Genomic DNA, 72,089 nt, shown 5'->3' with positions numbered 1-72,089 from the left:
GAAGCTAAACTCCCACCAACTCTCATCTTAATAATAATAATAATGGTCCGTCGCCACTTCTTTCTTCCTTCCTTTTGGAAACACGTCTCCCACCGTTTCTTGTCGTGTGACTCATCCATTGAATTGAGCCCATGGAAACCCGTAATCCACTTCTCCATCAGATGTAATCATGGTGACTCACAATATTCGAAGTACGTTAAGATTAATATATGATTTATTCCCGGATTTGGATTTTCACATCTTTCAAACCTTATGATGGGAGGTCCTTTCTTTTTCACTTTTCTACTTTCATGGGTGATTATTCATGTACATTAAAATCAGTATAAAACTTATTCAAATCTATGTAATACTTTTTTTTATTAATATAAAAATTATATTTCATTTAAAAAATATTTGAAATTATTATTAAAAATTTTGTAAGCGAATTTCTATTAGTTATTTAAATTATAATTTTAAATTATTTAATTTAATATTTTTTAATCAAATAAATTATTCTTTCAAATATTTTTATTACAATGAAAACATAACTATATAATATTCTATAACTTTATTTATTAACAACAACTATCTGTAATTTTTTTGTTGTTTTTATGATAGCTAACAATGTTTTTTCATTTAAAATATTAACCATCTATAATTTTTCATTGTTCTTATTATAGCCAACAATGTGTTTTCATTTAAAGTATTAACCATCTGTAATTTTTCATTGTTTTTATTATAACCAACAATATTTTTTCATTTAAAATATTTTTTAAAATAGAGATTATCTGTAAACTCTCATTATTTTTATTATAATCCATAATATTTTTTCATTCAAAATATTCTTTTAAAAAAAAAAAAAATTACACATTATCTTCATACTTATTACAAAATAAACTTTTCAACTCAATAAACCTCACTACTCAATAATATGTTTTTAAATTTACACAATTAAAAAAATAATAAAACAAGTGATGAGTAACATGTAACGTGGCAGTTTTCTTTGAAAGTCACCGTTCCAGAATTTTGATGACGGCATTCCCTGAAATTCCAGATTTCCATGGGATAGAATGCTGTACCTTTTTCTGGTGACGTGTTTGATTGTGATTTTGGTTGTAGAATTACTATGGAAAATCAAAAAGCCGTAGTCTAACTAACCAGAGGAATTGTCCAGAAAGTTATGGAAATTCTAGTTATATTTAAAGAAAATTTGGGAAAGATTTTTGTGAATCCAAGTTATATTTGTTAAATTTAAAAATTTTAGGTGTTCTAGACCTTTTTGATGGTGCTGAATCCATTTCCACCATAAAAAAAAAACTATTCAAACACCGCCTCTACAAGATTTTTTGAAATTTTTTGACCCAAATTCCAGCCACTTTTAAAATTCAATCAAAAAACAACATTCTCTGACGTGTCATTTTTCCATATTTCTCATTATTTGTGTCATACCTGTCAAAATAACGTGAATCCACGATTGGACCAGTCTCTTTTTTCTCTCCTTCCTTTTTGAAAAATAGGCGTGATAACCTTTAGTTCGAAATTTGATTTGAAATTGCGAGACCAACGTGATGTAATTTTATCAAACTATAAATGTATGTAGGGTGTGTGAATATGCAAAACAAACCATACGTTATAGAAAAATATTGTTAAATTTTTTTTCTTTGCACAGTTAAATTTTTGTTTTAACTCCACCAGTAAAACTCTAGTTTTCACAAAAATGACATCAGCCAATCATCTTCAACTGCATTATTCCTATTCAATGAGATTTGCTCGCAACCATCACCGCCTTATACGTAAATGCACACTATCAATCCGCATTTGTGCACACGGGAATATCTGACAGATTTTGAGGACTGCTATGGCTACACGGCAGGGGAAGGGTGAAACCCCTTCCTTTCGGGATGTCATGGCGGGGCAGTCCAGTACCAGCCGCGGGAAAGAACCGTTTCACGAGGATGACGATGGAGTACCAGTCATGGGGCACCAGTGGCAGGCACGGCTGGTGAATAAATGCCTTCCACGGGCCGAAAAGAAACCCAGGTATGTTATTCCGAGTCACAAGTTGGAGGATTATCGCTGTTATATGCGTGACCATGCGTTGATTTGTAAATTCATTGGGTATTGGCCTTCTGAGCGGGATCTCCTGCGATGGATCCAACAGCGATGGAAACCACGCGGCCACATTGATCTTAAATTAGGTGCAAAAGGGTTCTTTACGGTTATTTTCGCCAATTTGCAGGACAAGGCAACGGTGTTTGAAGAGGGTCCCTATTTTATGAACAATGCCGGCTTGTTTATACGGTATTGGGAGGACAGGTACAATCCGGAGGCTGAGCAAATCAAAGCGGCGCCGCTCTGGGTTCGTCTCTTTGGCCTCCCTGATGAATTCTGGGATCCTGAAATCTTAGAAGGGATTGGCAACTCCATAGGCTCGTTTGTTAAGGTGGCTGAGACTACAAAGAGAGGCAAATATACTTCGTACGCTCGCATTTGCGTGTATATGGACATCTCAGCTCCCTTACCTGATTATATTGAACTGGAGTATCAGGATGAAATTTGGTTGCAACCTATTGACTATGAGCACATTCCGTTTCGCTGTCGGCGCTGTCATGTCTACGGTCACCTTGCTAGGGATTGCCCACAGGGGGTTGACCTACCGAGGAATAATAACCCACCTCCTTCCAAGGACAACACTGCTACTGCTCCATCCAGTGAACGCAAACAGGGGGATGCATCAGGCTTTCAAGAGGTACAGAGGAAACGGCGCCCACCCACTGGGAATGTCAAGGTGCATACCCCGGACAGCAATACCCTCCCAGTTAGCCCCAATCAGTTTTCTATTCTCCAAACCGATGTGGTTGACGGTAATCAGGGTCTGGCCACCACCCTCCCTGGACGGGATTTGGAAAGTAATGTCAGTGCACCGATGGAAATTATCAAGGATGGCAAGAGGAAGAGTAGAAGTCCTAGTCGGGATTCGGAAGGCGCTGATAAAAGTCGTGCTGAAACTTCTATTGCTCCACCTTCAGAGGGCCAGGATGTTGTCAAGTTCGTGGGTAACGAGGAGGAATCTATTCTTAAAAGGTTGCTTACGGAGTGGAAGAAATTGGATGAACGATTCATACCAGAGAATGAGAAACAACTGTACAAGGACACTTTTCAACGCTACAAGGAGAAGACGGTTGGCTGTATCGATGTGCGGCTCCTGCCTGATGCTCAGGAAGGGGATAGTTCAGGTAAGCTCGGTCGGAAGAAAGGGCGTCGCACGTTAAATGAATCCATTCAAGCCGTCGGTGAGAATCTGGTAAACTCTGGAAAGGTGATACCTCTGTCAGAGGTATTCGTCCCAAACCCTCGGAAATCTTAAATGATTGTATTAAGCTGGAATATAAGGGGACTTAACAGTCGTGGGAAACAACGATATTTGAAGGAGCGAATTCTGAGAGACAAACCGTGTATTTTGGTTCTTCAGGAAACGAAGATGCAAAGTCAGCAGATGGACGAGGTTGTTAAGAAATTAAAACTTGGTTATGAGGTTATGGCTCTCGACGCAGTAGACACAGCAGGGGGACTAGCAGTATTATGGAACCCAGACGTGGTAATTTTTGAACATTGGTACTCTCTTCCCCGTATTCTTTCAGGAGTGTTTCGGCTCGTCGGAATGGGGGAGCATATTTTATTCACAGGGGTGTATGGGCCTCATATTCATCAGGAACGGCAGGGGTTCTTGCGGAACCTCCATACTCTGAGGAGCCTTTTGCCGAATATTCCTTGGATGCTTGGGGGTGATTTTAATCTCATTCGAAATTTAGCTGAAAAGCGAGGAGGGGCTAGGCGAGAGGATGCACTCATGGACGATTTTAATGATTTTATCAGAGAGTTACACTTAGTGGATATTCACACTATCAATGGAACACATACTTGGAATAATCGGCGTGGCGGCCAGCATCAAATTGCCTCTCGTCTCGACCGCTTCTTATTATCAGAGTCCATCTTAAATCGGGATGTTTTCATTGAATCTACCATTCTCCCGAGCATTGGCTCCGATCACTGGCCCATCCGTTTAGAGGTAGACATTAAGACTATCAAAGGCAAAAAACCTTTTCGTTTTGAATCTTTTTGGTTACGTGATCCTCAATTTGTTCAACGACTGGAATTGTGGTGGAATCAAAGTACCAGTAGTGGAAATGGAAGTATGCATACCGTTCAACTGAAGCTTAAAGAACTCAAGCAGAACATTAAGGATTGGAATCGCCAAGAATTTGGCAATATACACGAAGCTAAGCAGCGCTTACAAGAAGCTTTGGAGCTCTTACAGCAACGAATCATAGTGAATGGCCGTGATGACGCTATCAGTCGGGAGGAAGGAAGTCTCATAAGTCAGTTAGAGGAGCGTCGTAAACAGGAAGAGATTTTATGGCGTCAAAAATCTAGGGTTCGGTGGTTGCGAGAAGGTGAACGGAATACAAAATTTTTTCAACAATCCATGATTCAGCACAGACATAGAAATCGGATTTTCTCTCTTAAGAATGCAGCAGGGGAACGGGTGGTGGAGCAGGTTGACATTGAGAACACTCTAGTTGATTACTTCCAGGGGGTTCTCAAGGAGACTCAGCGAGATCGTTGGGAGGCTATCACTAACATCTGTCGACACATCCCAAGAACTGTTACAGCTGACCAGAATAGGGCATTAATGCGGGCTGTCACCCTCGAAGAAGTCGAAGAGGTTGTGATGAACATGCCTACAAATAAGGCTCCAGGTCCTGATGGCTATACCATTGAATTTTTTCAGGCCTGTTGGAGGTTCCTAGGGCCAGATATCTTGGCAGTGGTGGAGGAATCCCAACTACGCCAGCAAGTCAGGCCAGCTCTCAACTCTACTTTCTTTACTTTGGTCCCTAAGGCTCAGTCATCGGATGAACCACAGGGATTCAGACCAATCGCCCTATGCAATGTACTTTATAAGATCATCTCTACTGTGATAGCGAAACGGTTGAAGCCTCTTCTCCCCACATTGATTGCGCCTGAGCAGACAGGTTTTGTTGAGGGCAGGCAAATTTTGGATGGCATTGTGGTCTCCCAGGAGGTGATACACTCTTTAAAACAGCGAAAGCGACCAGGCATGCTCCTGAAGCTGGATTTATCAAAAGCATACGATCGCTTGAATTGGGATTATTTGCGAGCAATCCTTGCAGCCTACGGTTTTGACCATCGATGGATACTTTGGATTCTAAACTTGGTTTCCACTCCGACTTTTTCCATATTGCTTAATGGGATACCTACGGTTCTGTTTAAGGCTTCACGGGGTATCCGACAGGGAGACCCTCTTTCACCTTTCTTGTTCATCCTGGCACTGGAAGGGCTAAGCAGGCAAATCAAGACGGAGGTCAGGACAGGCGGACTCAGAGGTATTAGATTATGGGGCCCTGACCTTGTCATCACACATCAGCAATTTGTTGATGATATAATGTTGTTTGGCGAGGCATCACTCCGAGAGGTACGGGGCTTTCAGCGAGTGTTAGAGGCCTTCATGTCAGCTTCAGGTATGGCCATCAATTATGATAAATCTTGTACTTTCTTTTTTAATACGCCAGCTGCTGTTAAGGTTCACTTAACTCGGCAGCTCGGTTTCCGGCTGGCTGAGTTACCTACTAAATATTTAGGTCTACAATTAGATCTTAATTCATTGCGGATTAAGAATTGGCAACCTATTGTTGATCGAATTAGGAAGCGATTGCAAAATTGGTCGTTCAGAATATTGAATTTTGCCAGTCGAGTTGTCCTTTTAAAATCAGTTCTGTTATCCATTCCTATCTATCCATTATCCATTATGCCTGCTCCTAAGGCAGTCTTCGGGAAGTTGAGGGAACTCTTTCGTAAATTTCTCTGGGAAGGGCCCAATCAGCAACGCAAATGGACATTGGTTTCATGGCAACAGCTAATTAAACGTAAAGAGGAGGGTGGTCTCGGTATCAGGGATTTGGAGTTTGTCAATAAGGTTTTAGGTGCAAAGTTGTGGTGGAGATGGGTGCAGGGGGGTGGGGATATCTGGAAACGAATCTGGAATCATAAATATCGGATGCCACCCACGGTTGAAGGCCGTCTCCGTGTTGAAGATACTCCACGGGGATCGAACATTTGGGAGCTTGCTCGCCATAACAGCAATTTGATTCGAGATTTAGCATTCTGGGAAATACGTAGTGGGAATTTTGCTCGTTTTTGGCTGGATGCTTGGCAGCAAAGGGCCAAGCTGGCTAGTCACCCTACTTTGCATGCCTTACAGGACGGTGCACATCAGGCAGGCCTTGTATGTGTTCAGGACTATTGGCGCCCGGCAGGACAAACTGAGGTATGGCGTGCATGGAAGAATCCTTCAGATTGGAATGCGCGCATTCATCAGGACACCCAACAAATATATCTCAGGGAATTAGATATGCGGAAAATTCGGATACGTCCAGGCAATGATCTCCTTCGCTGGGGAAAGCTCCGCAAGGAATGTTTACGGTGAAGGAGGCTTATTATTGGCTAACAAAGGGTGATGCCATGGTTGATCCAACACCGTGGCAAAAACTCTGGCAAGTAAAATGGTGGCCTAAGGTGACAATTTTTGCATGGCTGGTGTGCCGTGGCAGGATCTTAACGTGGGACAATCTCCAGAAACGTGGTATGATCGGCCCTTCTTCGTGCTCTCTCTGTCATAAGGAATATGAGACACAAGAGCATTTGCTGAATCGATGTTTGTATATCCAAAGTTTGTGGGAGGAAATTAGGAACCTTTTTGGTTACTTGCATAGAGACCCCAACAATATCCGTGAAACCATTTTACAATGGGGAATGGGACATTTTAACAGTAAAATTGTTCGCAGGTTATGGAGTTTATCGTTGGGGTTCGTCCTCTGGGAGGTGTGGAAGGAACGGAATCGCCGAATTTTTCAGGGGCGTAGTTGCTGCGAGGTTGCAATTTGGGAGGTGATCTGTAGGACGCTTAAGGAAACGGTCCTTTCCGAATCCTGGGCAGAGGAGGACTGGCAATTAAATCTGGCTGAGCAGCGAATCTTACTCAAATTGGGCATCGATTCTACGTTGCTCTACCCAAACAATGATCGGCTCCGTCGACCACGCTTGCAGAGCCCCAGCTTCTTTCGGCTTCCCGTTGAGCACCAAATTAAGTTATCCTTCGATGGTGCCTCCAAGGGTAATCCAGGGGAGGCGGGTTGGGGCGGAGTTTTCCGTGATAGCTACGGGAGGACGCGTTGGATATATGCGGAGTGGGGAGGGGAGCTGTCAAATAATGAGGCCGAGCTTTGGGGTGTATACCATGGGCTATGCATAGCAGTGAGGAATGGTTATCACAATCTCGTTGTGGAGGGGGATTCCCAACTCGTTATTGACATGCTGAGGAAACTACAGTGCGGAAAGCCGTGGGATCAAGTTGCCAAGAGCTGGCGGGTTGCTGCTATTATACAGGATATTGAGGAGCAACTGCGAAGGATTGATTACATAACACTTGCTCATGTGTTGCGCCGTGGCAATCGGGCGGCAGACTACTTGGCCAACTGGGCTACTGCTGATTCAGGTAGTGTGCTGGATGGTAGTTGGGGCTCCTTCCATCACGACCAACGCTGGAGTGAGCTGGCCGCCATCCTCCGCCAGGATAATGATGAGGCCATGGGGGGCGACAAGACAGCATAACATTCACAATATAATGATCATGGGGGGTACGACTCTGCAAACCACCTGGCAGCTTAATTTATTGATGACATGCGCGGAACTGCCCTCCTCCAGATTGACGGCAGTTTGGGTACAGTGGTGGGTATGTGGTGGCATGGGCAGGACAGACTGCACATCATATCCCAGCTCTCCTCCTGCGACGTGTGCAAACGACAGTACTTACCAAGATGATCGAGGGTGGTGGACAGGTATTACTTTCCATGCAACTGGCTTCTTCCGCCGCGCTTCTATTAGGCTTCTTAGTTTAACGTCTCGCCTATTTTTTCTGTGGACTTTCGAAATTGCGTTCTCTGCAAGTATGGCTGCACTTCCCTCTGAGGGCCGACGAACGCGCAGTCAGGGACTGCCTCTGGGGATGCAGGCCGAGGATGAAGGTCTGCGCTATATCCCTATAGACCTCTCTGAGGACTCTGCAGATTTGGGTGACCCCGCAGGAGAGAGGTCTGGAGTTGCATCTCGCCGAATGCCTACGGGTGGCAAGGTTGGCAAGTGGTTGCGGCGGACTGAGATTGGAGCGGCTGAAGATGTAGATGAAGAAGATAGTAGGCCTGAGGATGTTGATGCCGAAGTAGTCCGTGGTGGGCGCGGGCGCGGCAGAGGTCGGAAGGGACGAGGTAGGGGCCGAGGAAGGGGTCGTGGTCCTGGCCGGGAGGAAGGAGATAGTGCAGGGATTCCGGGACGGGGGCGAGGAAAGAGGGATATCCAGCGAAGACTGGCGGAAGCAGAGCGTGCCTATCTGCATGATACTCATCCAAAAATTCGGCGGATTGTCGACCATCTTGAGGAGGAGGCCCTGCAGGAGCAATCCGATCCGGAGATGGAGGATTGGGAGCTTTATCTCCCTGACCCCGGCCACACCAGGGGGAGAATGTCGCTGTATAAGCAGTCCCTTCATGTTTATTGGGGTCTTAAGCGTCTGCTTGCCAAGTCCATGGAACAGGTAGCAGCAGAGATGGTGGACATTGCCCAAGGCAATCTGCAAAAAGAACTGAAGAACCTTGAGTTTACTCTTATGATGCAGGATAGGAAGCTGGATAAGTTGACTCGGCTCATTCGCGTTGCAGGCATTGTCAAGGTGGATCCGGATCTTCTGCAGGAAGATAAGACGCAGTAGCCTGTTCTTACTTTTTGCAATCTTAGTGTAGTTTTTCTAAGCATCGTTTTGATATGGCTGAACTGTAGTATTTTACTTCTTTCTCAGACACGTAGTTTACATACTTACCTTTGAAGTTTGCCTGGTTTCCCTTCGGGGCGGGTGTGGACATGGCCGAATTTAGGTGTTTTTGCTGGGTTTCCCTTCGGGGCAGGTGTGGACATGGATGTTTTTTGGTGTTTTCCCTGGTTTCCCTTCGGGGCAGGGGTCACTGTTTTTCATTGTACATAGTTTCCGCGATTTATATATTAAAGAATCATACATTAGCCTACAAAAAAAACTGCATTATTCCTCTTACGGAATCACCTTTTGTTCCTTCCACGGATTGGAACCCTGGAAATTCTACTAGTAACAACTATCCAATTATCAACCTTGATAACGAAGTAAATATAGTCTTCACACTGTCAACCGTCGACATTGTGCACGTTCTTTTAGTTTCATTTACATTTGACGTCAAATAATATAGTTGTTCTTTGTGTTCATATACCAACAACACACTGAATCCTCTGGTTTTCTTTCTGTAGAAAACGTATGTTATTATTATTTTAAATGTGTCTTCAATATATTAAATTATTATTATTACTTTGTCTTAAAATAATTTATAAATTATCATTAATTTATTCGTGGATTCCAATCTACACATATTTGAAATCCCTCACACATACCGGATAATATTGTTTAAATTTATTAAAAATACATTTGCAATTTAATGAAATGAAAACTCAAAAATTATGTGATTTATTCTCCAATTTGTTATATTTGTTTAACGGGTTATATGGTAAGTCAAAAATTTTGACCTATTGATTTTTTCAAACAATCTATCCAGTTAATTAAAAAAAAAAACACTAAATATTAAATTGATTTTTTTGGAAAATAAAATTTAATTTTTAAACTTTTAAAATTTAAATTTCTATTTTTTAATTTGTTAATATCAATGAAATATTAATATGTTGGGATATTTGTAGGTTTTAGCCATGTACAATTAATGCTCAAATAGATTTTTGATAAAATCATAAAAGATGTAATGTAAAACACACACATTAACACGAATGTTACCATGGAAAACCAAAATCGAGAAAACTAGAGAGATTTTTCAATAAATGTTCTTCTATTTAGTATTACAATAAAATATATATATTCCACGACATCCATAAACTATCAATCTATTTACCATGGATTAGAATACAATCCTAGTTCCTTACCCGAAACTATAAAACTATGGGCAAAACTGCCATCCATCACAAACTCACTAAAGGAAAAAACCATGTGGAAAATTATGCAAAAAAATGTTAAAAAGAATTGTGGTCATTGCCCCTAACCCCTATGCAAGGGGGTTTTCACCCCCTTGCAACCCCCCAGTGAGCACAATGCAGTGAAGGTTGTTGTGCAAATAACATAACACATATCCAACATTCTCCCACTTCTTGTTTTCTTACACACATGGGGTTGTAGGAGTACATGATTAGGAATCTAGGGCAATAATACCCATTGTTTCTCTACATGAAGAGAACTTCTCAACACTTATAAATTTTGTCAATGAACTTGCAACATTATTCAAAGTGTCCACCTTCACCAACAATACCTTCTTTTCTTTAATCATATCTCTAACAAAGTACTACTAAACATCAGTATGTGTTATCTTAGAATCATATGCTGGGTTATTTGTTAGGAAGATTGCACTCTGACTGTCACACTTTATCCTCACAATTTGTTATACCAACCCAATACCTAAACACAATATGTAACCATATTGTTGTAATGTCCCTAACTTATAAATCCAATTATTATTAAGAACATTTTGATGTCCCCTCTTCAGTGGAACACCCAATCAGTCAAGAAATGAACAATAACACTTAAAATTCACTTAGGAACATTTTGTCAAATGGTTATACACCAGCAATGGATAAAACAATTACAACAGAGGAAATCTGTCATCCTGAAGATGAACCGCAGTTGCTGGTTCAAAACGTCGAGATTATAAAATAGTTAATGTGATATGAATCCAAAAAAAAAAATTCACCATAGAGTCCATCAATGTTTGTAAACCATACTCAACACATAAAATATTATCCTTTGCTCATTATGTTCTTAAAATGACACATAGATTTTTGCTTCATGGATATCAATTTACTGGTTTTTTTAATTAAAATAGAACATGAGATTACACAAAGTTCATGAACCTGGAACCTTGTTGTAAAAGGCTTTTTCCAATATTATACGAAACAAACACCTTTTTCTTTTGGTCAAGTAAGAGTGGTGCCTTCAATTAACATCAAAAACAAGATTACATATGGTACAACGTCTTTACAAGTGTAAACACCAGAAAAAGACAGGCCTGTTGATTAAAACAAGCAACAAGGTCATCAATACCCCAAACATCACACACAAAAACAAAAAAATAATACTCTTTCTCCCAATCTCGGCTTATTGCACCTTGCATTGACTGCAAGCCACCAACATCTGAAACTGTGAAATGCGAGAGTCCATCGCAACCTCGCAAACCTCAGCATATCTCAGCTTATCACACAACTCGGCTTATCACACATCCCGGCTTATCGCACATCTCAGCTTATCACACATTTCGGTTTATTGCACATCGTAGTGGCCGCACGCCGCCAACCCTTGAAACTGCCAAATGCGGGAGTAAACCTCCGTCATTCGATCAAACTATTGATCTTACGGTCCACAGTCCATCGCATCCCCGCAAACCTCGGCACATCGCAATATCGCAAAACTGAGTTTATCGTTGGCCATACACTTTTACCGAAAGACAAAATGCGATTGAATCTCTGACGTCGATCTAGTTCTTGATCCGACGGTTGACGCAACATCGCTTCAGGAACTTGCGCACCCATTAACTGCTTTCCAAACTCGATAAAGAAAAAGAATATGTGATCTATAAAAAATCGGGTCTGCTCTTCGGCTTAACTACCCCCCATCTTAAAACCCGATATCCATTCGATGACGGGGTACTTAGATCTAGTGGTCTGCGGCTATTCAAACTAGCATGCGGGTTACTAGTGGTTGAACCCCCGTAATGGAATATGACATCAATGCGTGGAAAAAGGATCGACGGTCAAGATTTACTGCAGCACTTCAGCGCGGCTCAAGGACTTCCATCCGCTCCTACTCTCGCTAAAATTTTCCCCCAAATATGTCCGTTGATCCGCCATGATCAAACGATTCCTGTGCATCATTCTCTTCATTTCGGGTTTATGTCGTTCCTTCCTCTCCCGTTGGTCTTCCTCCTGTTCATTCATCATTGGTCTGGATATTCTCCATGGCTTTGGCTGCTTATCGTTGACAATCATCACGCAGTTTACCAGAGCACATAGACTCCCAGTCGTACCCAATATAGTTTGCCTTACATAGCACTCTTTCATTCGACAAAAGATCAACTAGCATATTAGCTTTTCTTCGCACATGAATGAAGCTGACAGTTCTTAGGGTTTTCAAGTGGGAATGAATACGCTGAAAGACCTGCGAGAGCCTCCAATGTTTCGACACTTTTCCAGGTGTCGTTCCATTACACATCTTCTTGACCGCATTAATGACCAATTCAGAGTCTGCTTCAATGATGATGTTGTATAAATTTGACTCCATCAAGATTTCCAGGCACTGTTCTAAGGCCATTAGCTCCACCATCTTATTAGTAGCATTCCCCAAATGACTGTGGAAGATATCCTTTATGCGCCCCTGCTCATCTCTTATGACGCCGCCAAATCCAGCCATCCCTGGGTTTCCCTTAGAGGCCCCGTCTATATTGATTTTCAAAAAACCATGAGGAGGAGGTTGCCAAATATCTTTACCAGCAGTTGTTTTGCTCACACCCTTGACAGCACCTTGGGGAACTAGAGACCGGAGACCCAACTGCAGCAATATGCGAGCATCCTGGGGCGAAGGGGGGTCCTTAGGAATTTTCCACATAAGGGCTCCTACTGTATCTTTGAGCTGTCGTAAAATTTGGACAATGATATTTTAGGTCGAACCTGTTTTGTTCTTGAAAATCTTGCCATTGCGTTCTTTCCAGACATCCCAGATAATAAAGCCTGGAACCAGAGTCCAAGCCTTGTTAATGATTTCATTACCTGAGAAGTCGTTCCTCCAATTCTTTAAAGTGTTGGTGATGCTGAGTCTGTCCCTGTCAGTTTGCCTAAAGACCGAGGCTGCCCAATCCCACAAGGTAGAGGTAAATGGGCAGAGGTTCAGTATATGTTCCATTGTCTCCTCCTGTAAGCCACATAGATGGCATTTTGATGGGCCAATGAATCCCCTTTTCAGGAGATTCTCCCATCTGAGGATTTTCTTTTGGTGAACCAACCACATAAATAACTTGATTTTCATCCATTGTGAGTTTTGCCAAAGGTCATTCCAAACTTGATCAGGGTTTTGATAATCAAAACCTAGGGCCCTGCATTCATCTTCTTTGAGGTTAAAAGTGCCTTCGGTGTTTCGTCCCCATCTTAGTTGGTCAAAAGAAAAAGACACCAAAATCTTCCTCTGCTCCAAGTCCAGAGCAAGGGAATCTGCCTGGGCCCTCAAAGGACTCTCTTCACTATAACCAAGATTCTTCCACATTCTCCATTTACCATTGTCCCTTGCCTGATCCCAGAAGTCACTTACCATCAGTAAACCTTTGTTTTCAGTGTCATTTTTTAGAGTGATTAATTCTTCTCTAAACAAATTTGGTTCCTGCTGCCAGTTATCCTCCCAAAATTGTGCCAGGTTCCCATCTCGGATCTCCCAAAAGCTATGCTGCTGGACAATGGCTCTGTTTTCCCAAGCAAGGTTCCAAATGTGGGAGCCCTTGATGAGCACTGACATTCTAATATGATCCCTTTCCTGCCAATTGATTGCATATTTCTGCTTCCAAAGCTTGGCAAAAGGGGTTGTCGATTCCTTGAGCCACCTCCACCACAGTTTTGCTCCTGAAACTTTGCTGAGGATTTCAGGGTCGTTAAGCCCCAAACCACCATGGGCCTTAGGTTTGCAGAGCTTGTCCCAAGCTACCAAAGCCCCCTTCTTTTTCTCTTCACCTTTGCCCCAAATAAAATCTCGTTGAATACTCCTGATTTGTTGTATAACTCCTTTTGGAGCAAGAAGAGCTGAAAACATGAAAATGGGGATAGCCTGCAAGATAGCCTTTGTAAGCACAAGGTGCCCCGCCAAATTCAAAGACCTGCAAGTCCATTTTCTGACTTTATCCTGAAGTTTATTAGTTACCGAATCCCACACTTCCTTGCTCAAAGGTTTGTCAATAAGAGGCATTCCAAGGTATTTGGAAGGTAAATAATCCCTTTGAAATCTAAGAATTATGCTGAGGTTCCTCTGAATAACAATGTCAGTATTGAAAAGCACACCTTTGTTTGTTAAGGCTTACCTCTTTACCATCGGCCAGAGAAAAGTCGTTCAGAATTTGTTTGAAAGCTCTGGCTTCCTTGACCGTAGGAGTGCCCTGTAACATTGTGTCATCAACAAATTGTTGATGAGTAGTAGCAACACCATCTAGGGTAAGTTTCAGACCCTAGATTCTTCCTTCAGCATTTTCCATTTTGATCGCTCTGCCTAGCCCTTCCATCATGAGAACAAACACGAAAGGGGAGAGAGGATCCCCTTTTTTGAGACCCCTAGAGGGCACAAAAGTTCTAGAGGGAGAGCCATTAAGCAAAATGGAGAAACTAACCGTGGATACAAGGGCCATAACCCATCTTATCTAGTTATGGTTGAAACCATAAGCTCTTAGCACTACCCAGATGTAAGACCATCTTAGCTTATCATAAGCTTTCGCTAGATCTAGTTACATGATCATACCAGCTTGCTTATTGCTCTTAATAGAGTGTACCACCTCGTGAGCTTGTATGATGTTGTTGAGAATCTGTCTTCCTTCCACAAAACCAGTTTGCTCCTCTGAGACTAGAGCAAGAAGAAGAGGCTTTAGTCTGTTAGCGATCGCTTTGGAAATAATTTTGTACACCACATTACAAAAGGCTATGGATCTGAATCTATCTGGTGTCATAGCTTTTTCTTGCTTTGGAATCAAAGCTATCAAAGAGGCATTAAGAGCTTTCAAAATAGTTTTGGATCTTCTAGCGTCTTTCACAACATCAAGGATATCTTGTTTGACTGTTTTCCAGCAAGCTTTGAAGAAATCCACATTGAAACCATCAGGGCCAGGGGCTTTTCCATTTTGCATTCCATTGATAACTTCACTAACCTCCTCTTCAGACACTGGCCTATTAAGATTGTGGTTGTCTTCCCTAGTGACAAGTTTAGGAATGAACTTTGTGAAATCGTTAATGAACCGAGATATGTCGACTCGAGGCTCTTTTGTTGTGCTCAGGAAGTGTTGAACTAGGACAAATTCCATTTATTTGTGAGAGACGATCTCTTTCCCTAGAGCATCTTTAAGTTTAGAAATTCTATTATGAGATCTGTGGTCCAAGGTTGATCTATGAAAAAACTTTGTGTTTTTTCTCCTTCTCTAATCCACTGCACCCTCGATTTCTGTCTCCAGAAAATCTCCTCTTGTATGCACCGATCTTCCCATTCATTCTGAAGAGAGTCAGCCTAAAGTTTCCATTCCTCAGTAAAACCTTCTGAGATGATGATCTGATTAATCTCCTGGAGTTTCAGCTCAACTTCTCTTCTGCCTTTGAAAATATTACCAAACTCTTTCTTGTTCCAATCTTTAAGCCTATATTTGATGTGTTTGAGTCTTTGTTGTAGCATGAACATTTTAGTGCCTTGAATGGGCAAATCTTCTGTCCACCACTTGTCAATATTGTTAGTGAAGTTCGACTGAGAGAGCCAGACATTTTCAAACCTAAAAGGTATGTTCCTCGGTGTACCCAGAAAGGCAGCTTCGAGCTGGACAAGCCAGTGGTCCGAGCCTCCGAAGGGAAGGATTAGAGTTGACATATCAAGACCTATGATAAGGAGGTCCTCTAAGATTAGGAATCTATCTAATTTAGAGGTGACTTGAGAAGCTCCTCCCCTCTTATTATTCCAAGTAAAAATGCCATTTACTGTTTTGGTGTCCATTAGCCCCATGCTGTTCTTGAAGTTCTAGAAAGCAATGGAGTCTCTGCCTAGTTTTCTAGTACCGCCTTTTTCTCTGTAAGAGATCTGATCATATTGAAATCTCCTGCTAGAATTTAGGGCATATCTGGATATCTCTCTCTCAGCTCCTCAAGGGAGGTGAGAAGCTTAAGTTTGTCTTCTCGTTTTTGAGGATCATAGACGTTAGTGATCATGTAGATCTCCTTATCCCCCAAAGGTTGAATCACCAGCGATAGATAGTTCCTAGAAGCTTCAACATCCAGGATACTAAGTTTTTGAGGATCCCATAGAGTAATAATCCCACCTGCCGAGTTATCCACTTTAACCTCTAGATACTCATACTTGATTAACCATTTGTTGTGTATCTCTTTGATCTTTTCCATCGAACATTTTGTTTCCTGAATAAAAACCATATCTGATTTTTCTTCTTTTATTCTACTACTAAGAGTTCTTTGTTTCCTTTTACTTCCTAGACCCCTAATGTTCCATGTTATAACCTTCATTAAGAAAGGTTTATAAAGGAGTAATTGGTAAGATATCTCATCTTACCTGAGTTAATCATAAGTTTCCCACAGTTGGCCAACAGCTCATTTTGTTTTTTTCTTCCTCTTCTCCTACCCAGGTTCTTGGAAGAAAGCATCGGTGTATCCTCCATTGTTTTCACTCCCCTATTCTCCTGGTTGTCATGGTTTCTTTTGACTCCATAACACTTCGTTTGTGATCTCCATAGGAAGAGTTGTTGAACCCTATCAAAATCTTATTTTGGTAGTGAGTCTACCCCTTTGGTGATTCCCTGCTCCAGAAACTTTTCTAGATCTAACTTCTCCCTCTCTAGAATCTCTTGAAGTTCATGGTCCTCCGTTCCAGCCTCACTTGGGGTCATCTTGTGGTCCTCGCTGAGCTCCATCATGTTTGGAAACTCATCCGTTGGTTTGTTGTTTTCTGGTATATCCTCCATATTGGAATCCCTTTCCTTCCCAATGGGAGTATTCTTCGATTCCTGGTTTGTCCTAGTGTTTTCAACTTCTTCATTTAAGATCTTGAAACTATTGTGGTTCGGTTGTCCGTCTTCAATAATTTTCTTTTGGTACCTCTTTCCTCCTTTCCCTTTACCCTCCACCATAGTAAAACCTTTGGGATCCTTGTATATAGTGGCTTTTGTGTTGCTCTCCAGCTTGTTCATTGGGCAGTCTCTATATAGGTGCTCATGTTCATGGCACGTACGACACCTAAATGGGGATGTGTTCATAGTCTACTTCCTGCACCCATTCCTTGTCATATACTTCCAAAATATTTTCATCCTGAAGTGCCCCAGATAAGTCCATTTCCACACATATCCAGGCAAGGGAAGTGTATTTGCCTCTTAGAGTAGCATCTGAGATCTTTATAAAATGACCTAGCTTGTTGCCGATAGTCTTTAGAGACTCTGACAACCAATAATCTAAAGGAAGGGAGTAGAGTCTTATCCATACCGGCACCGAGGTGAAAGTTTCTCGTTCTGGTACAAAGTTCATTACCCATGGTCTCATGTAAAGGCCTGCAGAAGCGTAAAAATAGGGTCCTCCCTCGAACACTCTGTCTTTATCCTCTAAGCTTGTGAACACCACCGTGAAGAAGCCCTTGGACCCCAGGTGAAGGTCAATTTTCCCCTTTGGTTTCCAGTGGTTCCTTATCCATGCTTGCAAAGCCCTCTCCGTCGGCTAGATCCCCATAAATTTGCAAATAACAACATAATCCACCATGTGTTCTTTGTGCACCTGCAACGCTGGGTCACTTAAAACAACTCGAGGGATAGTGGTCGACTTTGGTTTACAGGCCCTTAATGTACTCATAGGAGCAGATTTCTGATTGCTGATCTCTGTCCTCTTCTCCTTACTAGCTTCTTCATGATTCTCTTCTTGTCCGTGAGGTCCGATGGTTTTCGATTTGCCTTTCTTCATGGCCTCTGTTTCCACCTCTGTTGGTTTCTTAAAAAGTTGTGATCCCACTCCCTTGCTCCTGTTTGAAACCACTCGATTGTAGGAGGGAGTAGAACTCTCTCCTCCGCGCCTTGCCATGGCGACCAGTGACCTCAGCCCTAAAGCAAAACCCTAGTTCAGAATTGTATAGCTTCGCCTCTCGCAATCGCCAATACGAAACAAACACCTTGCGTTCTGAGGACTTGACCTTTTGTATAGGGAAAACAAATTGGCCTTCACACTTATGATTCTATGTAGCTCTTAATGATCCCCTTTTGATTGTGACTTGAACCTTTTATTGGAGATAAATTTGGACTTCATAAATGTGACTGGATTTACAAGGAGAATCAATCTAGCACAAAGGTTAGAAATACAAAACTCAACCTTCATAAGTTTCTTATGATTTTAGGTGATGACAGAGTAGCTCCTGAAATAAAATGACACTTCTACCATAGAAACTTGGCCCTTCTCAAAATAAAATTAGTTCCTCGAGCAACCCACGAGGTGTAGAGAAGACGGTGATAGGGTGTTATGTTAAGGCACTCCATGGTGTAAAGGTCGTTGATTCAAAATTAAATTCATGAAAAAAATTCAGCCATGCTAAGGGATGGTGTGGCCCATGCTAAGTGAAACCCCTGAGTGATTTTGACAACTTAGATGCCCCTAGGTCATGGCTTCCACCACAATTTAGGTGTGTGTCATCTCAAGACTCATATTACCTAGCAAACAAAAAAACATTATTTCCCCCAACAAGCTCAAATTTACAAGCAAGGTGACTTCCACTTGTCTCACTCATGGAAACTCAATATCTAAAACCCTAAGTTTGGCCTCATACATCAACTCAAACTATGGCATAATATATATCTCTTTCTGAGAGATAAGTGACCACCTCTACTTGGATTCTGGAAATAATCTTGACCTCTAGAACCACTGACGCTTCCTTAAATAATTTTCAGGCTCAAGTGACCTACCCCCACTAAGGATAATTTAGTTCTTTATTTATCTCAATCTCCAGTAATGAATACAAGCTCAAACCCTAGCAATTTAACTCATATTCAGTAAGATTTCTCAAACTCTAGTGATTTAACTTAGATTCAACAAGATTTCAGCCTACAGGAATTAGGGTTTGTCCTTGACAATGAATTAATTCGTGCATCATAAATTTGAGCCCTAAATAAACTCAGTCTCCGCAAAAAGAATTCAAGCCCTAGCTCAACCCTTCAAATAAACTCAATTTGAATAAAAATTTTAGCTTCACAAATGGTTTGGCTTTCTTAATTTTTTCTTCGGCGCCATATTATTGTGGATTCAATGTATAACTTCTTCTCCTTCAAATCCCATGAACTCTTGCAAATAAATCGCCTCAGTTGAGCTCTAGTGAGCAATCTAGATGATCCCTCCTCTTGACCGTTGATATGAAGTATGATTGAGAGATTTGAAGTGATCCCTCCTCAATGATTGGCTAGGGTGTTGGAATATCTAATTCCTACTTGTCTCTAGTTGTGATTCTTACTAAGTAAAAGAGTTTGTTCCTAGTAGTTAGGATATATTTCCTACATTGGTGTGTGGTTGAGATATTCTCTCAACCAACAGATTGTGTATGCATGTATATATGTAATTGCATTTTATTAATGAGATATAAACATTATTAGAGTTTAACTTAGGGTGTATTGTTGCAAAACCGAAACTAATCTAGCGGGAGTAGCTAAGGTGGATCTTGCACCACTAAAACTACCCTCCAAACAGGTTTGTACCTAACATTCAAGCTCCACGAGCTCTCAGATCAATTAACAAAATTAATATCCAAATCAACATGTCCAAGAGTGTGATTTAGTCTTCGTTATATTGACATGGGTATTAGAATGCCATGAGTCACTTTTTTTCCCTTTTCAATAAAGTGACTTTAATATAGGTTTTATTTCCTAATTAATCAAAACGTCAGTTAATTATCTCCTTCTCCTTAGAAAGAGACATTGCAATTGTTTCCTTCCTTGTATGAGTGATTGTCATGTATTCATCTTCTATAATTGACAATGTTATTGCTCCTCCATATAGGTTAAATACATACCCACTTGTAGATCTTCTACAATCTAGATCTCTCTGCATGAACAAAGCCATGTATGTCCAACATTTTATCCAATCCTAGTGTTCCTTGGTAGCACAATCCATAACCAATAATGTCATGCAAAAACGTGAAAACCCTCTTTAGTAATGTCTGGGGTTCCTTGCCTAATTTTGAGATATACATGCTCAATATTCCTATTTTTGACATATACTTGCTCAATACTCCCATGCATGTGCAATGTCTAGTCTAGTATGAACTATTGCATATATCAAACTTCCAATTACATTTGCATATGGAACAAAAGATATGTTTTCTTTCTATTCCTACTTCTTGGGACAATGATATGCAGATAACTTTATACCTACAAGAACTACAAGAATAGATATCTTTACCGATTTACATTCTTATGGGTAAAGATATCTATGAGAGACAATCTACTAATTCTTCCAATATTTTTTTATTATTATTAAAATTATAATTTTAAATTAATAAAATTATAATTTTTAATAAAATGATATATGTTTCAATTTTCTTATTACATTGAAAACACAATTATAATTATATCATATTAATATTTAGAGTTTTATTTATTTTAAATAATTCTTCATTCATTTCAAATTAAAAATGACACTTTTCAAATTTGACCTACAATAAAAAATGGCCCGTCAAAAAAATTTCAAAAAATCTTGTAGTAGGAATATTTGAATGGAGATTTTAATGGTGGAAATGAATTTAGCGCCATCAAAAACCTCGAGGCAAATCTTGAATTTTGACTACTATAACCTGGATTTAAAAAAATGTTTGAATGGATATTTTAATGATAGAAATGAATTCAGCGCCATCAAAAAAACCCTAGGGCACCCAAAATCTTAAATTTTGACCACTATAATCTGGATTTACAAAAAATCCTATCGGAATTTTTCAAAACCTTACTTGAATTTCCATAATTTTCTCGGCAAATTTAAATCTTGAATTGTAACCACTATAATCTAGATTTACAAATGCACATGAGTGCACGGTTCAGCGGTCAAGGCAGTCGGCTTACTCGCACCCAGCCCGGGTTGGATCCTCCTTTGTGTTGCTGCCCTGCAACATATATTGTACCATTGCGATTGTATTCCGGTTGATGTGATGGATGTCGGCGATGTGACTGATATGTATTATATGTAAAACAAAAAACTAATATCACTTCTTCTAAGAACTAGCCCCACCCATTTAAAAAAATCTAAATTTACGAATATTCTTAAGGGATTTTTTCAAAATGTTACCGAAATTTTCATAATTTTCCCGACAAATTTGAAAGCAAAGTAAAGTACGGCGTTAAAAATGTCCCTTTAGGTTATTTTAATTCAAATAATATGTTTTTATATTCGAGAACAGGTGATGTATAAAGGCAACAAATAAATCCTAAGCTATTGGGTATTTAAGACTTCTCAGAGTACATTTAGTCAACCTAAAATACATCTCGGCATGTGCATGGGCATGAGCATGGCAAGCTATATTTAATTGATTTTTCAGTATTGACGTGACATCCATTCATATGGTAATACATACATGGGATAGCATGTATGAGTGATGGTCCGCTTCCTTGCCGAACTTTCCGATGACAGCCAAAACAATCCCCATACCGTCCACGTCGCCATACGCCGTCAACGCAGGCCAACGCAATTAAAGCATTAAAGTATGGATGAGCGACTATTTGTAATTTAAATTTTGAATTTTCAAAATGCCGCGCATAGCTACATGACCACTAGAGAGGCAGGGTTTCTATGCCCTGGATTTTTGTCAAACATAGTGCCCCTGTTTCAATGGCTCGGCTGTTTAGTGTGAAATGAACTCAGAATTTTGCAGATATATTGAGTGCTCTGCACAGCGCTAGCAAAGTTGAATTATATTGATGGGTGCAGGGATCGATTCCGTGAATCATCCTCAGCGTTAGCATCGTCGTTCCCTAAGCGGCAGTGTTGAAGAATTCTTTGCTCTGCTACAATGGAAATTGGGGGCAACAGTAACAGGACTGTCAATGCAGATGCAGGGTGGTCCTTGGCTTCTTATCCAAAGCAGAACCAAACATTTGATACTTATGCCCTGAATATGAGTGGATTCAAGTCTCTGCCACGGAGGTCTCTGAACTCAATAAAGCAGGTAGTGCCAGATACTGGCAGCAGCAGCAGAAGCAGAGAGCGTTTCGACATTGCAGGATGGCTGAGTGAAATGAGTGTTAGCGATGGGGATTTTGTGGTTGTGAAAATGGGATCCGAAAATGTGGCCATAGAGATGAAGAATATGAGAGGAACAGGATTCATGCGTCTCATTGACGAGCTCTTCCTGCAGTGTTCTTCGGAATTATCTGAAGAAGTTAATGGGGAATGCCTGCAGTTCCTTCAGACTCTCAGTGATCAGGGTGTCTGTCCATCCATGGTAAGGCATCGGCAGGTAATTAACATACCCTAATAGAATAGAATAAATAAACTGGTTGATAAATCTCCGGAGGCGTCACCCATATCCAGTCCAGTAGAGTAGTGTAATAGGATACAATAAATGCAAATTTTATCACCTAACTCCGATTTATCATTCACTCTGGTATTTTGGAGTTTTGGTATCTAGAATGGATTTGCAGTAGTCCCATTTATGTTGTATTTAGCCATCGCTGACTAATCATTAGCGAGAAACCCTTACTATTTAGTATTAAAAGTTCTTACTCAATAAGCATCTTGTTATTAAGTTTTCTGTATTTTATGTTTAAATGTGATGAGTACTATCCTTTTTTGTATCTTCAAATGTGATAATTGTTATGTTTTTTTGTATTTTAATATATATTCAAAATTATAATGGCAAATATTTAATATTATATTTGTAAATGTATCACATAAATAATTTCATAATTTATGTGTTATGTTTAATAGAATGGAATATTTTGTTGATTAATTAATATTAATGTATCCATTTATTTTCAATATATAACATTTTTTTAACGGAATCATATTTCAAGGAATTTAGACTTCTGTGATCCATAACGTTTGTTTAGAAAAATCTTTGGCGAAATCACATAATTGATCATTTGTCGACGCGTTTCGAACCAACTAGTGTGGTTCATCGTCAGGACAAGTTCTAACGGCTATTTTTCAACTTAAGGACCCAGTCAAACCCCTTTAACTAAATTAATATTAATATTCTTTATAATTATAATTATTATTATACTATTATTAATTATTGACTTCATATTGGAAGTTCTCATGAATAATCATCTTTTGGGGCTTCAAAGTTGTATTGATATCATGTGCAGTGTTAGAATGTTTTATTTAAAATATATTTTTAAAAATTAAAGTTAATTATCAATATTATTAATAAATAATATGTATTGATATAGATTTATTTTAATTTAGTTTATTAAATGTTAGGTAAAGAAAATTGACTATTAAATTTGAAAAAAGATTATTTTAAGAGATTTGATATATTTAAAGTTAAAATGTCTCATAATATTTTTATATTTATAGAATAAGTGGAAATATTCTTAATTTTACTTTTATTAAAATATTTTTTAATGTGATATGAGTTTAATTATATATATAGAGAGAAAGAGAAATAGATAATTATAAGTATTAAGTTTTTATAAGTTTATTAATCAAATTTAAATGTCAAATTTTGAAATATAATGATTACAAATATAAATCATCATTTTAATTTATATATATATATAAAGTTAAATTTTGTATTGTCTGCAAATAAGGAAAATCAGAGCGGTCTGTTATTAGACAATCCTAACAAATACAGAAATATAAACTATTTAGAATTGAATCCAACCTTTTTAGTTAAATCTAGGAAAGTTAAAATTGCATCCAGACTTCGTGGGTCTTTAGAAAATAGTGGCATGCAAATGTAAGACATAAAACTAAAGAGAATTAACAGAAAATCTTCAAGAGGTAGGATCATAATCAATGGCCTCTACTTGGATAGGTTCTTTGCTACTGGCAGGAGAGCAACCAAGGTCTGGAGGAATGCCCAATTGTCTTTTAATTCATGCCAACCTTTTATCCATATAAGCCAGGTGTCACTGCATGCAGTCTAAGAAGAATAACATGCCATCTTTGGTAGTGTTGCAGTCCATGAATGCCTTTGCAAGAAGTTTGAGATGCCATTGAATGTCCACCGTGTACATGTACTAGCTATATCTACCCCAGTGCGACCTGTATTAGGTACCCATTTTGCAATGTTTGCTAACACCTCAGAATCAATGAGAGTATGTCATTCCTTAGCCAAGTGTCTTTCCACCTGGGTAAGTTCATCATGTATTGGCTGCAGAGATAATTCTTGGTACCTCGTTGCAGAGCTTTCAACTTGTAATTGAGTCTGGGTTGGCACCCTCCCTTGATAATAGGTCACACCCTGAAAAACTTGTGCTTGTTAGCATGGGATGACCAACTTCTGGAGCAGGGGTCCCACAGGGAACCAAAAGGGAGAAAGCCTCTTTATGACAATAAGTTCCCATAGCAGAAAAGTAAGTGCAAGTCCTTGGTGTGGTGACAATAACCCTATGAGTGTAACCCTAAAAAGGAAGTCCAAAGATTGGTGCTATGTATTTGCAAACTCCTCAAAGAAAGAAGATGAGAGATTCCTTGGCCTATATGGTTGTTTTCACCTGCACTGAAGTGTCCCTAGTGGAAGAGTTGACCTCAGGTGGATAAATCACTAAGGACACACAAAGAAAGACCAACAAAGCAATCCTATGAGCTTTAATTCACCATTAGTGTGGAGGCAAGTATGAACTTTCCTCTCATCAATTAACCAGACTATCATAACCCTGAACCTTTGTGACCTAGAGTGGTAATCCTAGACGTGATGAGAAGCCAAGTCACTGAGGGAGAGCCAAGGGAGAAATAAAGCCCAGAGACCCTCAAAGAGCCATAACAAAATGAGAGCATAAATGTTGGTCCCCAAGCTATACGCAGAGACAATCCCTCGATAGAGAACTCCACCAATGCGTGTGGGCCACATGACCAGTGGTTTAGGCGTGAAGAGCTGCATAATGTTGCATTGAACAATCGATTGTAATGGAAGTCGCATCATTGAACAAAGTGTTAAATGTGCCATATTTCCTACATGCAGTGATTGATCTTTATTGCTTGCATGGCTATACGAACTCATAGGGGGGTGTGTTGCCACGTCCCTCGAGTGTGTGTCTTGGTGGGATGATGACAACCCACCACCATTTTGCATGATAGACACCCCATCAAGAGGTTTATAATTAAAATGATCTTAATTTATAATTACTATTTATATTTAATATATATTTCACACACGCACACACACACATATAATTTCTAATTTTATGTTTATTAATTATAGATTGTGAAATTGCCCTCAGAGGGTAGCATAATTGGAACTCAAAGGGTAGCTAAACAAATGTCGAACTAACATTATTATGTTCGCTTCTGTGAAGAACAAAGCATGTGCGAGAGAGTTGAGGTCCTTTGCGTAGTTTGTACTAAGGCCGTTGTGCAGAACGTTTGTTGTGCGTAGGACGGAGTATGTGTGGGAGATTTGAGGTCTTTTGCGTAAAATAGGGTGCTAAAAAACTGTAATTTCAATTTTTGTGAAGAAAAGGTGTTGTGCGGTAAAACAAATGCGCAAAAGGCTTTGTCATTTTTAATTATTATTTAGCAACATTTTTCAGAGTTGTAAGAACGTGATTGTACGAAGCTCGCTGTTCGGAGGTATCATGTGCGGAGTTTCGAATGTCAATTAAGGGCGTTATAGAGTGCAAAAGTAGTTGTGCGGATGAAGTTGTCTGAAGGTTGTTGTGTGTGTGCGGTGTTATGCTAAAGTTGTTTTCAAAGTTTAAGTTGTGCAGAGGTTGTTGTGCATGTGCAGATGTTATGCGAAAGTTTTGTGCAGATTTTACTAAGATAATAAATATACAAATCTCTTTTTTAATTCTTATTTGGAGACGTATTTCACAACCTGTCCTAAGTACACAATTTCTTTATCAATCACTTACTAGGCAGGTACATATTTCTATGTTTCTACTTCCATACATCCATCTCTGTCACATGTTCTGCACATTGTCTATTCGCACGCGCAATGCTCCATTTTCACATATATGCATTTTTGTTATGTTTAAAGTGTATCAAAATCGTGTTTTTAGATTTGATGTTTTTGTGTTTATGTGGTTTTCTGAATGCATGAGAGGTTGTGTACTCAATGAATTGAATGTTGAGGTGACTTGTAATTATATGTAGCTTTCTTTTCTATTAATTAGAGGACAAAATTCGAGAGAATGAAAAATCTAGATGACGATTTTATCTTTGTAGTGTGTTTCAGACGCAAAATAGCTGTAGGTGGTGATTTCTAGGGAAACGAGACTAAAAATATTTGAAATAGCTAGAATAGTAAGGGGAAAACACTATTTGTAGTTATAGACAAAACAATGGGGTGTGTAGTGTTTTCTCTTTGAAAATTGCGTTTAGGAGCTTGGAGTATTGTCCGAGCCTCTATTGCATTATATAAACTATTATCTGTGGGATACAAAAGTTGTACAATATTTCAAACTTCTATACCGATTTCCTTATCTGCTTTTGGCAATGATGCAGTTTTTGGTTCGTCAAGATTTCCTCTATAATACTCTGCAATATTCTATAGACTTTGGTTTTCTTTATGATAGTGCGAGAAATGAGTGTGTCAAGTTATTCGTAAATCAAATTTGGTACGATTTTACAAAGTAGTGGGGAGTAGATGTGAATTTGATTCGTCGTGTAAGGTAATTTTTTTTATTTTTGTGGTATTATTGATGGTTTTACGAGTTTTAACTTTAAGTAATTATATTATTTTCACAATTTTAAAAAATAAAGAGTTTAAAATTAAATGCGTATGTGCATAGTAAAGTTTGCATTGCATCGTAAATGCATGTCAAACTTTGCGAAAACTAGATGTGTCAGGTTATTCGTAAATCATATTTAGTTCGGTTTTACAAAGTAGTGGGACCAATTGTCAAGTCGATTTGTCGTAGAATGTAGCCGAATATAGGTTACAAATTCCCCTGGTGAGTTATTTTGCAAAATGTTGAGGCCTAATAGTTGTTGAAATTGAATGTTGAAAGTGTTTGAATCATTTATTTTTTTATTTTTTTAATCTGAATCTTGATAGTTGTTACCAGAATCTTTAAAATAATTTCCGGTTACAGTGCGACGTTATCAGTAGCTTTTCGGATCTTCAAAATTGACCGGAAAAACAAAGGAAGTTCAGGCACGTTGCTGAAAAAATATGGCAGTGAATTTTTGTAATTTGAGGTTACAGTTGTCAATTTTCATCATCTTGGGTGTCAATCGAATATGTTAACAAAAAAACAAAGCGAAAAAAAACATTAAAAAAGGAAAAGAAAAAAATGGTTTGCAGTGATTTTTGTTGTTCTTGGCAAATTTGTCGATGGGGTTTTTTATGGTGCTGAATCCATTTCCACTATTGCAAAAAATGATCGGGTGAAGCATTAATTTTTGGCTATGTAGATGAACTTACCGGTTATCGCAAATTTCTGTTTCTTAGGGCATGTATATCAATGATCTTGAAGCGAGAGAAAAGTGCGTAGTAAATGCACAAGATGCTTTTGGAATTTCGAAAAAAAATCCTATTACTGTCCGTAGAACTTGGTATTTCTATCTTCAATTGCTATATACTTAAAGCGTCGTCTGTAATGGTTTTGCACACAAATAATAGTAACAATCAATGTTTGTGGAGAAAACAAGGAATTGTATACTAGAACAAGATTTGAATACGTTATTCATTGACAAAGTTTTTTTTTTCTTTTTCCTCTGCTTCAAAGGAATAATGGGCAGCAGGTGAGGGAAAGAGGTTGTTTGTAGTGATATGGTTAACTCACTCGCTGAGATCGATGATAACTTTGACTGGTCGAGAATTTATGAGTGATATGTGAATCTGTCAATGGAAGAAAAAACAGATGACAAGATTTGGAGCACTAAATTAGCGAATGTTGGGTGTGTTCCAAAGGTCTTTAATTTAAAAAAAATTGTTTATCTTTATTCAGATAATTTTGATTTCAGAAAGAGGGAAATTAAGCTAGGAGTGGTAAAGGTTTCTAGGAATCCCAGTGTATTTATATTTTTATTCAAGTAACCAGAACTGAACAAGCATTTAGAATTGTTCATTGCGGATAGTTTCCTAGAGGTAGAAGGTCACATAATTGACATTGTGTGGGAATTCATTTCTACAATTTCTGAGGTTCCTTCCAATCTTTTCCTTGTAGATATTTCTTTGTTTAGCAAATCGTTTAGGAATTTTTATTGGTTTTTTCCTGTGTAGTAGGGCTAAATAGTACCTCACATGTTTTGAAGTGCATTTTCTATGTGCTTTATGAGACATACACAAATAATTGTATGTTCGATAAGGCTTGTGTCATTTTGAATGAATTAGATTTTTCAGTTACATAGGTTACCAAAGAACAATGGGTTCTTTATGATTTCATATCTCATAACCCTTCTCGTGTCAATGCATCTGTTTAACAGGTTTCTTTGTATTCCTGTATTCAAGTTTCCCAAGGAACCAATGTAGTTTTGGTATCCTATATTCTGGCAGCATGAAGCTTCTTTAATTTTTTTCTTTATTCAGGGTGTGTTTGTAAGAGAAGTGTATAGCATGGTAACTAGACAATAGCATCCTCGAATATCTGTAGAGGTTGAGGCTTTCTTACTTCGCTTATCCGGATTTAAACAAGAATGCAACAAATTACAGAGATAACGATAAACATAGAGATGCAGTGGAAATAATACTTCATTTCATTAATGTAAAATACTGAAATATGCTTACAAACAACAATGGAAATAAACCAGCTAGGGCGATTGTAGCTTATCTCTGAGAAGAGATGTGGCAGCTACATGCCTCTTAATTGTGTTACAATGAGGCTCGAAGGCCTATTTATTGTTGATAAACAATGAAAAACTCTAAACATCCAAAAACCTAACCCTAGGAGATGAAACACCAAACTGTGGGCCCCGTTTGGCTAAATTGGTACATCAACTTCCTGGGGTTGTAACTTTGGCATACGATCTCTGTTTGACACGCACAGTATCTCATTAGAAAGATCTATCCGAGAACTACAACTTTGGGAAGAGCAAAATTTGTCCATGGACCCATGTTGCTCCCAGTTTTCCCAAAAAACGTCGTTTAGGGCCTCAAAACGGCTTCGGAAGTTCAAGACCCGAAAAACTGCTAAAAATAGTAACTATGCTACAATTAAGGAAACTAAAAAGCTGAAAGAAACAATGGTGGGGGTCCAAGTGGACTTGGCAGGTGGCCACCAATATCCACCTGGATCATTCCTCCCCCCTTAGGAAGCAATGGTCCCCATTGCATTGAGTTCCTCCATGAGATGAGGAAACTTCTGTTGAACTTGGTCCCTGGTGAGCCACATGCCCTGGTGAAGGAGTTGGTCTGCTTTAACAACTAGATACAGTTGGATATTCTACTGGAGAGTGTGCTTGATCTATGTGTCCATGATCCGATTAGTTGCAGCTTGCTCCATGCAATCTGGATTAAACTCTGCGGGTGTTTTTTATTAATTCAAACATCGCTCTTCAACAATTCTTTGTATTCTTCCTCTCTGAGTCTTGATCTTAATGCATATTTCTCTCGAGTTTACTTTGTGGTGGGGTACACCGGAAGATGGTAGGTGGGTCGCTCTTCATCACTAGAATTCGAATTTCAAAAAATATTGAATGTCATTAGTATAATATCAATGTTATTAGTAAGCACATCAATGCAATTAGTTTGTTGAAATTACATTATACCAAACAATTATTACCATCGTTGATCCAGGATTGCGGTTGGAAGATGCCATTGTTAGAGATAATGGAGAATATCCTAGAATAGTGAGAGTTGGTTCATGAGACCTCAGGATAGGAATTAATTTCTATTTCCTAGGTTATGGTTCTAACTTTCCTAGAACTATGATTACTATATAATGTGTGATGTACATGGATAATGTAGAGTGTTTTGTAGTGCCAGACTCTCCTGGTTCAGACTCTCTGTTGTAGAGCTGACTAGTGGGTGTTTTTTATTAATTCAAACATCACTCTTTAACAGCCACAAATTATATAAATTTGTATGCAAAATGTATTGCTTTCATGGGCATATAATCAGTATCATATTCATCAAAGTTTGAGAAAATAAACAACTTTTTTTTTTAATATATATAATGTGAGATATTTAATGAATGGTAAAGGAATGGGTTTTAACATTAAAATTATAAAGTTGTTTCAATTTAATATATGTTATGACGATCTTGAACAACAGGATTCTCAGCAGACACGAAGGCTAAAAGGCTCTCAGATTCCATATAAAATCCATCATGAGTTATTCAAAACCGTATTATACCTGCCAAATTTATATAATTTGTACGCCAAACGGCTTGTAAAATTCAAATTTTAATTTGAAATTCTATTTCTGAATTTTTTTTTATAATTATTTTCACACTAAAATCTCTTTTAGCAAATCTAATTTTAATTTTAATATTTTTCTGTTTGGCGTTAAAAGTTACAAGATTTATTAATAAACTTATAGATAACTGGACGTTGATTTTGCACCCTTAAAACCATCTCATTGGTTACAAATAAAACTATTTCTTTTGTTATGAAAAGGTGTATTCTTATTTTTTAAATAGGTTAGTTTTTATGTTTTAAAATGTTATTATTTTTATATAATTAAAAAACTCATTATTAATTAATTATAATTTTTTATTCTTTTATTTTAATAGAAATTTTTAAAGTATATTATTATATTGTATTTTAGCCATCTTATTTTTAAATTTAATATATTTACCTAATTTAAGATACATTAAAAAAAAATACAAAAAATTAAAGAGTTTGATATAAGCAAAACTGATTCCAGCTTAAATTTATTTTTTGAAATTGATTTCAAAACCTTAAATAGTGTGCAATTGAAAAATTAATTTATGTTTTGAATATTTTAATTTAATTAATAATTTTTCTATTAGTTAATTAATAATTTATTATTTATTAATTTGTAATTTATCCTTTAATAATTTAGTAGTTTATTTATTATTAATAATTCAAATTTTATAATTTATTAGTTTATTAATTATTAATAATTCAAATTTAATAATTATAAATTTTATTAGTTATTTAATATTTTATAAGTTGATATTCATTATAATTTTTTAACAAATTATTAATATTAATTGGTCTTATTAGACCTTAATATTTTTTTATCTTTTAGCAATAAATTAATATTTAATAATATTCTTATTAGTTATTAATACTTTAATAGTTTATTGTTTATAATTTAATTTTTAATAGTTTATTATTATTTTTTCTTTAACTTAGATCTTAATTATGAAATAAATAGATTTAATAGTTTTAATAAATTCTAACCTCTAATATGAAATAAATAAATTTACTATTTTTAATAAGTTCTAACCTCTAATCCCTAACTTCTCTTGTGAGACCACTATTCTTAAAAAGGATTGGTACCTATGTATCTTCTTCTTTGCTCTTGTTTTATTGTTTTTAAAAAAGATGTATGACAACTATGAAATATGCATTTAAAAATAATTAACTAATTATTATTATTAATTATTAATATTTTTTTATTAATATAAATATTGTTTTTATAAATAATCTTTAATATAGATATTTATTAATATAAATATTATTTTTTAATATAATCTTTGTGTGTCCTTAGTGATTTATCCACCTGAGGTCAACTCTTCCACTAGGGACACTTCAGTGCAGGTGAAAACAACCATATAGGCCAAGGAATCTCTCATCTTCTTTCTTTGAGGAGTTTGCAAATACATAGCACCAATCTTTGGACTTCCTTTTTAGGGTTACACTCATAGGGTTATTGTCACCACACCAAGGACTTGCACTTACTTTTCTGCTATGGGAACTTATTGTCATAAAGAGGCTTTCACCCTTTTGGTTCCCTGTGGGACCCTTGCTCCAGAAGTTGGTCATCCCATGCTAACAAGCACAAGTTTTTCAGGGTGTGACCTATTATCAAGGGAGGGTGCCAACCCAGACTCAATTACAAGTTGAAAGCTCTGCAACGAGGTACCGAGAATTATCTCTGCAGCCAATACATGATGAACTTACCCAGGTGGAAAGACACTTGGCTAAGGAATGACATACTCTCATTGATTCTGAGGTGTTAGCAAACATTGCAAAATGGGTACCTAATACAGGTCGCACTGGGGTAGATATAGCTAGTACATGTACACGGTGGACATTCAATGGCATCTCAAACTTCTTGCAAAGGCATTCATGGACTGCAACACTACCAAAGATGGCATGTTATTCTTCTTAGACTGCATGCAGTGACACCTGGCTTATATGGATAAAAGGTTGGCATGAATTAAAAGACAATTGGGCATTCCTCCAGACCTTGGTTGCTCTCCTGCCAGTAGCAAAGAACCTATCCAAGTAGAGGCCATTGATTATGATCCTACCTCTTGAAGATTTTCTGTTAATTCTCTTTAGTTTTATGTCTTACATTTGCATGCCACTATTTTCTAAAGACCCACGAAGTCTGGATGCAATTTTAACTTTCCTAGATTTAACTAAAAAGGTTGGATTCAATTCTAAATAGTTTATATTTCTGTATTTGTTAGGATTGTCTAATAATAACAGACGGCTCTGATTTTCCTTATTTGCAGACAATACAAAATTTAACTTTATTAATATATATATATATATATATATATATTTAAAATGATGATTTATATTTGTAATCATTATGTTTCAAAATTTGACATTTAAATTTGATTAATAAACTTATAAAAACTTAATACTTATAATTATATGTTTCTCTTTCTCTCTATATATATAATTAAACTCATATTACATTAAAAAATATTTTAATAAAAGTAAAATTAAGAATATTTCCACTTATTCTATAAATATAAAAATATTATGAGACATTTTAACTTTAAATATATCAAATCTCTTAAAATAATCTTTCTTCAAATTTAATAGTCAATTTTCTTTACCTAACATTTAATAAACTAAATTAAAATAAATCTATATCAATACATATTATTTATTAATAATATTGATAATTAACTTTAATTTTTAAAAATATATTTTAAATAAAACATTCTAACACTGCACATGATATCAATACAACTTTGAAGCCCCAAAAGATGGTTATTCATGAGAACTTCCAATATGAAGTCAATAATTAATAATACGGTAAATATGATTCCGTTAAAAAAATGTTATATATTGAAGATAAATGGATACATTAATATTAATTAATCAACAAAATATTCCATTCTATTAAACATAACACATAAATTATGAAATTATTTATGTGATACATTTACAAATATAATATTAAATATTTGCCATTATAATTTTGAATATATATTAAAATACAAAAAAACATAACACTTATCACATTTGAAGATACAAAAAAGGATAGTACTCATCACATTTAAACATAAAATACAGAAAACTTAATAACAAGATGCTTATTGCTTTCCAACATACATAATTTTTAATACCAATGAGTAAGAACTTTTAATACTAAATAGTAAGGGTTTATCGCTAATGATTAGTCAGCGATGGCTAAATACAACATAAATGGGACTACTGCAAATCCATTCTAGATACCAAAACTCCAAAATACCAGAGTGAATGATAAATCGGAGTTAGGTGATAAAATTTGCATTTATTGTATCCTATTACACTACTCTACTGGACTGGATATGGGTGACGCCTCCGGAGATTTATCAGCCAGTTTATTTATTCTATTCTATTAGGGTATGCTAATTACCTGCCGATGCCTTACCATGGATGGACAAAGACACCCTGATCACTGAGAGTCTGAAGGAACTGCAGGCATTCCCCATTAACTTCTTCAGATAATTCCGAAGAACACTGCAGGAAGAGCTCGTCAATGAGACGCATGAATCCTGTTCCTCTCATATTCTTCATCTCTATGGCCACATTTTCGGATCCCATTTTCACAACCACAAAATCCCCATCGCTAACACTCATTTCACTCAGCCATCCTGCAATGTCGAAACGCTCTCTGCTTCTGCTGCTGCTGCCAGTATCTCGCACTACCTGCTTTATTGAGTTCAGAGACCTCCGTGGCAGAGACTTGAATCCACTCATATTCAGGGCATAAGTATCAAATGTTTGGTTCTGCTTTGGATAAGAAGCCAAGGACCACCCTGCATCTGCATTGACAGTCCTGTTACTGTTGCCCCCAATTTCCATTGTAGCAGAGCAAAGAATTCTTCAACACTGCCGCTTAGGGAACGACGATGCTAACGCTGAGGATGATTCACGGAATCGATCCCTGCACCCATCAATATAATTCAACTCTGCTAGCGCTGTGCAGAGCACTCAATATATCTGCAAAATTCTGAGTTCATTTCACACTAAACAGCCGAGCCATTGAAACAGGGGCACTATGTTTGACAAAAATCCAGGGCATAGAAACCCTGCCTCTCTAGTGGTCATGTAGCTATGCGCGGCATTTTGAAAATTCAAAATTTAAATTACAAATAGTCGCTCATCCATACTTTAATGCTTTAATTGCGTTGGCCTGCGCTGACGGCGTATGGCGACGTGGACGGTATGGGGATTGTTTTGGCGGTCATCGGAAAGTTCGGCAAGGAAGCGGACCATCACTCATACATGCTATCCCATGTATGTATTACCATATGAATGGATGTCACGTCAATACTGAAAAATCAATTAAATATAGCTTGCCATGCTCATGCCCATGCACATGCCGAGATGTATTTTAGGTTGACTAAATGTACTCTGATAAGTCTTAAATACCCAATAGCTTAGGATTTATTTGTTGCCATGTATAAATGGGTCTGTAACGTGTCTGTTTTTCTATGAATGTCACCGTTGAATTTACTGCCCGATTGGAATATCAAAAAGTAACATTCTCTCACGTGTCGTTTTTCATGTTTTTTTGGTTAAACGTGAAAAACAAAACAGACGTGGGTCCACGTTTAAACAAAACGCGTTTTTCCTTTGGTTAAAAAAATCTCAAAAAGATACTCGTCATAACTTTTCGTTAGAAATTTGATTTGAAATTGAAGGACAAACGTGCTGAAGATGTAATTTCATCAATCACTCCATGTTGTGTCTGTGAACTTAATGCAAAATAAACCATATATATTATTGAAAAACATTCAACACTTTTTTTTAATGAATAGACAAGGTTTGTAAAGATTATATGGATGAACGAGATCATTTCATTTAAGTCATTTGTAGTATTATGTTAAAACAATGTACTAGAATGTTTGCTCAAAAGATTAGTTTTGTTTTTTTCTTATATGATTGGTTTAAAACAATATTAATGACATAAAATGATAGTTAATTGAACATTTAATAAAATAATATTAAAATAGGTTAATAAAATATTATTAATATATATTTTTTGAATTTAACTTTTCATTTATGTTAAAGTTATATATTTATATTTGTTAAAAATCTATTGGCAAAAGTTTAGTTTTCTTTATTCTTATAAGAGTTATTGGCTAGTAGATAATTTTTAAAAAGTATCATAAACTGTTGTAAAAATATGGCTAACCATAAACGGAAAGGAACATACAACCATAAGACTTGTAGAATCAAAATACATCCCAAGACCATATCAATTAGTGGAATTTACTAGAGTAGGATTCTCTTGTCCAGAGCCTGGTGATGTCGGAGCTCGAAGTCACAATGCACGTGTTTCTCCATGTATGCCATTATGCCTTCAAGCTAACCAATTTGTCTTGAATGTGCCCTTGGTTCCATTGCAAACTAGCCAACCTATCTAACATATGTCATTGATTGTTGTGAAGGTCATTCATGAAATAAATTAAATCATTCCTATCGTCATGACAATCCCTGCTTAGCTAATCCACAAGCCTAGTGATATGAGCAAACTTCCTAACTAGATTGTCCTGGCTGATGTCTATCCCATGAATGCTTGTAGGATTGGATGGATTGGGGTTGACAATCTCTCCTTAGCCAGGATCCTCTAGGTTATGCCTACCAAATTGTCATGTTTCTCAAACCCCTTGCCCAACTCTTCCACGTTGACGTAGCATAATGGGTAGCTACAAGGAGAAGCAAACCCATGGATCAACTTCTCGACATTGAACTTGCTTGTTTAAGTAGTGCACATGACCCACCTATAGTGCAATGAGCTCCAACTTGTCATGTCCCAGTAATGACTTAGAGAAGGGTTACGCTCGAACCACCAGAGGTACCCTATGTAATACCAGTGATAATGGCCTTGAGGTTGAAGACAGCCCAACAACCAACCAAAGTCTAGCCACCTCCTGCATAAAACACCAATCCAAGAACACGAATTGCACTACATGATAGCCTCAACCACCCTAAAACCAACAATAGAAAAGTCCCCAGAGACGCCAACAAAGGGCCCTACTTCAAAATTGAGTTGAATGTGGTTGATTTCACTCTAATTTGAATAAGTAGCAACAATACAATAAACCTCGTGTTTACAAGTGACGATTTGAGAGCAAGAGGGTTGGCTATGCTCTCACAACCCAAACTTCCAATACTAGAACAAATAAACCTTGAATGCCCAGTCATGACTTAAGGAATGTTTTTCCAATGATCACTGCCATGCTAGTTTTCCATTGACAGAGTAAGTTCTTATGCAATAAGGGAGGAAAGCTTCATCTTTTTCCTTATCATTTGCTAGATATGATTCTTAATCTCAAGAATTTCCAATCTTAGTAATTAGATGATCAACCTTTTGCTCCTAAAACTAGACTTTTTGGCAACACACAAGAGTTGATCGTTCGAAAAGTGAATTCCTTCACAACCATAGCTATATGCATCACTTAAGGTATTATTTCTCAAGAAATATAGGGTCACATATCTCTCAAGAAGTCTCCTCTTTCTGAGTGTACAATAAGTGTCCTCTTTCTGCGAATCACTCAACATTTTGGGTCTAGGCAATCCCCTTCCGCAGGAAATCTACCTGATCAATGTTTTCCTTCATAGGAATATTAAAGAAATTGTTAGAGTCTTATTGCCATGGCATCCCATTGGCTTGCTCCTAACATGATTTACTTATCTTAGATCTAATGTTGCTTCAATGGCCTTGTTCTGAGGCTCTTTGCTTCACACCCTTTATCTATCCTTCCTCGTTGATTCATCGTTTCCCCACTATCAAAACATTTAGTTTACATGAGATCTACTAACATAACTTTCCTTCAAATTTTTATTTACCAAACTTGCTTCATACAAAATCTAGGTCTCATAAACATGAGGCTCTACTCATTTTGCTTGGCTAGTTGTAGGTGGTGACATTTTTAGCTGTCATTGTGGGCTTGCATCCCATGCCATACCTAAGGAATTCTACCTACAATCTTCATTCTCGTTCAATAGTAACATGTTAGTATCTTAGTCATAATTTCCTTTCAATATATCATTTATAACAATAACAAAATTTGTTTTCAAAACCATCACATAGTCAATCATTTCATACTTTTCAACTAGGTACTAAGTAAATTAAAAGGAAACACCATTGCACTACATAACCATTCCATATTAGCGCACTCATTTTAGAAAAATCATATGGAAATCAAACATTTCATGTCAAAAAATAAAAATGCTCAAGGTTGAAATTTTCACTTTCACTCTTTCCTCCACATACAAGATTCAAGATTCTACACTTCAAGATTTGAGTCAAAGTCTATTAATAGAACAAGATAAGGCCACCATGGGTTGGCACAACACAAAAGGGAGCCCTTATTGTGATGGCCCAGCCCTGGTGACGTGGTCACAGCCACGTGACTCACCTCAGTCCCACGTGGTCACACTTGGGCGCGGACAAATATCTGCCCCCAATACCGAGGCGCCTTTACAAACCTATCTGCCGGTTAAAAGGTTTGGTCACCGGTTCTCTCCGTCGAAAAGGCTTCCCGCCTTTGTTAAACCCTTAAGGGTTATTCTCGGCTCATTTACACTCTATCTCCCTACTGTTACCAGCTCCGCGTTGTTATGGCTCTGCTCTCTGTGTGCTAACACACCATAACCCTCACTCTGTCACTGTTTGTGGCCTCTCGGCTCAGCTACACTCTGTCTCCCTACTGTTACCTGCTCTGCGTTGTTGTGGCACTGCTCTCGGCGCACTAACCCACCATATCCCTCACTCTGTCACTGATTGTGGCCTTGTTCGAGATGCGAGTCCTTCACTGTAGCTGCTGTCTTCAATGGTCTGGTTCGGAAGCCCGTGGTAAGGGTTTATATTTTCATGAATTTGGCGAAGTAATCCTTTTAGTTTCCGATTTCTGAGCTCCGGTTCTGTGCAGGTGTTCACAACCACAAGGCTATCTTTCCTCCGAACGCGTCCAGGCCTCGAGGTAAACTCTCGTGCTATGTTTTATCATCCTCTGTCACCTGTTGTCGATGCTTACAGGATTTTTGTGCCTTTCAGCTTGTGGTATCGGTTTATGGCTCGGCAGCCTCCGTCGACCCTTGGGTAAGTCCACTATTCTCTTACTCTCGCATCTCACTGTCTTTACTTATCTCCTTCTGACATTTATTCTGGTTATGGAAATGCCTTAACTCATACGGTGGTTCTGTGCAGGTTGGTTGGGAGCTCTGCTCGCGAGGGTTTCAAATTCACAGTCTTCAACTTTCTCCAATCTCTGGTACCCTTGTGACCGGGTAGGGTCTACTCTTATTCCCGCGTTTCTTTAGGTTATGCAATATGGAATTGCCGTAGGTTTCTATTGGTTAGGTTTTGTAGGGTAGCCGTGCCCCTTTGCTGGCATTTACATCCTCAGGTTTTCGTTCCTCTGTGTCAATGTATGACCTCCATGCAACAAGGTCTTAGACTTGTGCTATTACGGCGGTGCCGGTTTTGATATGTGACTCTGTTGTTATTTATTGAACTGTGGTTTACGAAAACTTATGAAATGTTGTATTAATGAAATCAATGGTTCTGGAACTATTACCTCTTTTAATAGTCGCTGTGTTTGATTTGCAAATGACCGTGTGACTCTTTGCGTTTGCCTGCGGGTTCTGGCCGCAACTTGACTTGACACGATGTCTGTGTCTTTACTTTATCCTCGTATTGTTTGTATGCATGTGCTGTTTGGCCGCCTTACGCTTCTTTGCTGTGTGATAGTCCTGACAATGTAACTTATGGTTTCGGCTTGATGCCTGTAACGCTTCAATATTTCTAGTTACAGCATGTGAATTTCATTCTATCTTAATTCGTTTTCAAAATAACAAATGTTTGTAATACTCAGAGGTATAATACGGAAAAGTAATGAACAGTAGTTTATATTCAGAAAAGGAAACAATGCTTCAGTTACAGAGGGTGTCTCTCTATACTGCTTGAATACTGTCTTGCTATATCTTCTTTACTCGTTCTGAGGTGAACCCCCCAAAAAAGGTTTTTCTTCCTTTTTAGCTACACTGAATATAACTGTTTAGAAACTAAATTCTACAACTGCTACCTGTTTCTTTAAACAATAAATTAACTAAAACAGTTGCTGGTTACCTAAGCTAACAACCAGTAACTTAACTTGTTCTGTAATTAAATAAAAGAAAAAGAAATGAACAATGATTAACTAAAAACAACAACCAATTTTTCTTTTGGTGACCTGTCCAAACACCCTTGAAGTCGTGTCCTGTTTCTGCACGAACCAGTCATTGATTCTCTGTCTCCTCGGAGCTGGATGCTCCTGCATCAGGCTCCCGGGGTGGCAAAAAGTCATGGCTCCGTTCCATGAGCTCGTCAACAGAGTAGCCTGCTTTAGTTATCTGCGCTGCGTCGAGCCAAGAACTGTCCTTTATTGGACGATTCCGCCACTTGACCAAATATCGCAGATACTCCTTCCTGCGTGTGCGTCTAGCTACCTGTGTGTCCAGTATTCCTTCGATCTCAAGGGGTGGTGCCTTTGGTAGTTGTCTTGTCCAAGAACCTTCCTCATAGCTGTCTTTCTGTGGTGCTGTAGTTGCTGTATCGTCTTCTGAATTGGCTACATAAGGAAACAGATCTGCCACGTTGAAAATGGGAGAAATTCCAATTTCGGGCGGCAACTGTATTTCGTAAGCGTTCGCAGAAAATTTGCGGATGATTTTGCAAGGGCCGATCTTCTTAAATTTTAGCTTGTTATACTCCCGCTTCGGAAACCTCTCCTTACGTAAATACGCAAGGACTTCATCCCCAACGTTAAACTGAACTTCCCGACGCTTTGTGTCAGCTCGCTGCTTGTATTTCAGATTGCTGTCCTGTAATTTCAGCTTGACCTGTTCGTGTAAATTGCTCATTGCTTGAGCGAACTCTTCCCCATCAGCACTCCGCTTCTCAAGTTTCCCCAAATCCCGTAACTCATGCACTCCTCGCGGATGCATACCGTACAAAATCTGGAACGGACTGTAATCGGTGCTGCGGTTAGGTGAATCGTTGTACGCGAACTCTGCTTGAGCAAGTACACGGTCCCACGTCCGGGAATTTCCTCCTGTCAAACTGCGAAGTAAGTTCCCTAGGCTTCTGTTTACGACTTCCGTCTGACCATCAGTCTGCGGATGATAAGCAGAGCTGAACTGCAATTGTGTATTTAACTTTTTCCACAGAGTTCTCCAAAAGTGACCTGTAAACTTTACATCCCGATCAGAGACGATGGATTTCGGGAGTCCATGTAACCGAACGACTTCAGTAAAGAATAGGTGTGCAATGTAGGTAGCGTCGCTGGTTTTCCTGCAAGGTACAAAATGTGCCATTTTTTAGAATCGGTCAACTACAACCATGACTGAATCGAAGCCCCGCTGTGTCTTTGGTAGACCCAAAACGAAGTCCATGCTCACTGAATCCCATGGTCGACTCGGAATCGGTAATGGTGAGTATAGACCAGTGTTTTGACTATGACCCTTTGCTAGTTGACAAACTCTGCATCTGCTCACGTACCTCTGCACATCTCGCTGCAATTTCGGCCAAAAATAAAAGTGCTGTACTTGAGCAACCGTCTTGTCGATACCAAAGTGTCCAGCCAGTCCTCCACTGTGCTTCTCCTGTATTATATTTTCCCGCATGGAACAGTTGGGTATGCACAGTTGTCCTCCTTTAAACAGCAGCCCTTCCTGCAAGTTATAATCTAGCCACATGCTATCATTCCTTATCAAAGGGTTTTGACAGGCTTCATATGCCTCCCCAAATTCGGTATCAGTTTGATACAGCTCCTTCAAATGTTCAAAACCCAGAACTTGCATTGTACTTTCCTGCAGAAGCAAGGTTCTTCTGCTCAGTGCATCTACCACCTTATTTGCTTGGCCACTAATGTGCTTCAATACGAATGTAAAATTTTGCAGATACTCCACCCAAGCTGCATGTTTGTGGTTTAGTTTATGCTGTTGCATAATATACTGCAAGGCAGAATTATCTGTAAACAAAACAAACTCATCTCCCAATAGATAATGCCGCCAATGCTTCAACGCTTGTATGATTGCATAAAATTCTTTGTCGTAGGTTGAGTACTTCTGCCTGCTCTCATTTAGCTTTTCACTGAAGAAAGCGACCGGTCTGTCCTCTTGACTGAGGACTGCTCCAATGGCTGTCCCACTGGCGTCACAACGAACTTGAAAAAGTTTGTTGAAATCTGGCAGTCTCAATATTGGTCTTTCAGTAATCTTCTTCTTCAAAGTTTGAAAACTACTTTCTGCCGCTTCAGTCCAGTGAAAAGGCTGATTTGCCTTCTTGATCGTGTCCAACATAGGTGCGCAAATCTCGCTGAAATTTCTGATAAATTTCCTATAAAAACTGGCTAGTCCATGGAAACTCCGGACTTCAAATAAACTCCTTGGTGACGGCCAGCTAACTATGGCTGCCACCTTTTCCGGATCCATTTTTAGCTCATTCTCTGCAATAACAAACCCCAAATACACTAGCTCTCGCTGAAAAAAAGTACACTTTTTCAGATTAATCAGCAACTTGTTTTGCTGCAGCTTCCTCAACACACTTTGTAAATGCCTGAAATGATCCTCTTTAGTCCTGCTAAAAATCAAAATATCATCCAGGTAAACTATCACGAATTTCCCATTAAATTCTTTCAATACCTCATTCATCAAACGCATGAATGTGCTGGGAGCGTTACTCAATCCGAATGGCATCACCAGCCACTCATATAAGCCTTCATTTGTCTTGAAAGCTGTCTTCCACTCATCGCCTTCTCGTATTCGAATCTGATGATACCCACTCTTCAGATCAATTTTTGAGAAATAGGCTGCCCCACTCAAACAATCCATCATATCGTCCATCCTCGGTAAGGGAAACCTGTACCTGACAGTAATTTTGTTTATGGCTCTGGAGTCTATGCACGTTCGCCATTCTCCTCCCTTCTTTGGAGCCAAAACAGTCGGTACTGCACAAGGGCTCATACTCTCTCGAATCAACCCTTTATCAAGTAACTCCTGGACTTGCTTCCTAATTTCCTCATGATCCTTGGGACTCATACGGTAAGCAGCCTTATTTGGTAAGCTTGCACCTGGTATAAAGTCGATACAATGACTAATACCCCTCCTTGGTGGTAATTCATTTGGAAGATCATCCACCACTATGTCCCCAAATTCTTGCAGTAACTGCTGAACTTCCTCTGGCAAATCTGACAGCTGTGTGTGTAACACTACTGCCTTTGGTCTCCTATGACAGCAAAGTTGATTTCGCTGTCCTCAATCTGTTTCACGAACTCCTTTCCTCCCAACAGCAGTGCCTTCACTCCACTGGTTTCTGCTGTATTTTCCTCCTTGATGGGTACAAGCGTGTGCTTTATCCCATCTTTAACAAACTTGTAGCAATTCTTTTTCCCGTCATGAACTGCACCTCTATCGAACTGCCAAGGTCGTCCCAACAGTAAGTGACAGACATCCATTGGCATGACATCACAAAGGATCTTATCCTTGTACTTGCCAATTTGAAATTCTACTTCACATTGTTCGTCAACTAACAGCTGATGTCCTTTTTGCAGCCATGACACTTTGTAGGGTGTAGGATGCTTTAATTTCTTCAGTCCCAACTTTTCCACCATCTCCACCGCCACAAGATTGTCCGTACTTCCACTATCTATAATCAATTTGCAGCACTTGCCCCGCGACTTGCAGACAGTGCGGAACAAAGCTTTACGTTGATCCGGTTCTGCAACCTCCTTTGCTGGTTTCAACAGCACTTTGTTCAACACCAAAGCTTCACGTGTCTCTGGTGCATTTTCTGCTTCCTGAGGTGTTGCCTCAGCATCCTCAGTCTGAACAACATAAGTCCCTCTTCCGCCTGCTGGTTCAGCTTCAGGACATTCATAAGACTTGTGCCCCCATTTGTGGCAGCGATAGCACTGGACAGCTCCTCTGCCCCGACCATTTCCTCGTCCTCGCTGGGGTGGTCGTCCTCCTCTCGTGCTATTGTCTTTTTCTGTTGCTCCAGCAGATTTAGAACTGCTGCTTTCTTCACTTGGGCCTGCACCTCGGCCTCTTCCAAATACTTTACCCTTTCCCCTGCCAGTTCCACCTCCTCTCCTGGCATTCTGCTTCCGGTTAATCTTTTCTTCCGCCTTCAGTGCAAACTGATAGGCTTCCTCCATTGTCCGGGGTGAAAGGATACCAATCTCATCTAAGATTTCCCCCCTTAAGCCATTCACAAATCTGGCTGTTTTCTCAGGGGTGTCCTCCACATAACCTGCTCGCAAATTTAACTTATAGAATTCTTCTGTAAATTCTTTCACAGTCATTCCTCTCTGCTTCAAGTTCTGCACCTGCCTGTACAACATAATCTGATAATCCTGTGGTAAGAATTTCTCTTTCAGTTTGGCCTCCATTCTAGACCATTTCTTTATAGGCTGTTTGTTAAGCCTCCTCCGTTCCGCCTGAACACTGTCCCACCACAAGGACGCATGTCCTTTCAGCTTGGTGGCGGCGAACTTCACCTGCTTATCTTCGCTGGTTTCCTCAAATTCAAAATACTTGTTGACTTCACTTAACCAATCCAACAACACGTCTGCGGACAGACTTCCGTCATAAGTCGACAACTCATGTTTTGGCTTATGACTTGACAGCAAGACCGACTTCAACAATCTAAATTCTAGTGTCACCCCCTCTAATTCCTCCTCTGGTTCAACTTCTTCTTCATCACTGTCATCTGCTGGGTTTCTTCTTCCCCCAGCTTCCACCACTGCCAATCTTTCACGCAAAACTCGAATCTCCTCTCGAAGTCCATCATCTACTACCCTCCGGACTACTCTTCCCCTTCCTCTTCCTCTTCCTCTTCCTCTTCCTCTTCCTTCACCTTCACCTTCTCCCTGTTCCATTGGTTCTAACTCAAGAAACTAGCTCTGATACCACTTATGATGGCCCAGCCCTGGTGACGTGGTCACAGCCACGTGACTCACCTCAGTCCCACGTGGTCACACTTGGGCGCGGACAAATATCTGCCCCCAATACCGAGGCACCTTTACAAACCTATCTGCCGGTTAAAAGGTTTGGTCACCGGTTCTCTCCGTCGAAAAGGCTTCCCGCCTTTGTTAAACCCTTAAGGGTTATTCTCGGCTCATTTACACTCTATCTCCCTACTGTTACCAGCTCCGCGTTGTTATGGCTCTGCTCTCTGTGTGCTAACACACCATAACCCTCACTCTGTCACTGTTTGTGGCCTCTCGGCTCAGCTACACTCTGTCTCCCTACTGTTACCTGCTCTGCGTTGTTGTGGCACTGCTCTCGGCGCACTAACCCACCATATCCCTCACTCTGTCACTGATTGTGGCCTTGTTCGAGATGCGAGTCCTTCACTGTAGCTGCTGTCTTCAATGGTCTGGTTCGGAAGCCCGTGGTAAGGGTTTATATTTTCATGAATTTGGCGAAGTAATCCTTTTAGTTTCCGATTTCTGAGCTCCGGTTCTGTGCAGGTGTTCACAACCACAAGGCTATCTTTCCTCCGAACGCGTCCAGGCCTCGAGGTAAACTCTCGTGCTATGTTTTATCATCCTCTGTCACCTGTTGTCGATGCTTACAGGATTTTTGTGCCTTTCAGCTTGTGGTATCGGTTTATGGCTCGGCAGCCTCCGTCGACCCTTGGGTAAGTCCACTATTCTCTTACTCTCGCATCTCACTGTCTTTACTTATCTCCTTCTGACATTTATTCTGGTTATGGAAATGCCTTAACTCATACGGTGGTTCTGTGCAGGTTGGTTGGGAGCTCTGCTCGCGAGGGTTTCAAATTCACAGTCTTCAACTTTCTCCAATCTCTGGTACCCTTGTGACCGGGTAGGGTCTACTCTTATTCCCGCGTTTCTTTAGGTTATGCAATATGGAATTGCCGTAGGTTTCTGTTGGTTAGGTTTTGTAGGGTAGCCGTGCCCCTTTGCTGGCATTTACATCCTCAGGTTTTCGTTCCTCTGTGTCAATGTATGACCTCCATGCAACAAGGTCTTAGACTTGTGCTATTACGACGGTGCCGGTTTTGATATGTGACTCTGTTGTTATTTATTGAACTGTGGTTTACGAAAACTTATGAAATGTTGTATTAATGAAATCAATGGTTCTGGAACTATTACCTCTTTTAATAGTCGTTGTGTTTGATTTGCAAATGACCGTGTGACTCTTTGCGTTTGCCTGCGGGTTCTGGCCGCAACTTGACTTGACACGATGTCTGTGTCTTTACTTTATCCTCGTATTGTTTGTATGCATGTGCTGTTTGGCCGCCTTACGCTTCTTTGCTGTGTGATAGTCCTGACAATGTAACTTATGGTTTCGGCTTGATGCCTGTAACGCTTCAATATTTCTAGTTACAGCATGTGAATTTCATTCTATCTTAATTCGTTTTCAAAATAACAAATGTTTGTAATACTCAGAGGTATAATACGGAAAAGTAATGAACAGTAGTTTATATTCAGAAAAGGAAACAATGCTTCAGTTACAGAGGGTGTCTCTCTATACTGCTTGAATACTGTCTTGCTATATCTTCTTTACTCGTTCTGAGGTGAACCCCCCAAAAAAGTTTTTCTTCCTTTTTAGCTACACTGAATATAACTGTTTAGAAACTAAATTCTACAACTGCTACCTGTTTCTTTAAACAATAAATTAACTAAAACAGTTGCTGGTTACCTAAGCTAACAACCAGTAACTTAACTTGTTCTGTAATTAAATAAAAGAAAAAGAAATGAACAATGATTAACTAAAAACAACAACCAATTTTTCTTTTGGTGACCTGTCCAAACACCCTTGAAGTCGTGTCCTGTTTCTGCACGAACCAGTCATTGATTCTCTGTCTCCTCGGAGCTGGATGCTCCTGCATCATATTGTCTTAATAGTACTTCAATGCTTCTCCTTTAACTTTTAGTGTCTTATGTACCTACATAGAGCAAAAATGTATTCCTTAAATGTTCTAGTAGTACCTTGTTGTTTATCCTTTCTTTTTTAGTGTCTTACATGCATGATCTATTTGTTGTTATAACAACATTGATGCTTCTCCTTTGATTTTTAGTTCCTCACAAGTCTGCAGTCACTCAATAGACTCTTGGTCACTCCCTTTTCAAATTCCAGTGAGTGATTTCCAAGATAACGCCCCATCAAAAATATATTTCATTTTATTATATAGAGTATGGTTTTATATGCATATAACCATCCTCTTCAAAATAAAATGAAATAGATTTTTCAATATTTTTTTTATCTTTCAAATATAAAATTAAAATTAAAAATTAAAAAAATTAAAATTTAAGAAAATTAAAATTAAAATCTTATAACTAATAAGCAAAATCAAAATAAATATTTCCCAAATATTATATTTATAATAATTATTTTTATAAATATTGCAAATTCCCTTATAAAATGAAATAGATTTCAATATTTTTTTATTGATGAAATATAAAAATAAAATAAAATTTTATAACTTATTAACCATATCAAAATAAAAATATTTAACAAATATTATAATTATAATAATCATGTTTATAAATATTGAAAATTAATAAAAAAAAATTCTAATTTTTACTTAAAAAGCTAATTTCAAACTAGTAAACCTAATTTCAATATTTCTATGTTTGAAATACCCAATTTTCTGATTGTGACTTAGACAAATATTAAAATTTTGTATGATTATGTTTGAAAAAATCTATTCATTTTTATTTTTATTTATTTATTTTTGGTTATTTTCATGCTCAATATTTTCATCGTTAGTCATGTTTTTTGGGTTAACAAACAATTCCCAGTTTTAACTAGTGTTACATTTTATTCATTGATTACTTACTATTATAATTAGAATCTAACTCTCTTTTTTTTCAGAAAAAAGAAAAAAAGAGCATAATATATTCATATATAAAAGATTACATAATGCAAATGCAAGAAGCAGAAACGTGGACCAAGCCACATAAAAATTAGAATCCAACTCTGTTTGAGGTGCGAATTTGAGTTTAATATTTTAACTTCAAAGCTAGAAGCTTAATCCTCATAAATATAATTAGATTTTATATGAATAGTTATTAATAATTAGATAGAGTTGGATGATGAAATAAAAGATTTAAGAATTAGATATCCACTTCCAATCATCAAATTATTTTAATTTATTATTTAAAAATAATAATATTGATTTACAATATTGAAATTTATTTTTAATTTTTATATTTTTAATTTGGAAAAAATCTTGTTATAGAAATAAAATTTTAGGGCTAATATTTTGAGATATAATTTTTCTTGTATTTTCTAAAAGTAATATTTTATAATTTTTATTTTTTCTAAAAATAATTTACCTGAATTTTATAATAAAAAAAAAAATATTTTATTTTAAAAATTACTTAAAATTTATAGAGATTATTAGAAATTTGAATATTTTTACAAAATTAAAGTTAAAACATTTTATAATTTGCATATTAAAGACTAGTAAGATTTTACCAAAGTTTCCAAAATTTAAATTAAATTTTCATCCTTCAAATTTTGGCTGTCATAATCATTTATTTGAAACATATTTTTTATTTCTTTTTAAACTGCTCAATCTATTTATACATTTAAAAACTCAATTTAAATAACAAAAATTACAATCTCATTATTAAATTTAAAAAATATATAAAATAAAAATAAAACTATAAAATAATTAAAGTTTACTACCAAATTACAAAACTAGTACTCACAATTGGTTCATAACTTTGGCCATATTTCCAAAATTCAATTAATCTCTTAATTGTATTTACCACGATCTCCTCATCTGGCCTTGAGAACGGAGATGGAGAAAGAGAGCCATAGTTTTAGGATACGAACGTGCACATCATAGCCATGTTGCCTAAGTTGGCCATGACTCAGAATTCCAAAGGAATTTGCATTTTCTTTTCTGATTAACTTAAGTCTGGTTGTATCATTAATGGGGAAGGATTCCAAGGTGCCACAAGTGTTCATTGGGTTGATTTACATTAGCTGGTTTTTCAATGTATCCTTGGAATATTTAAGCAGGGCCTTTTCCCACGAAGTCAAGGTGTAAGGATCTCATATTTAAACAGAATAAAATTTCGATGACAAATACTTTTTAAAAAACCAATTGTAGAAATCTTTATTAAAGAAGTTGCCTCTATTAAAAATTTCAAATAAATATATATATATATATATATATTTCAAATATAAAATTTCTTCAAATTTTCATTATCAAAATTCTAATGGGAATTCGATTCTTTATAAAATATTTTTTCTAACCATTTAAACTAAATACAATTATCAACATCTATCCAATAAATTAAAGTCAAATAAGCAATCTTCTTCCATATCTACGATCCAATAAATCAAAATTTCAATAAAACCGAAATCTTAATTATTATTTTTTCAAATATTTATTTTAATTTAAAATGAAAAGAAAACTGAATACTATATAATATAAACTAATCCAATTAATAATATACAATATAAACTTTACGAGATTTTAAATTCCTCAATTTATTGAAAAGGAAATAAGCAATCTTCTTCCACATCTTATGTATAAGTTAAAAGAAAACCCAAGAAAAGACTGAACACAAAGTTTTAACATTCATAAAGCTTAAATAATGTGAAACTCTGAGCTACTTCAAAAATTTAGCCAAATTCAATTTTCATTTTTTGTTCCAAAAATTATATTCCCGTTGATTGATTCGTGTCTGAAATATAAGAGTCACAGGCAAACAAAAAGGTCTACCCGAAACGCACAATGCGCCATGTGTCATAACTATGCATGGAAATTAGAAATGCCACGTGTTTAGATGATTTTGTGGGGGTTTTTAAATTAATATATAAATTGAAATCCTTCGGTAGAAAAAGCCGGCCGAAGATTGACGTAGTGGTCCCACCGACATACTTTAATGCTCCCAAGAGTGGGATCGTTTGTCCAAATTCGGTGAAACTCAAATCAACGCGAACATAGATTTTGGGATATGTATCCACTTTTCAATTCTCAAGTGATATGTACTTTGGATTCTGTAAATTTTGCCAACATCAATCCATTTTAATAAATATATATTTTTCGAAATTAAAAAATGACAAAACGGATGGCTGGTCAGTCTCATCTGTTATTTCAAAGATTTTAAGAAAATTCCAAATTTTTAATCTGAAAATTTTTATAAGCGACGTACCGCCACTCCAAAATTCCAACCAAGATCTCCAAGATATGGGCGTACACTAATGGATGAGATTTTCATTAAAACACATCCACTCCACCCCAGCACGTTGCTATCCATCTTCTGTAATTCATATTTTGCAGGTCCTCTACTTTCAAGTGGGACACATGTCGCTGTACTCAACGCGTACTGTCTTCTTGGAATATTTAACAATCTTTGCACACGTGTCCAAAATGGCAGCAAACACGGAAAGGAGGGGCAGTAGACATCAACATCGGAGAGCCACTTGTGAAAAGGAAATGGAATCCATCCATCCATAACATGGACACACAACGGCATCTTACTCTTCTATTCCCCGGAGGGCGGAGGGAGGTAGTAACTTATAACCCGGAGATTCGAACATCGTTGGGTGCTTTTATTGCGGAAGATGACGTAGGAGAGTTGACTTTCATATATATAACACTCCTGAGTCCAGAATCGTTCTATTCAGGAAGGCGACTTAGTATCGGTTCGTGGGTAGTAGGCTTGAAATTTCAAAACAGACACATCCTGGTTTTAACACTTTTCCACCACTATATTTACAGTTCCAACAAAAAAAATTGACAGTTTTATAATTTTTTTACTTGTATTTGATGGCAAATCATCCTATGATGGGAAATCTGCCCGTCCAATTCCGTCCCTGGTGGGTATCAGAGAGAGAAGAATGAGACTGTGATATTTGCTTTTCTCACGATTCACGGACCAATGGTTTCATCGCATCATTTTCTTGTTACTTTTTCTGCAAACTTTTTGTCTTTTTGTTTGAATTTGGCGAGAAAATTTTTAACAAATCTGCCAGCTGGACTGTTTGAATTTGACAGCGGAAATATTGTTTGAATTTGACAGCTGAAATATTTGAATTGTTTTTTAAGAGTGGAAATAAATACATCACACCAAAAATTCCTAAAACACCCAAAATCCCAAAATCCTGAAACTTATAATTATAAGTGAGATTTCCCCCACAAAAAAAAAAATCATCGTCAAAATAAAATTGTGACAAAATTAAACTACTCTTTTATCCCTTTTATCCTTCCATTATTTTTTCTCAAATAAAATTGTGACAAAATTATACTACTCTTTTGGATTAATAATGTGATTGTAGAACCACAACCGTGTCGACAGTCGCGGGGTTAATTCGGAATGGAATGTCAAGTCAGGTGATAAAGTCTCGTAATCGAAGTTAAAACGGCATCCGAGAATACTAAAATATTACTAATTAATAAATAGGTCTAGGATGATTATTTCTGAAATCAGGTTTCTGATAGTTCATAATTGAATTCAGGTTTCTGTGTTTTATAATTTTTTTAAAAAGATTTTTAGTAAGACCACATTTTAATGGTTAAATGCATTGATGAAATTGTTTTGAATATGTTTTTATCGAAAATCTTTTAAAAAAACAAAGATGATTATTGTTTAAAATTAGTTATTAATGAGGACTTTCTATCCAATAACATTTATTTAATTATTATGAATCAAATAATTTAAAATTATTATTAAAAATAAACAATATGATAAAATATAATGATACAATAAAAATAATCTAAGAAAAATTAAACTTTTAATATAATCACTTTTAACGATTTTTTTTTTGGTTGTATAATCCATGTCAAACACTTTTGAATATAAATCTATAAATACAACCCTAACGCATTAAATATTCATAATGCTTTTTAAATCTGCGCATCAAACGTGATAATAAATGCAACGACAAAATGTGATTACTTATTATTAAAAATACAAAATTAAGATTAAAATTTGTGTAGAAATACAAAAAAAGTAAATTCTCATTGAAAAATATAATTTTATAAATTTTATTGTAAATATTTAAATGTAATTTTTATTGAATATAAACAAAAAAAAAAAAAAAAGTATAGTGAATTTACTCTTAGTTCTGTAAATAAAACTAACCTGTGTTTAAATAAATTAAACATTCTTAGTAATTTAATAATATTTGTATCCCACTGTGGCTTCAGATTCACATATATTTTTGAAACAAAACACTGAAACCCTACAATTTAAAAGCAAAGATACACTCCCACCAACAAAACTCTCCCACCAACTCTCTCATCTTAATAATAATAATAATGGTCCGTCGCCACTTCTTTCTTCCTTCCTTTTGGAAACACGTCTCCCACCGTTTCTTGTCGTGTGACTCATCCATTGATCCACTTCTCCATTAGATGTACTCATGGTGACTCACAATATTCGAAGTACGTTAAGATTAACATATGATTTATTCCCGGATTTGGATCTTCACATCTTTCAAACCTTATGATGGGAGGTCCTTTGTTTTTCACTTTTCTACTCTCATGGGTGGGTGATTATTCATGTACATTAAAATCAGTATAAAACTTATTCAAATCTATTTAATATTTTTTGTATTAATATAAAAATATAAAAATTATATTTCATTTAAAACTTTTTTCAAATATTTTTATTACAATGAAAACATAATTATATAATATTATGTAATTTTATTTATTTAAAATTATTTTTTTTTAATTTCAAACTAAAATAATTTTTTTTACATTATTATTTTAATCACAGATTTACCAAAAACCTAAAAATATCAAATATCATTTTATATTCAAATGTCTTTCTAGAATACAAAATTTGTAAACAAAATTACAAATTTTACCCACCACTAATGCTCTAGTTTTCAAAAAAATGACATCGCCAATCATCTTCAACTACATTATTCCTCTTACGGAATCACCTTTTAACAACCATCCAATTACCAACTTTGATAACGAAGTAGATATAGTCTTCACAATGTCAACCGTCAACATTGTGCACGTTCTTTTAGTTTGCATTTACATTCGACGTCAAATAATATAGTTGTTCTTTGTGTTCATATACCAACAACATATTGAATCATCTGGCTTCTTTGTAAATTTTTTTGATAAGTTATTAGTACTTTAAATGTGTTTTCAATAAATTAAATTATTATTATTGGTTTGTTTTAAAATAATTTATAAATTATCATTAATTTAATAATAAAAATACTATAGCAATTTCATTAAAAAATAATGTGATTTAATTCTCCAATTTGTTATATTTGTTTAATAGGTAATATTGTAATCACTTTGTGGTCAAAAACTTTTGACTTCTTGATTTTTTAACAAATAATCTATAAAGTTTATTAAAATTTAAAAAAAATTAAATATTAAATTGATTTTTTGAAATTAAAATTTAATTTTGAAATTTCTAAAATTTAAATTTCTATTTTCTAATTGGCTAATATCAATGAAATGATTAATTTTTGGGGGGTTTTTAATAGATTTATCAGAAATAAAATTTATTTAAAAAATTAGAATTAAAAAATTCTCCCTCACAAACAAGTGTCATAAAACACATCTATCAAATCTTAATATTTATGACAAATAAATATTATTTAAAAATTTAAAAATAAAAACAAATCTCTATGGCAAACAAGTGTCATAAAGTACACAAATCAAATCACAAAATTTATAACAAATAAAAATAAATAAAATTCTCTATAACAAACAAGTGCCATAAAAGTATACATATCAAATCTTAATATTTATAAATTATTTAATTCTCTATTTGTCCCTTCAATTTTTTTTGATGAAAACTATTTTAACTCCATTTTTCTTGCTTTGTTGTTTGTTCATTTAATCTTTTGGACATAAAGAGAGGAGTTTGAAAAGTTTAAAACATGATGATAATTTATCTTTTTGAAAGAATAAATTGTTCTTCCAAAACATATTTGTTGGTGGGGGTCTTTCATAATGGATAAATTATGTTCTTCAAACTGCATTCTTAATTAATTTAAACATTTAAACATTTGATTATGTAATTAATTTTAAAGTTTGAAAATTTTAATTTATTTATTTATTTGCACTTTAAAAAAAAAATCTCTCCATGCAAGATAGATTTTGAAATTAATATGAATCTGTCATAGTAATTAACACAAACATATTATTTTACACAAAGTTTAAACATTTTTCTTGAAATTTAATAAGAATATTAACAACTTCAATTATTTCCACCAAAATGCTTTATATGAGAATGGTTATATACAAAATTAACACAAACATATTATTTTACACAAATTTTAAACATTATTCTTGAAATTAAATAAAAATATTAACAACTTAAATTATTTCCACCAAAATGCTATATATATAAGGTTGCCCCCTCTCCCCTACCCTATTTGGCATTTACATCGATAAGCTCGAAGGCTATTTAGAGGAAGCAGGATGTGATGGCACGATCTTAGCTGGGATAGTCGTCATCCTTCTTCTTTATGCTGACGATATTGTTCTTTTGGCAAGGTGCCCATCTGATCTTAATAAGCAACTCAGGCTTCTTAAGGATTTCTGCTCTATCATGGGTATGACTGTTAACACTGACAAAACAAAAGTTATGATTATCAAATCCAAGAAGGACATTTACGCTAATTTTATGTATGACAATAATAACTTGGAGGAAGTGTATTCTTACAAGTACCTAGGAATTGATATTCATCACAAGCTCAACTGGAACCATAGCATTGAGAAAAGGATTAATGGGGGGTGGAAAGCTTACTTTGGTCTTGAAAATAATTGTAAAATAGCAAACCTTGTAATGTGGGATAAAAAGAAGTTCCTCTTTGAAACTTTAGTCACTCCTGTTATCTTATATGGCTGTGAGGTTTGCGGTTGCAACATCTCCAGAGAATCATGGAGAAAGATTGAGCAAATCCAGAAGCGTTTTATAACTTATAACCTGAAAATTAAAAGTAATACACCCTATCCTATTCTCCTTATAGAAGCAGGTCTTTCCCCTATTGAGAGCCTAGCTATGCTTAGGTTTCTGTTGTACAAGCACAAAATCAGTAACATAGACGATCATAGACTTCCTAAGCTAGCTTTAAATTCTAGCCAAAACCACCTAAGGCTCAATCGAGGGTGGCATAAAGACACAAGGGCCTGGTTAAACTATTGGGAGATCAATGAAAATGATGCATTGCAAAACATAAATAACATTAAAGATATTGTTACTTCTAAGTTCAAAGAAAAATGTGGTGTGAGAAAGACTTAGCGGCTAAAAGAAAATTAAGTTATTATAAGAAAGTCATCAACCCCACCCTAGAAGATCAAAAGTATCTCTCTATTTTAACTAGCTCAAAGAAGAAAATTAATATAGCAAAGATTAGAACGAATTCTCATGAGCTCCATAGTGAAACAGGTCGTTGGGCAGTTCCTAAAACGCCATGGACGGAAAGGATCTGCCATATATGTGAGAATAGGAACATCGAGGATGAAAACCACTTCCTCTTAGAGTGCCCCGCGTATAACCACATTAGATTTCAGTTTCACAATCTTTGTTACAATACTGACCTTCCTAGCCTTTTACAATGTCAAAATTATAGTGAGCTTGGGAGGCTTCTCTCCAAGCTTTTTGAGCATAGGAATAAAATCTTAAATCAAAATAGATAACTTGTTTCTTTAGGTCCGATAGACCATTATTTGGTCTCAGTGGACGTTAACCATCATCATCATCATCATCATCAAGAATGGTTATATACAAAACCATTTACTCTGTGATAGACTTTTTAATACTATATCCATCTTAATTCCAAATATATTAAATGTCTTGAGAGACAAAATCCCTTAAGGTGCAAAGCTTTCCTCAAGCGTATGGATGAAAAGGATCAAATACAAGTGCAAACCTTTTCCGCAAGTGTCGCAAGAAAAATCAAATCCCTTAAAGTATAAACATTATAATAATTATAATAGTAACTTTATAATAATTATATAAAATGTTGTGTTATAATTGTTTTAAATTTAAAACAAATTTTAATAATAATAAAATAAATAATAATAAGCTTTATAATTAAAAAAAAAAAATTCTATAAACATATCTCGCTAATTATTTTATTAGAAAATATTAGAAATTGCTTTTTGCTAAAAACTAAGATGGTTGATATTAAAACTCTAATGCACTAGTGATTAATATTCACTTTGTCATCAACCGGCACAGCATCAATTTTGAATTTAATTAAATTTTTAATTTATAACTTCCATGTGCAATTTCGATCCACTAACCTAAAAAGTGGTAGAGACTTAATCGACCAAGCTTTTAAAGGACAATAAATAAATAAATAAAAATTATTTTGGAAATCAAGTATGGCAAATATATATTAAATTGATAATGAATAATGTAATTGTGCCAAAAAACTATATTTTCATAATATTTTCATAAATCAGTCATTATATTTTTAAATATATTTTTTTTATTTGAATGAAAAGTTTCTATATAAATTATTAAAAAATACATTTGGGGAAATAAATTTTAAATTTCACACAATAAAAATAAAAAATAAATCTATCCATTTTTAATTATTTTTAATATTTAAATGTTATTTTTATTTTTAAATAACCATAATTTTTAAAATAATAAAGATAAAATAATTAATATTATAATATATATTCGTAAATAATATTATAAATTTATAATAAAATACTTTTATACCTAATAAATTAATTTCAAAATAAAATATAGTTATTTATCCAACATTTAAATATTGAAATAGAACAAATTTAAGTATTGAAATAGAACAATAAAAATGAATGGATGTTAACAAAACAAGAGCCACTTGGTGGCAATGTCCCTGTTTTTATATTTTTTTTTGCATGTAGCTTACATACAAAAGATACATCTATACAAAAATGTAATCCCTCTCGACCATTGGTAGATTAGAAGTTAAGATAGATGTAAAATGGTACAATATTGTCTTGTGACTAATTCGTATATCTTTATTATTGCAATTTATGTACAATGTTTCATTTTTGTTTTGGTATTAGATATGTTTTTTATTTTTTTTCATTAAATTGAATATTATATAAACTGTTTTTTCAATAAATATTTTTTATTTTTTTTCAAATGTCAATCATTCTTATACCATAAACAAAAACCACCTAATTTCAGTATGCAAAAAAACAAAAACAGTGATATTATTACCAAATAATTTTTATTTTATATAAAATTATGATAAAACACTCTAATATAATGTACACTCCCCTCAAAACATTACAAGTTTTGAAAATTTCTACACAATTTATTTTATAAAAAAAAATAATAACATAACGGTGTAATAAAAAAAATTGATTTATCTAACCCTTTTAAAATTTCAACTAATTTAATATCTCAAATTTCAACTAACCCAATACCTTTTTAAAGGGACCAAAATTTTCAAAACATAATGCCATCAGCTAAAAAATTTAGATTTTAGAAATTACGATGATTCACTATGCAATTTTACATAGTAAAATAAAAATCTTTTCCTCTCATGATTTGAGCTCTCTTTTAATTGGATGTATTTTAAATTATTGAGAGAAATGTTTTCTGGTCCAAAATGAATTCTAGCATGTAATTTGTTGAGTTTATGATGAGTATATTTTTGTAATGGGTTTAAGCTTTATTTTCTTTTTTTGAAAATATCTCCAGTAAAAGAATGTTTTCAAAAAAGAACCACTTGATATTTAAAAAAACACTTATAATATTTAAGGGCATAAAAAATTATATGATGTATATAATTTCAATGATATATTTTGATTTGTGACACCTTGTGGGCCAACTGGAGGCTACCATGTGGAACTTCTAGAAGAGATTATGTTGCATGGATTATTTCTCCTACATGGTGGTGAAAATAAAACATATTTGGGAGACGTTTGAGAAAATCCAAAAGTTTATAGTAACATGATATCATATCATGTAAAAGATGCAACCAATGTAAGTCAAACATAACCAAATAACTTACCGCTACATTGAAACATAAATATGTTGGGATATTTGCACGTTTTAGCCCTGTACAATTAATGTTCAAATAGATTCTTGATAAAATCATAAAAGATGCAATGGAAAACATACACATTAACACGAATTTTACCATGGAAAACCAAAATCGAGAAAACTAGAAAGATTTTTCAATATATGTTCTTCTATTCAGTATTACAATAAAATATATATATGTTCCACAACACCCATAAACTACCAATCTATTTACTATAGATTAAAATACAATTCTAATTCCTTAACCGAAACTAAAAAACAACTATGGGCAAGATTTCTCAGACTCTAGTTATTTAACTTAGATTCAATAAGATTTCAGCGTACAGGAATTAGGGCTCATCCTCCACAATGAATTATTTCGTCCACCGTAAATTTGAGCCATAAATAAACTCAGTCTTTGCGAAAAGAATTCAAGCCCTAGCTCAACCCTTCAAACAAACTCGACCTACATAAGAATTTTAGCTTCCCAAATGGTTTGGTTTTCTTAATTCTTCTTCGGTACCATATTAATGCGGACTCAGTGTATAACTTCTTCTCCTTCAAATCCCATGAACTCTTGAACTCTTGCAAATATATTGCCTCAGTTGAGCTCCAGTGAGGAATATGGATGATCCCTCTTCTTGACTGTCAATATGAAGTATGATTGAGATATTTGAAGTGATCCCTCCTTGATGATTGGCTAGGGTGTATTGTTGCAAAACTGAAACCAAACTAGTGGGATTAGCTAAGGTGGATCTTGCACTTCTGAAACTACACTCCAAATGGGTTTGCACCTAACATTCAAGCTCCACGAGCTCTTAGATCAATTAACAAAATCAATATCCAAATCAACATGTCCAAGAGTGAGCTTTAGTCTTCGTTATATTGTCATGGCTATTAGAATACCATGAGTCACTGTTTTCCCTTTTTGATAAAGTGACTTTATAGGTTTTATTTCTTAATTAATCAAAATGTCACTTAATTATCTCTTCCTCCTCGGAAAGAGACATTACAATTGTTTCATTCTTTGTATGAGTGATTGTCATGCATTCATTTTCGATAATTGACAATGTTATTGCTCCTCCATATAGCTTAAATACATACTTACTTGTAGATCTTCTACGATCTAGATCTCCAGCCTAATCTGTATGAACAAAGCTATGTATGTCCAACATTTTATCCAATCCTAGTGTTCCTTAGTAGCACAATCCATAGCCAATAGTGCCATGCAAAAACCTGAAAACACTCTTTAGTGATCTTTGGGGTTCCTTGCCTATTTTTGACATATACATGCTCAATACTCTTATTTTTTACCTATACTTGCTCAATACTCAAACTTCCAACTACATTTGCATATGAAACACAAATTTCCTTTTTCTATTCCTATGTCTTGGGACAATGATATGCAGATAACTTTATACCTGCAGGAATATATATCTTTACTGATTTACATTCTTACTGGTTATTGCATATATCTGGGGAGGTTGCTAGTTCCCTTGTCTTGAAAAAAAACAAAAAAACTAAAATCATATCCTCAATGACAGAGACTGTACCAATTCTTTCAATAAAAAAGAAAAGAAAAAAATTAATTAATAAATTTCTTATTTTTAATAAAATGATATATGTTTCAATTTTTTTTATTACATTGAAAACATAATTATAATTAGGAGTTGTCTTTAGTGCGACTTTTTGGACTTTGACTGTATATATGGTTTCAATAACCTGAAAAATCTCTAGGGCACTTGGATTGTGCAGGGGTTACCCATTAAAATTGTGATTTCAATAAATTTCTGCCAGATTTTAGAGAAATTAGACCAGAAAAACCCACCAAAAAAGCTTCCAAAAAATCTTATAGTAGGAATGTTTGAATGGTGGAAATGAATTCAGCACAATCAAAAACCCTTGGGACACCTAAAATCTTGAATTTTGAAAACTGTAACCTGGATTTACAAAAATTCCTGGTTTTTTCAAAACCTTACTAAAATTTCTATAATTTTCTTAGCAAATTTGAAAACTAGATAAAATACGGCCTTAAAGAATTTCTATTATTTCTTAGCCAAATTTTATCAAAATCCTGTAAGAATTTCTATTATTTCCTGAACAAAATTGTGACAAAATTAGCCTTACTCTTTTGAATTAATAATTTGGTTGTAAAACTGCAAAAGTGTCCAAAGTTGTGATGTTAAATATAAGCCAAGCGATAAAGTCTCATAATCAACCTTAAAACGACATCTTAAATAATATAATATTATTAATTAATAAATAAATTAATAGACTATTTCTGAAATCAAATTTTTGTGATTCATAATTTCTCAGGAAATATTTTTAATAAAACTACATTCAATCTAGGCGATTCGAACCCTTAACTGTCAAAACACATTGACGAAATTCTTTTCCATATCGTTTTACTAAAATTCTTTCTTAAAATCAATTATTAATGAGGACTTTCGCTGTCCAATAACATCTAAACTTTTTTTAATTATTAGAAATTAAATAATTAAAAATTATTAAAAATAAATAATATAGCAAAATAGAATAATAGAATAAAAATAGTTAAAGAAAAAGTTAAATTTTAATATAATCACTTTTAGCAACAAATACCGCGTAATCCCTGCAAAACACTTTTGAATATAAATCTATAAATGTAGCCATAACGCATTAAATATTCATAATGCTTTTTAAATGTGGGCAATAAATGTGCAACAAAAAATTTGATTATTTATTATTAAAAATACAAAGTTAAGATTAATATTAGTATAGAAATATTCGGCCTGGAGTATGCCGTAAAACTGCTTCTGCTTGGCTAAGAGCTCGTCTTCCTCGGACGTAAGGAAACAGGTTAACGGCCCAAGACCCAGAGGCATCTGGCAGGAGTGAGAGCCTGCTCCCGATTACGGACCACCAGCAGGGTTATGCCAGGTGGCGTGGTTTTCCTATTTAACAGTGATGAGTCAAACCCAGCATTCGCGGATAGCAGCCAGAGATGGCTGTCCTCACTGTTGGTTTGACACCTGAGTTGATAGGTTTTACCACCTTCGGAAAAAAAAAATATTAGTATAGAAATATTTAAAAAAAATGTAAATTCTCATTTAGAAATATAATTTTGTAAACTTTATAGTATATTTCGATATAAATTTTTATTTACTATAAATAAAATAGAAATATAAATTTATATGGAAAATAAATGAAATAAAAATAAAAATTGAAAATAGTGAATTATTCTAAGTTGTGTAAATAAACTTAATATGTGTTTAAATAAAGTAAACATTTTTAACAAATTAATATGAAGGGAAATTATCGTAAAAACACTTTTCAACTAAACATTCTTAATAAATTAATATGGAAATCATTTTGAAGGAAAATATCATTAAAAAACTTTTGAACTTCACAAAATCCTGATGCTATTATCTGACTGTGGCTTCCATCCAATAAACAATAAACAAATTCACATAGGGGAGGGATGCCATTACCTGTGCACCCTCCCCTCCACCTCACCTAAACCCACGTGGACATCGCCATTGCATGTACGACACCTGCCCGATGTGGACTGCCACATGTTGTGGTGGGTGTCAAAGCTTGAAAACGTGTTCCTCGACCCGACGCCCGGTTGTTTCCGCCTATTCGCCACGATGTGTGCTCTGCTCCCTTTTTTTCTGTTTGGGTCCAGTGTTTGGGCAAAGCCCTCCGCCGACGATGGCACGGGACGGCTCCATTACCTGTGCGCCTCGTCCGCCATTGGTACACTATTGTCCGCAATTGCTTGCTTGCATGCGTCCGTTAACCGAACAGGGTTTTTGTTGGAGTTGTTTCATTCCGCCTGCAATTGTTGTTCATTCTGGACCGCCAAAGGTTTAGGGTTTCCTTGGTGGTTGTTTCATTCGCGTGACCTATTGTTTGGGGAGGAGCCACTACGATTTCAGCCAGTTCGAGGTCGAAGGTAAATTTACAGGTAATTTCAGGTTTTTTTTGTTTTTGTTTGGTTTTGCTGGTTTTCTAGTTTTTGCATTAGCTAATTTCCAAATTGTTGCAGGTTTGGCGAGCTCTGGACATGGAAGACGCTTCAGCCTGGCTTCTATCCGGTAGGAAAAATCCTAACAGCCATTAAACACTATGTTTTTCAACACTTCACCTTCACCTTCACCTTCTGTGTTTTTCAACACCTCACCTTCCTATTGGAATTTTTGTTATTTTTTCTCTTGGAGTTTCAGGTAGGTTTAGGGTTTTGCAGGTTAGGGGTTTTGAGGGTTTAGGGTTTTGCAAGTTTGGGGTTTTGAGGGTTTAGGGTTTTGCAGGTTTGACTCATGATAGTTCTTGGTATTTTTCTTTTCTGGGCAACAATTTTTTTTGGCTAAGCTAGGTAAATTTTTGTCATTTTAATCTTGCCAAACTCTAATAATGGAGGTTTTCACTTTTTTTTCTTAGAAGTTCGTTTTTGTGTTTGCTTATCATTGTTGTTTGGAATGGGTTGGGGTAATTTGTTGTTTTGAGATCTGTTTTACAAGCATATTCTAACTAGTACAGTTGTTTGGAATGGGTTGGGGTAATTTGTTGTTTTGAGATCTGTTTTACAAGCATATTCTAACTAGTACAGAAACAGCTTAATCTTTGGATCTATCCAAGGTTAAGATGCATCCATGGTCGTTTAATTTATTGTGCTACATAATAAGAAACATAGTATTTATGAAATGGGAAAGTTGTTCTAAATAGTTTTCTGCAAGGGATTTTTTGGTAGATACCGTTCAAAATAACTCTTATTGCTTGCATTCTGTTTTCTTGTCAGCCCTGGATCTTGTTTTGTTGGTTTTAAGTTTCGATAATGTATTTACAATGCGAGATTCTGGATCTTTGTCAAGTTTGTAAGTGTGAGCCCGATCAGATTCGGGTCAAAAATTCATTGCAGGTCTGAATTGAGAAATCGGAACCTTAATTTCTTTTTCCTTTTAAATATATGTTTAAAATATAGGTTGTGGACAATATTATCTCGCTGTGAAGCCAACGCCCTTTGTGAGTGTACTATTGCACATCACTAGATGAATATTACTTGCTTGATCTTGGAATTTTAAATTTATTCATGTTATGGAAACCATGGTTGCATGCTATGAGTTTCTTATAGCTAAATCTTAACTATGAATATTGAGTGAGGGGAGGTGTTTGACTGTCAATCCACACCTAAACATGGCACAGGCCTGATCAAGAAGCCATGTATCTCAATAGGAGAGCAGTCCAATAACGAAAGGCAGGTTAGGACTTGATCCTTGTTTGGTTTTTTAACTAGCCCAAATTATATTTCTTCCACTGCAATAGATAGGCAGGTCAGGACTTGATCCTTGTTTAGATTTTTAACCAGGACAAACTATATTTCTTCCACTGTAATAAATAGTCTTTTAGTGTTATTAATCAATTTTTTATAAACATTTGTGATTAGGTACTATTGCACATCACTAGATGAATATTACTTGCTTGATCTTGGAATTTTAAATTTATTCATGTTATGGAAACCATGGTTGCATGCTATGAGTTTCTTATAGCTAAATCTTAACTATGAATATTGAGTGAGGGGAGGTGTTTGACTGTCAATCCACCCCTGAACATGGCACAGGCCTAATCAAGAAGCCATGTATCTCAATAGGAGAGTAGTCCAATAACGAAAGGCAGGTTAGGACTTTATCCTTGTTTGGTTTTTTAACCAGCCCAAATTATATTTCTTCCACTACAATAGATAGGCAAGTCAGGACTTGATCCTTGTTTAGATTTTTAACCAGGACAAACTATATTTGCTATAATAAATAGTCTTTCAGTCTTTTAGCTCGCAAACAAAACTGCTTTACAACCAACCAAGCTGTTGTTGGCTTTTCAATGTAGTGAATGCATAGAACCATAATGTTGTTAGCGTTTCAAAGCAATAAAACAACCTAGGTTGTAAGCCAAAATGTTTCAGTGATAAGAAAAAGATACAATCCATCCAAAATCCACATCATAATGTGGTTACAACCAAAAACATATGACACCCCTATTCTTTATGGCCCTAAGAATCTTGAGTGCCAAAACTCCCCGAGTTACTTTCTTCAGCCAGGTAGGTCGGCCTACCTGTCAAGGGTTGATTAGGAAATGGTTGATTGCTACTATATGATTGAGTCCAATTTGCAGCTTCCAACCATGGAGGTATTGAGTACCCAAACCTCACATTTGCACTACTGATCCCTGCATTAAGTGGAGGTGTGTAATGAGCATACATAGAGTTGACACCAACTCTGGTAGGAATAAGGCAAGTGGGTAAACCCTCAGTTTGATAGTGAGGCACTTGAATGTTTATGAGATCTTGGAATAATGGTGTATTATCTGCAATGGAGTCCAATGAGTTTGAAATAATCATGTTTTCAGCAGCTATTCTTGTATCATTGTCAACCATATTGATCATCCCTTGTGCCTTTTCAAGCATTTGTTGTGCCTTTCTTGATTCCTTTTCCTGTCTTGCCATTTGTTTTTGTTGCTCCTTAACTTGCCTTGCTTTATCTCTTTCAATCCTTTGATCTACTCGACATTACGCTGCAACAATCCTTGCTGCCTTCTTCTCCTTGACTAGATCCTTCTTTTTCTGTTTTAATTCTTGCATTTCAAATTTCTTTTTTTCAGACTCAATTAATAGGTTTATATAGTCCTCTAAGGTGAGTAACTGTGAGCTTCGGCCCAAATGAAGACTACCCTGTGCACCTTGCTTTTTTTTCATTAATACTCTCTCTACTGGTAGCTTTAGGAACCGGCCAAGTATCAAAGTATCTTCTCCACCTCTCCCACCTGTATGTCATTGCTTGGTACTTCCCTTTCAGCATCTGATGGAACTGATTGAACTATATCATTATCTTCATTTGATGCCTCATTATGTGCTTCATCTTCTTCCATTGATCTATTGTCCACAAAAAATGAACAATTTCACTGTTCAATTCTGTTGGTTGTGAGGGCATGTTCATGCTTTGTTCATTGGTTGCTGAGACACTATGTGCATTCATATTAATCATTGCTTCTGCCAGCCATGAAGGTGGGGTTACTTGGCTTGGCAATGTCAATTGGTCATTGTCAACTGCATGTTCAACAATGTCATTAATAATATCAGCAACAGGAGTTTCATGTTCTTGAGGTGGTGGAACGATCTCCATGTTACTGCAAATTTTTTCATGGTTATATTGTGTTTCACATACAGTTTCATCATCTTCATCATATAAGTGTCCTTGAGAGAGGGAAATCATATTACCAGTTGCAACAACATCATCTTGGTCATCTACTTCTTGCACTTCAACACCTGTTTGGGCATTCCCTTCTTCCTGACCATCCACATGAAACACTTGGCTACAACTAGTATCATGCATAAGAGCATCATAGTTCAGTGGCCAGATTCCTGTCCTCCTAAAGCCAGCCTTGATATTTGATGGTGTCAAAGCCCTTTTAAAAGCTTTACTTGCAAGCTCTGCTAGCTCGAACCTTTTCACCTCAACCCCTGGATTCTTTGCCATCCATGCAGCGCGCTCTGACCTGAAATAGTTCTTGAAAGGGCCAAACACACTAAAGTCAAGGGGTTGCAGTCTGTGAGTGGTATGAGCGGGCAATGTCAATAGGTCGATGCCTAAATTGTTTGCTTCCTCAATTGTTTGTACAACCATGAGGCTCCCATGGCCATCTAATATCAATAGGTGTCTGTTATTAGGCAAGACGCCACCTGGTACCGATGTAGCAAAGTGAAAAAGCGAACTTAAAAATAGTTCTTTAGTCATCCATGCATGCACCTGGCTCACAGTTCTGTATATGGTTTTTCAGTTGATTTTACCTTTGAATAGATAAAATCCTGGTATTGAAGTACCAATTGCATTGACACAACATAAAATAGCTATCCACTCCCTACTCTTAAGCAAAATCTTTGGCACATTTCGGCTCCCTCTCTTGGCAATTACTCGCATGCCACAATTCCTCCCTGCCTGTAAACCTATTTCATCACAGTTCCATATATGGTATGCTCCATAAGAATGTTTATCGTAAACACTAGAAAGTGTGTCATAGAACTTTTGCACAACTGCAGGGTGCAAATTTAATGCTTTGTCTCTATCAAGGCCCTCAGCAATATGCAATACAAGTTCCGGATGCCTTTTTTTAAATCCAAACCACCATGATTTACCAGGAAACCCATCTTTGAATGGGTTTGGCCTTCCTTGACAGATTTGAGCAACTGTGGATTTGAGTTGTATCAACTCTAGCCCATGTCCCAATTGGGCCATCTCTTTACACCACTCAACCACCTCGGCCTCCTCCTCCTTAGTCATAACTGTAAGAGGCCCTCTACGTTTTGTATGAGTCAGTTCATTTATCCAATAATGTATTGATGAGGGAGGAATACCATGTCTTTTTGCAGATGCCCAAACTAAGTATCCATTAAACTCTATGTCGTCAATTACAACTAACATTTCTTCTTTTGTCCATCCTCTTATAGCACTGATCTTTTTAGTTGAACTTGCCCCTTGGACTGTTGTTGATGGTGGTTCTGTGGTTGATGTTGTGTTAACATCAGCTTCAGTCGCATGGTCATCCTCAACAATGTTCCTTAGGGCATTGTTGACATTGACATCACCTGTCCTATCCTCATCAGATGATGTGCATCGCAGCTGTGCACCCGTTGTCACTCTCCTGCCACTTCTCCTTGTACGAGCAACATAACTACCTTTTGTCATAGATGCAACAACCTGTAAAATTATTGCATGCATTTAGATAAGAATATTTGTAAATTATGCTTTCATACAAGGCAAAAATACTTCTACTTTATTACAGGAAATTATCAACATGTATGTTAGTATCCTTGAAAAATCAAATATACAGAATCATTTTGTTGTATGTCTTCAAAATTATCAGTGATTGTTGTTTTGATAACTTGTCTTTACACTTAAAATACCATGACTGTATTGGTTGGTTTTGTTATGCATTTCCCAACAGAGCTCTTGTTCAGTTTGACTACTTAAAATATTGTTTTGTTGTTTTCTGTAAGGATGCACTTCTTCAAAAATGGATCTCTGACTATCAAGGAGTTATCATTGGCCAAACCAAGCATGGTATTTAATTTGACCAAGGCTCCAACTTGAGACCCCTTGAAGCACTCTTGATCACAACTTTGCCACCATAACAAATTTTTTCCTCATGTCACTTACGGTTGAAGTTTCTAGTCATGTAAACATTCATTTCAACAACAACTCTTATTTGCATCTTGTCTACATATATAAGAGAGGCCATGCCTTTAAGAGACGCCATGCCTTTTTCTTAAATCAGGAAAGCATATTATCAATTTGTAAAGTTTTGAGTAATTATTGACCTCATATATCAAATTAGAATGAGGGTGTAGTTTTCCATATTTGCAATAGTTTGAGGCTGGTTGTGCCTTCTTTGTGGTCCTTCATTTTGATAGGTTTCCCCTTGTGTACAACAACCTTCCAATAAAGCCCTTCCACTGCTTCTTGTTCATTTTTTTATGTTATTTCTTCCTTTTACATTGTTTTGTTTACTTTTTTATCATATTTCAAGAATGATCTAAACCCCCTTTTCCTTTTCTCCTTTCAATTTTTTCTTCAATTTATTTTGCAAGTCTTGTTTATGCTACCATTAATTGATGATGTTTATTGCTGGCCTCATACAAGGTTTTCGGTTTCAACACCGAAAGTTGTATTGCAATACTTAACCACTAATTAAGCAACTCATCTGAAACTTTTGATCTATATTACAACCAACACAAGGACAATAAATCTATGCTTATCTTCCAATTGGGCCATAGTTTTTGTTTCTTATTATAAAATTTCATTAAGCTTTTGTTAAAAATGATTCTCAGAAAGAAATTGCCTTATGAAATTATGGTTAAACAAATTTCAATTGAGTTGATCATCATGTTCCTACATATTTTTTGCATGATGTCTATATTTGTGTAGACATTTTCTACAAGTAATGGAAGGATTTTCCAAGACTACCTGTGGTTTGCACAAAATTGGAATTTGTTTGTTGCTCTTCTCATACATTCTTAAATGCATTTGTCATTGTTTTATTGAGTTTCATCATGTAAGAGATAGAATATGTCACTGATGCATATGAATCAAGCATGAATTGAGAATTTGGATTTGCATTCCAAATTATTATCATATGACAATAGTTGGCTATTAGACCACGTATATTGGCCTTCTCTCTTGTAAAAGTGTAAATTGATTTAAATTACTAAATTCATTGACGTATTCATTCTCCGTTAAATGCAAGTTTTCTAAAAACCCATCAAATATGTATATCTCACTGTAATTTCCATGTTCTAGTATTTAAAATGTCATTCTGCATTTATTTTCAAGGTGTCATTGTTGCACTCTATTGGTTCAAGTATTGTTGTTTTTCTCATTAGATGAATGGGGAAATTGAACCTATAGAAAACATTTATCTTCATCCTGTATGTCCTTGTATGTTGATCTTGATTTATTCTTGATTGTTGAGGAATTGTTCTTGGTTTGGTTTGGTTTGATCTTGATTTATTTCTTTTGATGGGACGCTTTCGGTCATCGGATGACCTGCAGCGATTCGGGACATGCCTTATTTGATTTCATTGTTGTTTTAATTTGATTTGATTTATATGGCATTGCCCCTCATTCTCTGGTTATTACAGCTCGGCTCGCTAAGGCACTCTGATCCCTTCCTTTCCACCATCTTAGGCTCGCCGATATATTCTTGCTAGATTAACGAGGTACATGACCGACCTTGATGTCTGTTATGACCCCATAGTTCTCCTAGTTTGAAAGACTATATCAGGAGACAACTTGGAATATCTTCCTGGCAACAATTGAAGAACACCTACAAACATGCATAATGCAAGACACGAAGCGGAATATGAGAACTTGAACCCTTGAGATACTCGGGACTTCCTACTAATCGAGATGGTTCATAGATAGGGCACACCAAGCAACTAAAATCTTGTTGGGCACATCAATATGTCTATAAGTTTGAACATAGAAATAGGTGAATTGTGAAATAGAACTGTAGGTTGTGTGTTGATTTTCATGAAACTGAAACTGAATCTGTAAGAACTGAAACTGCAAGAACTGTGATAAATGAAAACAGAACTCTAAGAAAAATGTGTTGTAATTGATATAATTACCCTGGATATACTGGCAACTGTTCTGTGATGTTTTGTCTTCAAGGTTGCTGAATAGTTTGAAAGCATAACATGCAACTTCAAGAGTGGTTGAACTTCTTTTATAGTTTTTGACATTTGAATTTAATTGGTGGTAAGGATGGACATGGATTGCAATGGCCTCATTTTGAATGTGTGGTCTGGATTTAATTTGATGTGATCTAATGGTTGGGAATTTGTTATTTGTTGATCCATGTGCTTTGATTTGTTTTAATGATAAATAGAATGAGTTGGGTCTCATTTATTGAAGTTATTGGGTTGGGTGTCATTTATTGAACATAGGGGGTTTAGTTGTTGAACAACACAACAGTTATGGCTGACATACATTCACTTTTATTATGTGCAGGTATGGATATTTATTTGGGATACAAAGCTTCAATTTTGATGAGTGGGGGTTGAATTGACTGCTACTTTGTACTTCTGGAATAGACCATTTTAGAAGCATTTATGGTTTTATCTGTTTTCTAGTTGGGTCAATATGGTTTGCACTCTTAAGTATTAAGATACTATTTATGGATAGTTGTGGGCCCAGTCAATGTATTGGGAAATTTTGGACATAAATTAATACTTATTTATACTTAATGTTATTTATCTTTGTTTAAATATTGATTGCAAAAATCTTAATTTCTGGTGGTTAGGTGAGACTATTACCATATCAATAACTGGTCCCTGCACAACATTAGACATCTCTCCCCTATTTTTTTGAAACAGAACTCTGAACCCTACGATTTCACAGCAAAGATAAACTGCCACCAACAAAACTGTGACAGCAAACGTAAACTCCCACCAACTCTCATCTTAATGATGGCTCCGTCGGGAGTCGGGACTTCTTTCTTACAACACCACTCCCACCGTTTCTGGTCTTGTCGTGTCACTCATTCATTGATGCACGGAAAACCGTAATCCACTTCTCCATTACATGTACTCATGATAATGGATAATAATCAACGCACTTTAAGATTAATATGATTTATTGGATTGGAATTTTCAGATTTTTCATATCTTAAGATGGACGACCTTTTTTTCACTTTTTAACTTGGATTGATGTTTATTGGTGTACATAAAAATCAGTATAAAACCTATTCAAATACATGTAAAAGCTTTTTTATTAATATTAAAAAAAAATAGAAATTTATATTTCATCTCAAAAGTTTTAAAATTATTATTAAAAAATTTGTAATATAATTTCTATTGGTTATTGAAATTACTATTTCAAATATTTTATTACACTGGAAACATAATTATATGATATTAATATAAATAAAATTTTATTTATTTAAAATAATTTTTTTCTAATTTTAAATTAAAATAATTATTTTTTTTACATTATTTTAATTTAAAAGATTTATTTTAATTACAAATCTGCTAAGAGTTGAGAAAGATAAAATGCAAAATTTGAAAACAAAATTACAGGTTAAGAAATTTAATCCTTTTTAGTTCTTGATAAATCTGTAATTTAAATAGATCTATAGAGTTTTTTTTATAAACCATCTGTATTTTTCATTATTTTTATTAGCGTCAATAATATTTTTTCATTTAAAATATTTTTTTAAAATAAAAATTTTCTATAATTTTTATTATAACCAATAATATTTTTCATTTAAAATATTATTTTAAAAAACAAACAGATAAAATTACACATCATCTTCATACTTATTACAAAATTAACTTTTTCAAGTCAAATGAACGTCACCTCACTGCTCAATAATATGTTTTAAAGAAAAAGTCTATAACGTGGCAGTTTTCTATGAACGTTACCGTTCGTGAATTTTGATGTCGGGCGTTCCATGAAATTCCAGATTTGCATGGGATAGAGTGTATTGCCTTTTTCTGTACTAAAAAGCGGTGACGTGTCTGATTGTGATTTCGGTTGTACAGTTACTAGGGAAAATCAGAAAGTAACATTCTCTCGCATGTCGTTTTTCCGTATTTCTCGTTATTTGTGTCATACGTGTCAAAATATTATGATGAATCCACGATTGGACCAGTCTCTTTTTTCTTCTCCTTCCTTTTTCAAAAAATAGGCGTGATAACCTTTAGTTAGAAATTTGATTTGAAATTGCAAGACCAACGTGATGTAATTTTATCAAACTATAAATGTATGTAGGGTCTGTGAATATGCAAAACAAACCATACGTTATAGAAAAATATTGCTGAATGAAAACTCAAAAACAATCTCTAACTTGTTATATTTATATTTGTTGATCTCATTCTCTAACTTCTTATATTTATATTTGTTTATATTTGTTGAGGGAGATTATATTGTAATTACTTGTAGTAAAAAAATATTAATTTTTTCAAATACTCTAGATTGAATTTTTGGAAATTAAAATTTAATTTTGAAATTTCTTAAAATTTAAATTTTTATTTTATAATTTGCTAGTATCAATGAATCAATGGAATGACTAATTTTATGGGGCTTTTAATAGATTTGTCATAAATAAAATTTATTTAAAAAATAAGAATTAAAAAATTCTCTCAAGCAAACAGTGCCATAACAATAAAAAATTGTTTGAAAAATTAAAATTAAAAATAAAAATCTCCATAGCAAACAAGTGTCATAAAGTACACAAATCACATCTTAATATTGATGACAAATAAAAATTATAAAAATAAATAAAATTCTCTATAACAAACAAGTGCCATAAAAGTACACATCAAATCTAAATATTTATGAATCTTAAATTATTTAATTCTCTATTTGTCACTTTAAAATTTTATAATGAAAACCATTTTAAATCCAATTTTCTTCCTTTGTTGTTTGTTCATTTAATCTTTTTGGATATAAACACAGATGTTTGAAAAAATATTTATGAATCTTAAATTATTTAATTCTCTATTTGTCACTTCAAAATTTTATGATGAAAACCATTTTAAATCCATTTTTCTTCCTTTGTTGTTTCTTCATTTAATCTTTTAGATATAAACACGGGTGTTTGAAAAGTTTAAAACATGATAACTTATCTTTTTGAAAGAATGAATTGTCCTTCCAAAATATATTTGTTGGTGGTGGTCGTTCTTGACGGATAAATCATGTTCCTCATATGTGCATTCTTAATTGATTTAAACATTTAATCATTTGATTATGTAATATGTTGAGTTTATGATGAGTATATCTTTGCAATGGCTTCAAGCTTTGTTGTCTTTTCTTGAAAATATCTTGAGTAAAAGAATGTTCTCAAACAAAGAACCACTTGATATTTGGAAAAACACTTATAATATTTAAGGGCATAGAAAAGTATATGATGTATATAATCTCAATGATATACTTGGATTTATGACACTTCACATAGCTACCACCTAAGCCAAAACAATGGTCAAGAGGTCTCCCTAATCAAGGTATAAAATGTTGAAAGAAAAGAAGCAAGTAATCAACCTAGTGCAAGGCACTCTAACCCTCAAGATATGAAATGTTGGAAGAAGCAATCAGCCTAATCCAAGGCACTTTAAGATTTTCTTCTAGAAAATGCTTGGCAAGTCAAACACATCAAAGGAAAAAAAAAAACTAAGCAAAATCGGTCCTCATCGGTCATGAATCCTTCAAGGAAATATTTGAATCC

The 72,089-nt window shown here is 35.9% G+C and overlaps 5 protein-coding genes across 5 annotated transcripts; 3 read left to right on the top strand and 2 right to left on the bottom strand.

Moving 5' to 3' along the window:
* Positions 1 to 21,861: 21,861 nt before the first annotated feature.
* Positions 21,862 to 22,638, top strand: LOC149233884 (uncharacterized). Its single transcript, XM_089461060.1, has one exon. The coding sequence runs from the start codon at positions 21,935 to 21,937 to the stop codon at positions 22,397 to 22,399; it is 465 nt and encodes a 154-aa protein (XP_089317186.1). The 5' UTR covers positions 21,862 to 21,934; the 3' UTR covers positions 22,400 to 22,638.
* A 10,999-nt stretch (positions 22,639 to 33,637) lies between these two features.
* On the bottom strand, positions 33,638 to 34,373 carry LOC149233883 (uncharacterized). Its single transcript, XM_089461059.1, has one exon. The coding sequence runs from the start codon at positions 34,195 to 34,197 to the stop codon at positions 33,760 to 33,762; it is 438 nt and encodes a 145-aa protein (XP_089317185.1). The 5' UTR covers positions 34,198 to 34,373; the 3' UTR covers positions 33,638 to 33,759.
* A 3,476-nt stretch (positions 34,374 to 37,849) lies between these two features.
* Positions 37,850 to 38,683, top strand: LOC149233882 (uncharacterized). The gene is made up of 3 exons (XM_089461058.1): positions 37,850 to 38,200; positions 38,277 to 38,446; positions 38,555 to 38,683. Exons 1-3 carry the CDS (start codon positions 38,146 to 38,148, stop codon positions 38,636 to 38,638), a joined length of 309 nt encoding a protein of 102 aa, XP_089317184.1. The 5' UTR covers positions 37,850 to 38,145; the 3' UTR covers positions 38,639 to 38,683.
* Positions 38,684 to 40,704: 2,021 nt separating this feature from the next.
* Positions 40,705 to 44,267, bottom strand: LOC149233881 (uncharacterized). Its single transcript, XM_089461054.1, has 3 exons — positions 42,760 to 44,267; positions 42,354 to 42,613; positions 40,705 to 41,357 (listed from the first exon to the last, which is right to left on the bottom strand). The coding sequence occupies exons 1-3, from the start codon at positions 44,265 to 44,267 to the stop codon at positions 40,705 to 40,707; spliced, it is 2,421 nt and encodes an 806-aa protein (XP_089317180.1).
* A 167-nt stretch (positions 44,268 to 44,434) lies between these two features.
* Positions 44,435 to 45,366, top strand: LOC149233880 (uncharacterized). The gene is made up of 3 exons (XM_089461057.1): positions 44,435 to 44,785; positions 44,862 to 45,031; positions 45,140 to 45,366. The coding sequence occupies exons 1-3, from the start codon at positions 44,731 to 44,733 to the stop codon at positions 45,221 to 45,223; spliced, it is 309 nt and encodes a 102-aa protein (XP_089317183.1). The 5' UTR covers positions 44,435 to 44,730; the 3' UTR covers positions 45,224 to 45,366.
* Positions 45,367 to 72,089: the final 26,723 nt, after the last annotated feature.

Source organism: Pinus tabuliformis, chromosome 8 (genome assembly GCF_031772625.1).
Source record: "Pinus tabuliformis cultivar Carrire ecotype Pingquan chromosome 8, CPIR1, whole genome shotgun sequence".
Taxonomy (NCBI): domain Eukaryota; kingdom Viridiplantae; phylum Streptophyta; class Pinopsida; order Pinales; family Pinaceae; genus Pinus; species Pinus tabuliformis.
Note: the sequence above shows the minus strand (reverse complement) of the source record. Positions and strands in the feature narration are given on the sequence as shown.

Coding starts and splice junctions, on each gene's coding strand:
- LOC149233883 (XM_089461059.1), bottom strand. CDS start 34,197: ATGGAAATTGGGGGCAACAGTAACAGGACTGTCAATGCAGATGCAGGG.
- LOC149233881 (XM_089461054.1), bottom strand. CDS start 44,267: ATGGAACAGGGAGAAGGTGAAGGTGAAGGAAGAGGAAGAGGAAGAGGA. Junction 42,614..42,759: donor GGGAAAAAGAATTGCTACAA/GTTTGTTAAAGA, acceptor TTGCTGTCATAG/GAGACCAAAGGCAGTAGTGT. Junction 41,358..42,353: donor TAAAGGGTTGATTCGAGAGA/GTATGAGCCCTT, acceptor TTTTGTTTACAG/ATAATTCTGCCTTGCAGTAT.
- LOC149233884 (XM_089461060.1), top strand. CDS start 21,935: ATGGAAATTGGGGGCAACAGTAACAGGACTGTCAATGCAGATGCAGGG.
- LOC149233880 (XM_089461057.1), top strand. CDS start 44,731: ATGCGAGTCCTTCACTGTAGCTGCTGTCTTCAATGGTCTGGTTCGGAA. Junction 44,786..44,861: donor GTCTGGTTCGGAAGCCCGTG/GTAAGGGTTTAT, acceptor GGTTCTGTGCAG/GTGTTCACAACCACAAGGCT. Junction 45,032..45,139: donor CAGCCTCCGTCGACCCTTGG/GTAAGTCCACTA, acceptor GGTTCTGTGCAG/GTTGGTTGGGAGCTCTGCTC.
- LOC149233882 (XM_089461058.1), top strand. CDS start 38,146: ATGCGAGTCCTTCACTGTAGCTGCTGTCTTCAATGGTCTGGTTCGGAA. Junction 38,201..38,276: donor GTCTGGTTCGGAAGCCCGTG/GTAAGGGTTTAT, acceptor GGTTCTGTGCAG/GTGTTCACAACCACAAGGCT. Junction 38,447..38,554: donor CAGCCTCCGTCGACCCTTGG/GTAAGTCCACTA, acceptor GGTTCTGTGCAG/GTTGGTTGGGAGCTCTGCTC.